Consider the following 72,089-nt stretch of genomic DNA (forward strand, 5'->3'; position numbering starts at 1 on the left):
ATAGCTTCTGCCATCAGAGAAGACTGACTAATGCTAAGTTCTCTCAGTTCCCAGTAGAAAAATTCCAGGAAAGGGCCCTGATAGCACTGTCTTGGATCAGATGCCTGCCTCCAGACTGATTAGCTGTCTGCCTTGACTGTCTGCCTTGCCAGACTGGCCAGCATGGCCAGATCACATAAGAACATCAAAGTTGCCACCACAGTTACATGAATTCGAGTGGGAGGTAGGAACGGAGGAGTCTCTGTACCGTGGGGTGATGTAATCACCCTGCAAGGAGGGACGCCATTAGAGATATCCCTTAGGAAACACACTTACTGTGTCTCTGTATTATTTTGCTAAGGCTGCCATAACAAAAGTGCTGTGGACTGGGTAGCTTAAACAAGAGAATTATTATTATTATTATTATTATTATTTCCTCACGGTTCTGGGGGTCAGAAGTCTAACATCAAAGTGCCGGCAAGGTTTGTTTCTTCAGAGGCCTCTCTCCTTGGCTACTTCTTGTCTTCACATGTTTTTCCCTCTGAGCCTATGTATGTCTTAATCTCCTCTTTGTATGACACCAGTTATACTGAATTAGTGTGTTAGTCACTCAGTCGTGTCAGACTCTTTGCATTGTATCCCCATGGACTGTAGCCCTCCAGGCTCCTCTGTTCATGGAATTTTCCAGTCAAAAATCTCTTCTCCAGGGGATCTTCCCAACCCAGGGATCGAACCTGGGTCTCCTGTATTGCAGGCGGGTTCTTTACTGTTTGAGCCACCAGGGAAGCCCAAGGGCACACCCTAATGATCTCATTTTAGTTACTTTTTAAAAGACCCTATCTCCAAATACAGTCACATTTTGAGACACTTGGACATTAGGACTTCAACATATAAATTTGAGGATCATACAGCTCAACCCACAATAGTCTCTAATAAGAATATTTTTGAGGATACTCATTACATAGTGTTTTCTTTCTGACCTGGGTATCAGGAAGAGTTATGCAGTTTATTTTCAGATATTGCCACTATGGTTTACCGAATGGTCATGTTTTCTCTTTATTCATGGCTTTTCTGAGGCTTGTTGACTGATAAGTGACCCATTTGGAGGATTTCATGGTGTCAATTTCTGTTTATTTCTACTTTCCAGCTATGCTTTCTGTTCTGTTCTGTTTCCTTTTCTCTTTATCATCTATTTATAATTCATGTTATCTTTTTATATGATATAAATCTCTGTATACTCTGAATGTATCCATAATGGTATTCCATATGCTTGATAGATAAATAAATAAGCTCTTACATCATCAACTATATTTATATAAGTAGAACATCATCAAGGAAACACAGAGGAAGTGTATATGCTAATAATAAATGTCCTTTGTGATAAATCATCTCAAATTCTCAAAATTCTTTTTGGAAAGAAGCAGAGCCTATAAAAGAATACATAAATTGGATAAAAACAAGATGTGTCACAAACTTTTTTTTTTTAATCCAACAGTAACTAGGCAAATCAATGCTTAAATTAGCACAAAGTGGTGAAAATAAGCCTTCCTAAATTGATTTTTCTATATATTTGCCTGGAGGCAGACACAGAGTAGGAGGAATTAGGTTGTTGCCAGACCTAAAGCACTTTTCTGAGCTCCATCAACTTCTATTAATGGGCAGTGACGCCATTCTGGCCCTGAGCCAGCCTCCCAAAGCACTTAGATTTGTTCAACAGGCTGGCTGGAGGCAGGCATTGATTGCATCAGAAACGTGGCACCATACACACACCACTGATTCAGGCCAAACACCTCCAAAGAGAACTGACTTCCTGTGACGCCAGCAGAGAACAAATGGCCATTGCCCAGGTGGCTTTGCAGCAAGGAGGGGCGAACAGCCAGAGGCCCCTCCCCAGGTCTCCACAGGGCCTCTGAGTCACAGCCGTGAACAGCCGACATAGACATTGACCCAAACAGCCTGGGTGACTTTAGTTGCATTTTATGTAGTTAATGTGTGAAACAATGTGAATGTGTTAGCTGCTCAGTCGTGTATGACTCTTTGCGACCCCATGTAGCCCACCAGGCTCCCCTGTCATGTCCTTTCTCCAGGCAAGGATATTGGAGAAGGTAGTCATGCCCTCCTCCAGGGGATCTTCCTGACCCAGGGATCAAACCTGGGCCTCCCTCATTGCAAACAGATTCTTTACCATCTGAGCCACTAGGGAAGCCTTTAGTTAATGTGGTGAACTCACAAATGTATTTTTAAAGGTACATTGCTTCTTCCTGAATTCCCTGCTTCCCCATCGTCCTAGACTCTGTTCAGTGGTTTGTCCCAGCATTAATTCCATCGTGGCCTGTGCCTAAAGTGCTCCTAGGGTAGCGAAGGTCCCAGTGCTTCTAAGCCACCACGGTCCTGCATGCTACACATCCATATCCCATTAGGGTGTGAGAGAGGGAGAGAGGAAGGAGAAAGAGATGGAATAAATGCTTGATGTGCAGCGGGCTTCTTAGACCTGAAAAACTTACACATAGTCAATGAAATGGAGAGTCAAAGTCCTAAGTCCTCAAAGATTTTCAAATGCAGAGTGAAATGTATCTCTGAAAGGCTCAGGGAACAGAGAGAGGATGTTAGGGAGAAACAGAGGAAATCTGAATAAAGTATGAACTCTATAGTTAGTAATGCATCAATGCTAGTTTGTTAATTATCGCAAATATAACTTACTAGTGTAAACTTTTAATAATAGGGGAAATTGGTTATTAAAGAAATTGAATTCTTTGGATTTAAAACTTCCAAAATAAAAGGCTCATGTAAAAATATATTTTAGAAATATAATATATGTAATATTTTATATGCTACAAATGTATTATATTTATATCTACAATAGATTTGCTTCAAAATAGTCTATAATCTAGGGATGGGGGGATATTGACAGGGGTATAGAGGAAACAAGACTGGCTATAGGGACTTCCTTGATGGTCCAGTGGTTACGAATCTGTACTCCCAATGTAGGTGGCATGGGTTTTATCCCTGGTTGGGAACTAAGATCCCACATGCTACATGATGTGGCAAAAAAAAAAAAAAAGATTGGCTATAACTTAATAATTGTTGAAATTGGGTGATGGATAAATGGATGGGTATATTATATTAATATTATCCTTTCTATTTTCACATATGTTTAAAACCCTCCATAATAATAAGATCAAAAATATACACCCTCATTAAATTGAGAACTTAGAAGAAGAAATATAAGGTATATGAACTTTAGTCCTGACCTCTTTTTTAAGTCCACAAGTGTATGCATAACTTGCAGCTGAAGAGTAGCATATTTTATTACTGCTAAAGAGTACGGGGTTCCTATTTTGTAGGGCAAGTCAATGGTATTGATTTGTGTCAAATCATGTGCTTCAGAGACTTCCCTTCCAGGGGGATGCATTATGTTAAGCTGACCCACCATCCCACCATCCCCTATGAGCAATGGCAGACACTGCCTTCTCCAGACTGGTCAGAGCCAATGGAGCCATAGTTTTGGAAGGATATTTTTCTCCATGTGATGACAGAGTAGGCAGCTCAAGTTCTGAGTCTGATCTGGGTAAAAGTTCCTTAGTTATCTGTGACATGAAGTAGGAACTGATAAGTTCCTCTGCACTTTGCCTGCCACACCTCTACTGGTGCCAAAGCAGTACCATAAATAGGTGGTAGCCATTAGTAAGACAGTGCCCTGAATCCTTCCTTTGAGGGTACTGGTTAAGCCCCATCTCCTGCTCCTGCATCCCTCTTAAGTGAAAAGTACTAGCGGCTATCCAGGATCTCAAACAAGACGCCTGGGAGCCATTCATCCTTGACACCAGGATCTCCTTAATCTTCTAGAATCCAACCAGTTCCCAAGTTCTGAAGATTCCACCACCTTCTCTTCCCTCAAATCTATGCTCACCTCTCCATCCGTGCTGCCTGTTGGAAGTTCAGACTCAGTCTTGATCTCCTGAACTATTTCACGGTCTCCTACCCCATCTTCTATCCTTGCAACCTATTTTGAAGCTGCCATGAGGATGAGTACCATGACCATCTCACTCATTTTCTCGGAACCCCCTTAGTGGTGCCCCACCACCTTCAAGATAAAGATCTTGCCTCTTAGTTTGGAACACAAAATGGATTACAACTAGGCCTCTGCCTATCTCTGCTTCCTTTTATGCCCCATTCCTCCAAGTTCAACTGCTTGTAGTTCTCAGACTGTGCCAAGTGGTGCCACATCTCTTTGTGGCACAGATATAACTGTGCCATATCGCTTCAGCTTTGCTCCATGGTCATGCCTGTTTATACTTGTCCTCTCAGTAGAACCTCCATATCTTTCAAGACTGAGTTTAAGCACCACCCCTAAAGAAAATTATCCTGATCAGGACCTGTCGTGGGGGCGAGTGTAGGGTAAACCCAGCCTACACTCCACTCGCCAAATTCCATGTTCTGGGGTAGGAAATACGTGATCCCAGAGGATGAGGCTCTAATTTACAAAAAGGTGTTGTATGTGCTGACTGCAACCCTCCTGCACAAGTGGAACCAACTATTCTGTCTTTCGCATTCCCCCAATACTCCCTATATACCAGTCAACACTCACTGAACTTGTAGTTTAGTGGAGAGAGGTAAGACAGAGGTTTACCTTAGCCTACCTAGGGCAATGCCATCTCATTTCTGACTGGTAACTGCTGTACATAGCCGAGATCCTGGCACATAATAAACAATCATTGAGTAAATGATACTATAAATAATGCACTAACTCAGAGAACTATATTGTTGTATATATTATGAGCATATTTGTTTAAGGCACAGTTTGCAAACAAGTAATGTGATAGCACATCAGAATTTTACATCTGATGAAGTGTGACCTGGTTCAGTGAGCCATGTTGGTGAATATCCAGCTCATGACTAATGATCTCAAGACCATCGTTAGCGGCATCCTCAGGAAGAGGCAGAGGCCACTGCTTGGAACCACCAGTCCCCAGCTCCCTTGCAGAAAGGCCAGTGCAGCCGGGAGGGCTCATAACAGGAGGCCTGTTGAAAACAAGCTGTGGTTTCACTCTATGTTTGGATTTCTGTACAGGGAAGGGCACTTCCTCTTGCGTTTGATAGAGCCAAATAACACATTCTGGGTGGAGAGGACTGTGGTTGTAAACCTCCTGTTGGACATAGGAAAAGGTAGCGGCATCCTCGAACTGGCTGAATACATAGCTTGGAACAAGAACTTGGGTGGCAGGCAACCAAGGAGTGCAGATGGCTTTTGCTGCATCATTTTCTGCTGGGATTGCAATATGAGGGAGGCTTTGTTGATTTGTGTATAGTCTGTTATGCTTGGCAATACCCTCTAGTTAGCACTGGTTGAATACTTGCTGGCTTGTGAATTCTTCGGGATAGAGGAGAATATAAAAATATCCCAAGGTTCTCCTTGTCTTCCCCTTGTTGCAGTTAACCTAGGGCAATGGGAAACAGAGAGCTGTGAACGCAGGCACTGTCTAGAGAAGTAGACAGACCACGAGTATGAGGGAAGCTGAATCTTTGTCTGTTTCACTTCCATGATGGTATTTACCACCAAGGCTATTTTTGTCTATTTTAAGGAAGAAGAAAATCAGATCCTAGAAAAAAAGTCCTATTTTGAAAAGTGTTTCAAAAAAGCAGCAGGAAAAAAGAAAACTATTAAAGCCATATCTCTTGGAGAGAGAAATAAAAATTTGGATTTTGTTGGAAACAGTATTCCCTCACCCAGTACTGTCAAATCCATAAAAATTGGAAGGGAAAAAAGTTTTTCTCAGTTTTTGCAAGCATAGGGCATTTATTCTCCATCTCATTTCTTAATCTGGCACTTTCTTTCTTCAAGTACCAAATCCAGTAAATGTTCTTTAAATGGAAAGAAAAAGAAAAGCATTAATGAATGCCAGAAAACAGTTTCCCAACTAGCCAGCCAAACCACAAATATCCAAAAATGTGATTTCATTTTGAATAATATAATGAAGAATATAAAAAAGAAATATAAAGCGAAGGGGGAAAATATATTCTAAACATCTAAAGGATTTCTAACTTCAGATTGTGCAGGAAAAACACATGAAGAGAAATAGCTAATCAATGATCGACAAAATTGAGATGATTACAGCAGTCAATGAATGCTAAACCCTCATAAGGGCTTAATCTGTCACCTACTCTGAGTTTCTAGAATTACATTCACATTCAGTGTCTGCATTTTCCTCAACTGTGAATGGAACCAAGGATGACAAGGAACCAACTGAGAAACTAAAGGTGGCATAATGTGAAGACATTAGTGTTAAAATCTGTGTTTTCTAAGCATCATTTCTTCCTCCAGGGAGGTGGAAAGGCTACTGGTTATTGTTGTTAAGTTGCTCTGTCGTGTCCAGCCCTTTGCGACCCCGTGGACTGTAGCCCACCAGGCTCTTCTATCCATGGGATTCTCCAGGCAAGAATACCAGAGTGGATTGCCATTTCCTTCTCCAGGGGATCTTCCTGATCCAGGGATCAAACCTGCATCTCCTGCATTGGCAGGCGGATTCTTTACCACTGAGCCACCTGGGCAGCCCAAGGAGGCTGGTATAGGCTGACTTAAGTACACAAAGGATGGCCTCTACAGCCCTGAAACTGGGAACAGAAGCAAGATGATTCATAATGACTTTGGTAATTTCTCTAACCTGCTCCAGAGCCCAGGAAGGAAGGCTTAGACTCCTCATTTGTTTTCCCCAAACACCTGGGCACATCTCTCTTGTTGCCTCTAAACAGTTATTGTATTACAATGCCTTCCATATCTCCCTTGTTAGATTATGAACTTGAGAGCTAGAGTATCTTTATATCTCTGATGCCAAGTACAGTAGCTGGAACATAAGTTAATTTACACAATAGCTTCCTTTCTTTGAACTCAGGCCCCTTTAGTTCTGTCCTATGATTATATAATTATGTTTTAGTACTGGCACATAGGATGCATTATTTTTATATTTCATAACCAGAGAAACTGAGGTATGTACACCAACTACATCTAGATTGGTGTTTCTCCGACTTCAGTGTGCATGCAAAGCATCTGAGCCTCTTGTTAAATGTAGGTTCTGATTGAGCTGGACTAGGGAGGGGCCACGGAGAAAGCAATGGCATTCCACTCCAGTACTCTTGCCTGGAAAATCCCATGGATGGAGGAGCCTGGTGGGCTGTAGTCCATGGGGTCGCTAAGAGTCGGACACAACTGAGCGACTTCACTTTCACTGTTCACTTTCATGCACTGGAGAAGGGAATGGCAACCCACTCCAGTGTTCTTGCCTAGAGAATCCCAGGGACGGGGAAGCCTGGTGGACTGCCGTCTATGGGGTCGCACAGAGTCGGACACGACTGAAGCGACTTGGCAGCAGCAGCAGCAGGGAGGGGCCTGAGATCCTGACTTTCTAGCAAGTTCTCAGGTGATGCCAATGCTCTTGGTCCACAAGATTGAGCCACGTGGAATTTACATTCTCTCCTGAAGTCCAGAAATGAGAGGCTGAGGGTGCTTTGGAAGTTCTGCTATGTTATCAGGGGCCCACGTTTCTTCCATCTGCTTTATTACCCTAGGTGTGCTTTTACAATTGATGCTTTCAAGTGGTGCTGGAGAAGACTCTTGAGAGTCCTTTGCACAGCAAGGAGATCAAACCAGTTAACCCTAAAGGAAATCAACCCTGAATATTCACCGGAAGGATTGATGCTGAAGCTGAAGCTCCAATACTTTGGCCACCTGATGCAAAGAACTGACTCATTGGAAAAGATCCTGATGCTGGGAAAGACGGAGAACCGAAGGTGAAGGGGCACCAGAGGATGAGATAGATAACATCACTGACTCAATGGACATGAATTTGAGCAAACTCTGGGAGAAAATGGATGACAGAGGATCCTGGCGTGCTGCAGTCCATGGGGTAGCAAAGAGTCAGACATAACTTAGCAACTAAACAACAAGATGCCTTACAACCTCATGGTCTCCTCTTGTCTCAGGATGGCAGCTGCCACTCTGGCTATCATGTTAGAAGAGAAGAGGAAGAACCAAGAACCAAAAGGTGTATGGCTGGGTCAGTCCTTATATTAGAGTTTTTAGAAAGAGCCCCAATCAATAACCTTCACTGTTTAGGAAAAACTCACTTCTCCCTTGTGTTTCCCTTTCACTTTTACATTACTACCACACTCATAACACTTCTGATACAAGACATGTGAGGTTTTTTCCTCCCACATCAAGCAATTCTGTGCCACCAGCTGGGTGTCCTACAATTTAACTTGGTTTTGACACTATCTACCTGGAGATAGGGGCTTCCCAGGTGTCATTAGTTATAAAGAACCTGCCTGCCAATACAGGAGATGCAAGAAATGCAGGTTTGACCCCTGGGTTGGGAAGATCCCCTGGAGAAGGAAACAGCAACCCACTCCAGTATTCTTGCCTGGGAAATCCCATGGACAAGAGGAGCCGAGCGGACTACAGTCCATAGGATCGCACAGAGTCGGACACAACTGAAGCAACTTAGCATGCACCTGGAGAAAGCATCAAATTTTAGAAGGTAAGGGCTTGGCCCCACAAGACTGCTCATCTGCCCGATTCCTACACTTCAGATCCCAGTCCTAAGTCCAGGTTTTCACCTGTGCTTCTGACTAACTGGTTATAAATTGGAGGTTCCCATGCCCCCTTCCTCAGGTTCAGTTAATTTTCTAGAATGGCTCACATGATTCAGGAAACCAATTTACTTACTAGATTATGAGTTTATTACAAAGGATCGTACTCAGAAACAGCCAGATGGAAGACGTACGTAGGACAAGATGTGGGGAAAGGGTCTTGGAATTGCTGTGCCCTCTTGAAACTGACCCAGGTTGGATTTATGTTGGTCTTTGAACAGGAAGGAAGCGGGCAGGGCACAGCCTTTAAAAGAATGACATAACCACGCACGCGTGCATGTTCAGCTGCTTCAGTTGTGTCCAACTGTTTGTGTCCTTGTGGACTATATCCCGCCTTGCTCCTCTGTCCACAAGATTCTCTGGGCAAGAATACTAGAGTGGATGGCCATGCCCTCCCTCAGGGGACCTTCCTGACCCAGGGATTGACTCTGTGTTTCCTGTGTCTCCTGCATTGCTGGCAGATTCTTTACCTCCGAGCCACTGGGTAGCCATGTGTGTGTGTGTTAGTCGCTCAGTCGTGTCCAACTCTTTGTGACCCCATGGACTGTAGCCCGCCAGGCTTCTTTGTCCATGGGATTTTCCAGGCAAAAATACTGGAGTGGGTTGCCATTTCCTTCTCCACTGGGTAGCCATCAGTTCAGTTAAGTCGCTCAGTTGTGTCTGACTCTTTGCGACCCCATGAATCGCAGCACGCCAGGCCTCCCTGTCCATCACCAACTTCCAGAGTTTACTCAAATTCTTGCCCATCGGGTCAGTGATGCCATCCAGCCATCTCATCTTCTGTCATCCCCTTCTCCTCCTGCCCCCAATCCCTTCCAGCATCAAGGTCTTTTCCAATGAGTCAACTCTTTGTATGAGGTGGCCAAAGCTTCATTATTTAGGCTAAAGTTTCAGCTTTAGCATCAGTCCTTCCAATGAACACCCAGGACTTATCTCCTTTAGGATGGACTGGTTGGACCTCCTTGCAGTCCAAGGGACTCTCAAGAGTCTTTGAGCATGACCAAAACTGGTTAGAACCAACTAGGTCCAAGATGGTGAAAGACTTGATTTCTAGTGGACCTTGAGCCTCATACACTCATTGTAATACATTAGCATAAGTTAAGTGACACATCCATCAACACCATGATAGTTCTGAGGCTGACCATCAAAGATCAAAAAGTGAGAGGTGGTCCAATTCCTGGAAATCTCCACCCCTTCGCCAAAATAGTTGGAATAATCCTCCTGATCATTAGTCTGTGAAATTTTGTTGTTGTTCAGTCACTCAGACTCTTTGCGACCCCATGGACTGCAGCATGCCAGGCTTCCCTATGAAATTACCCAGCCCATAAAAACTAACCATGCCTTATTTCTAGGCCTTTCACTTTCTGAGCTGGTCTACACTCTATGGAGTGTGTTTCTCTCTAAATAAATCCACTTCTTACCTACCACTTTGTCTCTCACTGAATTCTCTGTGAGATGAGATATCAAGAACCTAAGCTTCATTAAGTCCTAAGACCAAGTGTATGTCCTCAGTGAAAAGGCCATGGATTTGGGCTTCCCTGGTGGTCTAGTGATTAAGAATCTGCCTTGCAATGCAGGAGACATGGGTTCAATCCCTGATCCAGGAAGATCCCACATGCCACGAGGCAAATAACCCTGTGCACCACAACTACAGAGCCTATGTTCCACAACTACTGAGCTCATGTGCTCATGGTCTGCAACAAGAGAAGCCACTGCAGTGAGAAGCCCACGCACTGCAACTAGAGAGTAGCTCTCACTCTCTACAATTAGAAAGTAGCCCCCACTCTCTGCAACTAGAGAAGCCCATGTGCAGCAACCAAGACCCAACACAGCAAAAAAAAAAAACAAAACAAACCATGGGTTCAAGTCCTAATCTGAGTTGCATGGTTTCACTCTGATTTTACCACTTAACGTGCTCACTGCACCAATAGATTTCCAAACTCCTACCTTGTGAGTTGTTGTGGAAGCTTCATTATTTAGGTATGATTGATTAAATAATTGGTTATCTGTGATGGATTCAATGGCCCAGCCTTTCTCCCCTCCCCTGAGTACAGGGTGGGACTGAAAGTTCCAACCCTCTAATCACAGAGTTGGTTCTCCTGCAACCACTTAGGTATGGTCCAAAAGTCACCTCGTTAGAATAAACTCAGGTGTCATTGAAGGGAGTTTCTTCTGAATATCAAGACACCTTTATCGCTCTTATCATGTAGGAAATTTCAGGGGTTTTAGGAATTCTGTGCCAGAAATAGTGATGAAAAGTGAAGTAAAAATGAAAGTGAAGTCGCTCAGTCGTGTCCGACTCTTTGCGACCCCATGGACTGTAGGCCACCAGGCTCCTCTGTCCACGGGATTTCCCAGGCAAGAACCAAACATATTAACATATTTCTTTATATAAATCACAGTATCATATTCACCTACATCTCACTGGCCAAAATGGCATAGTTACCTGTGTATCACAGTATCATATTCACCTCAAAATGGCATAGTTACCTGTGTAAAGGAAGGATTGAAAATGTGGTTTTTCAGCTGGGTGCACTGCTGATAACATTCAGCTGAGATTCTGTTAGTAAGGAAGAAGGGGGAAGGGAGGCCAGGCAAACAAGTAACAGCCTCCGCATCCTGAGTGTGTACTCAGTTGAACCCAACTCTGTGACCTCATGGACTGTAACAGCCTCTTCTATGAATCAAATGAGAATATTATGGATCCTCAAGACTCTGATGCTGGGAGGGATTGGGGGCAGGAGGAGAAGGGGACGACAGAGGATGAGATGGCTGGATGGCATCACTGACTCGATGGACGTGAGTCTCAGTGAACTCCGGGAGTTGGTGATGGACAGGGAGGCCTGGCGTGCTACGATTCATGGGGTCGCAAAGAGTCAGACACGACTGAGCGACTGATCTGATCTGATCTGTTAGTCATCCATGGATTTAATCTCTGGACTTGTGGACTAAAAAGTTGCACAACATGAGAGTTTGCGAGTTAAGTTGTATTGGGGGCAAAATGAGGACTGCAGCCCAGGAGAGAGCACGTCATATATCTCTGAGAGACTGCTCCAAAGAGGTAGTGGGGGAAGGTGAATATATAAGATTTTGGTGAAAGGGGAGTTCAATGCAATCAAGTACTTACTTTACAAAAGGTTTTCTGCTAGTCACACGGAGAAGGCAATGGCACCCCACTCCAGTACTCTTGCCTGGAAAATCCCATTGACAGAGGAGCCTGGTGGGCTGCAGTCCATGGAGTCGCTAAGAGTCAGACACGATTGAGCGACTTCCCTTTCACTTTTCACTTTCATGCATTGGAGAAGGAAATGGCAACCCACTCCAGTGTTCCTGCCTGGAGAATCCCAGGGACGGGGAAGCCTGGTGGGCTGCCGTTTATAGGGTTGCACAGAGTCGGACACGACTGAAGCAACTTAGCAGCAGCAGCAGGCACAAGGAGCTGATGTCACCATGAAGGCATTTAGTGTTTTTCTAGATATGAAGAGATGCAAGGACTGGGATCATGAAATCAGTTCCTGAAAATGTCTATCTAAAGACTTGTTCCACCAGTTTCCCTGGAGCACAGAGTGCCTCACTCTCCACCCTGAATTCCCCTCAGGGGACGTTGAAGGTCGGCAGCTGCAGCAGCACGGGGCTCAATCTCCAAAGAGGCAGATGGCAAGTGCCCTTGTTGTTGTTCAATCACTGATAAGTGCCAATTTGTAGTTGACAGCTGGACCCCATTCCTAAAGAGATCATACCGTTACCCTGTTCAGGTACAGATAAAAAGTCAGTTATCTTTGTGGCAAGTTCTGCCTTGGATATTCCCTGACTTCCCTTCTTGACAGAAGCCATCATCACACTAGGCTCTGAAACTTGAAGAAAGTTGGGGGAAATCAACTCTTCATACTTTTGCTGCTTCATCTTTGGAATAACATTAATATTAAATACTTTGTGTGGTTTGGGCTTTTTTTACACAAGTTCTCAGATGCCAGGGAAGCACTGTGACATCAGTTGAGCAGCTGGCTCACATATACTGGCAGGCCCTCCAGCTATTTGTCCCTGAGGTTATGGCTTATAAATCAGGGAGTAAATTCAAAGGGGATGTGCTGCTTTCCAAGCTTAGTGCCAATTCAGTTTATTCCTTGAGTAGAGTGGAGTCACCCAAGGAGAAGAAATGCCAGACCATTGATTTTTGCCTGAGCAATCACATTCTTTTCCTGGCCCTTTGCCCAGGACTTCCAGGGAGAAGGCAGAGGCCAAGAAGCAATGTATATTCTTGAAAGGGAGGCCTCTTGAGTGAGTAAAATGATGGCACCTGTCGGTGGCTCAAGACAATAATAGAGGACCCGGGTGGGGACGGTGCTCTCTGAGATGCATGTCCTGTGTCCTTAATTATGATGGGGAAAACCAGAAAGAGAAAGGCTGTCTTTTGTTTTCCTTCCCTTCTCCTCCTATCTCAAGGAGTTTACTCCTCCAAAATTTCACTCTTAGGATAGTGAATAGCTGTAGCGTGTTCATCTATTACTACTAGTATTAGAAAGGGAAAGTGAAGTCGCTCAGTCGTGTCCGACTCTTTGCTACCCCATGAACAGTAGCCTACAACAGGCTCCTCCATCCATGGGATTTTCTAGGCAAGAGTACTGGAGCGGGTTGCCATTTCTTTCTCCAGGGAATCTTCCTGGGATCGAACCCAGGTCTCCTGCATTGTAGGCAGACGCTTTACCATCTGAGCCACCAGAGACTACTAGTATTGCTAAGACTTAATTCCTTAAAAATAATTTATGTAAACTAACCAAAATTAGCTGTAATTTGTAAATGTAATATGATCTATCTATATCCGCTCCACCATAGATTTGGAGGGGATGGGAGAGGGGACGAGGGTAGTCCACTGTGAAATGAAACTGTCCCCTGCCATATTGATATACAAGAAATGTCACAGCCATCGTTGATTTCTGGCCTCCAAATGTGAATGAGGGCTCCCAAAACAGATACCGCCACCCCCACAGCGATTGCTGAGGAGCTGGGGGAATGCAAGTTAGGGTTAGAATAGCAAACAGGAGTCCAAAATGGCCGTGGCTAAAAGACAAGGAAGAGAAAAGCCTGCAAAAATAGAACAAAGGAGGACCGGAGTGAGGACCTCAGGTAGAACGAACGGCACTCCTGGCTAGCCCAATTTACTTAGGGCAGGCCCAGGGGAGGAAAAAGCATATAAAAAGAGGAACCAAAGGGCTCTCTCTCTCTCCCTCCCTCCCGCTCTCTCTCCCATGCACTGGCACGCTCCCCCACTCTCTTCTCCCTGCATCTTTAGGTCGGCATGCCCTCACACCTCAAGGATGGATTTTCCTGCTATTTTCTAAATAAAATAGAGCTGTGACACGAAGCTGTAACACTGATCTGTCTAAGCGCTGTAACACGTCTGTTTGAGACCTGAGAGCCATAACGTAGTCTGTCCAAGACTCGAGAGCTGGGATGCACTGAGGGCTTTAATGTCCGTCACTCCAAATCTTTGTTGTGACGAGACAGAACTGAGGAGAATACACTCGCCTGACGCAAGAATCAGCCATCTGCCATGTCTACCACCCTTAAAGTGAACGAGGAAACAGGACTTGGCCCCATATACCTGAGGTACATATGAAAGGAATAAACTCAGTGAGCCCAGAGGCTTGCAACTTCCCATACACTGAAATTCCTTAACTTAATATCTGATTTTTCTTACCTCACTATAATCTTTGATGTTCAGACTGCCTGTTCCCTTCGTTGCAAACTGATATATATATATATATATATATATATGGCCTGATTCACCCTTTTACCTCCTTTTAGCCATTTTCCCAGAGCTACTGAAATGCTGTCTCCTGGGTTCTGAGTCCTAAACATTCCCACCAAATAAAATAACTCTCTACTTTAAGGTTGTGACTATATATTTTAGTCAACACCATGGATCTATATACATGTCAAGCATTATTACAAATCAAATGTTTTTCATATATACTACTCTTTTTCAAGCGCTATTGGTGTAGTCTTAATTATTAAGTGCAAATTTATTTTTAACTGTGATTTAATTTTTAATTGAGAAAATATGGCAAAAAGCAATCACTGGATATTAAAAATACAACAACCATTATGTGACAATGTGCAAAACTTTGAATATTAAGCAGACATATTTATACTTGGACACTGAGACCCTCTATTCCATACTATCAGGGAATGAACATTTCTATTGAGTTTTGGGATTTTTTGGGTTTTTTTGTATTGAGTTCGATCTAGAAGTTGGTCTTTGTGTCCTGTTTATGTCAAAGAATGTGGAATAGATGGGTAAATGTATCTACAGCTAAGAAAAAAAAATGTTTAAAGTTTGGAAAGTCAAAGAAGTTGATACCTGATTCCTTTTGGCCCATGGGCCTGAATTTCACAAAGGCTTTTGCAGAGTAGCATGCTTCATACTTTCATAAACTAGTTATTGAGTGTGTACCATTTACAAGGTGTTGTTCTAGGTGCCTAGAATACAACAGCAAATAAAAGAGACAAAAATGCCTACATTCCTGGAGCATAAAATCCTTTATATGATTTGGTGGGTGAAGAAAAAATGCCAACCAAACACTCCTCATATGAGGTTACCCAGCTAAATCACCACTCTAGCTTTGGCAGTAAGACCAAGAAAATACTTACACATAACTGAAGGATTCTGCAAGCCCACTGATAAATCTTACCATGCTGTAAACTGGTTTCATCTTATTCATTTATTTCTCAGAAACTAGTAAACTAACTCTGAACACCTAGAATCAATGCAAATCTCATCACACCCCTTCAGAATGCTACTGCTGCTGCTGCTGCTGTCACTTCAGTCGTGTCCGACTCTGTGCGACCCCATAGATGGAAGCCCACCAGGCTCCCCTGTCCCTGGGATTCTCCAGGCAAGAACACTGGAGTGGGTTGCCATTTCCTTCTCCAATGCATGAAAGTGAAAAGTGAAAAGGAAGTCGCTCAGCTAGATACCATCAAATGAAATATTCGTTTCTGAAGACAATAATTTTTAAAAGTTCACCTTTATTTCTCAGAAACTTGCTACAGACAGTTTACTTTAAAAATACCTCATGATGAACAGCGAATAAATGTTCCTCCCCAGAGGGGACCCAGACCAGTCCGTGAGGCTGGTGAGCAAGGTGATATGGAACCCCAAAGAATTGTGAGACACCCTGACAGTCACCAGCTCTCCATTGGCAACCTGCCTCATGAGGTGGATAAATCAGAGCTTAAAGACTTTTTTCAAAATTATGGGAATGTGGTAGAACTGCGCATTAACAGTGGTGGGAAATTATCCAATTTTGGGTTTGTTGTGTTTGATGATTCTGAGCCTGTTCAGAAGGTGCTTAGCAACAGGCCCATCATGTTCAGAGGAGAGGTCCATCTGAATGTGGAAGAAAAGAAGACTCGAGCTGCCCGTGAAGGGGACCGCCGGGATAACCGCCTGCGGGGGCCTGGAGGCCCTCGAGGTGGGCTGGGTGGTGGCATGAGAGGCCCACCTTGTGGAGGCATGGTGCAGAAACCAGGATTTGGAGTGGGCAGGAGCATTGCTCCAAGGCAGTGAATTGCTCTTCACCAGTCTTCAGGCAGCAGTACAAACTAGCTCCCACAGAATGATGAATTTCTTCAGCCAACCTTGGTATCTTGGAATATGATCCTAGTCTATCATAAACTGCTTAAGTTTGTACAGTTTTACTTTTTGTGTTAATGGTGTGTGCTCCTTCTCTCCCCTGCCCCCCACATTTTAGTCCTTCACTTCCAATTTTGTGGAATATTTTAGGAAAAATGGATCTTTAAAGAAGAAAAATAAGACTGAATTTCTTTGCTTTATTTGCATATACAGACTGGATTTTTTTTTTTTTTTTAACAGTTTCCCCAAAGGAATGTGTCTTGCTTCTTACTGACATTTGGTATGTTTCATTCATTGGACTATTTCTTACTTACTTTCTATGTATTTCAAAAGCCTGTGAGAACTACAGGATTTGATAAACATTTTGAAGACCGGAGAAACCCAAATTGTTTTCCTCTTTGAGAGTCATGACTATCTTCTGGTGTGGAGAAATTGCCATTGGAAAAATTGACAATTTTGATTCTCGTTGATGTGGTTAAAAACTGAATAAAAGGTGTTCGAGTTTTCTTTTAAAACATGATCACAAAACAGTTCTAAAATCTACTGTTTTTGACATTGGAATTTAAGTTGTGAGATAGGTTTAAATGTCTAGAATGCAACTGATAAGCTTTTCTTGAACTGTTTTTTCTTTTTTGAAGTAGAGTTTTTTTCATGTTTAATTTGTATTTGTAAAAAAAGAAAAAAGAACAAAAAAAATTTCCAAATCTAAGTAACGCAAAACCAGAGCAAAACTGTTGTGCCTTCTATTTATCTTTGATTCCAGTCTTGGCAATTGTTTAATGAAAAAAAAAAAAAAAAAGACCCCTAGATTTGTTCCATCGGGTTCAGAGAATGTTGGGAATTATGACCCCATTTTTTACTCTGTATGTCTTGTGTTCATTTGTTATGCCTTATTCTGAAATTGAGTTTCAAACTGGAATGCCTTTGAGTACAGATGCTTCTGTAGAGTCCTTTGACCTGAATAGTTCAGCATTTGTATTATTTCAGTGTCTATTCAGAATCCTAATCATAGCCCGTAAGAAAGAATGTGACATTAATGTTGGACTTTGATGGTGTGCTTGAGTGAGTGCTAGGTTTTTTTTTTTTTTTTCTTTTAATCATAGCCATATGGTAAATTTTCTGTTTTGTTATGGTTCCCTTTCCCTGGTGGGCATGCAGTGGGTATTTCTTGGAAATGGCCAATTTTTATTAAAACGTTTCTGGAAGATCTGGCAAAAAAAAAAAAAAATACCTCATGAGGGGGTGGGGAATGCCTCATAGGGTCTTGTGAGGATTTCATCAGAGCATTTCAAAGGGTGCGGTGACTTGGAACAACTACCCTGCATTCTTCTCATGGGACTCCTGGCAGGAATTCCAAGAGGCATTTTGGGATGGTGAAGGATCCAGAGAGCTGGTTCTCAAAAGAAAGAAGAAAGGGAGGAGAGAAGGAAGGAGGCGGGAGAGAGAGGAAAGAAAGAGAAAGGTCAGAGAAGAAAAGAAAAAGGAAAGAAGAAAAGAAAAACTTGAGGCTCAGGGACAAATACTTGCACAGATGACCAGTTGATGAACATCAGTACAGTTATCAGCAACAGAAGGAAGAATAACAAACAGTGGATAGAAAATGGGTTTTGTTGCCTGCCCACTGGCTTCTCCCATTCTTTAACTCATTCTTCATGCCCACCCTGAAGCCCCTGCCCTATTGCCAGTGAACAGTGTGGCTGCCCCTGTTTCTTCCTTCTTCCCCACTTCATTCAACAAGTACTGAACAAGCCAGGTCTTGGGCTAGGCCTGAGGATACAGGGCGGGAGTCCAAAACAAAGGATGAGACTTCCCTCAGAGAATTTTCATTCTCCGTTGTCATTTCAGGGGTGCCCCTCCTGGGATGTCACCAGTTCCAGCCCTGCCTATTACTCCCTTCTCCCCACCTCACCTGACCCCTGACCTGTGCTTCAAGAGAACTCCCTTTTACTTTCTGTGTTGAGGTCCCAGACATGATTTCATTCAGGAAAAAAAGTTCTGCTTTTTAAAAAATAGTACTGAAAGCCTCTGGTCTCTTTTATGCCCACTGGATTTGAGGGATATATACATATATAATGCTGCTGCTGCTGCTGCTAAGTCGCTTCAGTCGTGTCCGACTCTGTGCGACCCCATAGACGGCAGCCCACCAGGCTCCCCTGTCCCTGGGATTCTCCAGGCAAGAACACTGGAGTGGGTTGCCATTTCCTTCTCCAATGCATGAAAGTGAAAAGTGAAAGTGAAGTCACTCAGTCGTGTCTGACTCCTAGCGACCCCATGGACTGCAGCCTACCAGGCTCCTCCGTCCATGGGATTTTCCAGGCAAGAGTACTGGAGTGGGGTACCATTGCCTTCTCCGATATACATATATAATATTATATATAATATTTTATACTTTGTAAATTTAATAAAATTATATATATATATATATATATTATTTCATAGATAACATATTATAATATATAATGTTGTTTAGTGGCTCAGTTGTGTCTGACTCTTTTGCACCCCATGGACTATAGTCCACCAGCTCCTCTGTCCATGGAATTCTCCAGGCAAGAATACTGGAATAGATAGCTATTTCCTTCTCTAGGGAATCTTCCCAACCCAGGGATTGAACCTATGTCTCCTGTATTGCAGGCGGATTCTTTACCATGGAGCCACAGGGGACATCCCAGTATATAATAATAATATTATTTATAATTATATATCAGGACATAACAGTAATTCTGAGCCAAAGGGGACTCTGTGCAGGCCATACCTGTGGCAGGGCTCACCGGCGCTGCCCTGCTCTGACATTGATGAGGAGAAAGGTGGTGTTGAACTCCTGGATAAAGTCTCACGACAAAAAGCAGAGTGGTGGATACACATTGGACTCTGGAACTCTTTTTATTTTTGCCTGATTTTTAAAAAAATAAACCTGATTCTGATGGACCGATTTCTATGTTTTAATTACACGTCCCCATCCCACACCATCCCAGAGGGCTTGGGGAGCACCCTCGCTTGGGTTGTCAACACTAGTTCCTTTCTGCCATTATGACAGTCAAGGAGAAACTAGGAGACTTTATGAATCTTTTTAAAAGTTCATCCAGACAGTTCCCTGCTGGCAGGTACCTTGTCAGGATTGTTATGGGCAATCCAGGACCTCCCAGAGGGCCAGGACCTAAGAGAAGAGACCTTACTTCTACTGACATTAGTGACCCTCTTCTCCCAAGGCTGGGCCTTATAATTCAAGGAGATGCTTGAGGTTGGGCTTCTTTTACCTCTGCTCATTCTACCAGGGTACATGTTGGACCTCGTATTGAATTTAGATTCTGAAAACTGAGACCTATCATCACCATATTCCCAATTTCATTCACTATTAAAGGCTTATTTCCAATCGGACTCCCTAGGAGCTCTGCCAAAGGAGCACCACCTCCTTCAGCCGCAGGAAATGACAACTCCCTTAGTCCTCAGCCTGGCCCCCAGCCCATTCTCACTCATTGCTCAGCGTCATCTTGCCCTTACATAACCTCATTGGTCAGCCTCATCATTAACCTCTGAGAGGCCCCTCAAAAAATCCTGCTGACTACTTCTCCTCTGGGAGTGACTAAGCAAAACTAAATAAGGCCCAGATTAACTTTGTTTCTTGGGAGGTGGGGGTGGGGGGCAGTCTTGGTGGATCTCAGGATAGGCCCCAGGCCATTGGGCCCAAGTTTAAATCTTGGGTGTATAATTTACTTTGTGTGAGTTGTGAAATATCTCCGGTTCCTGTATTCTCATCTGCAAAATTGAAATAAAAGTAACCCTTATTTCCAAGGGTTGCTTGAAAGTTTGAATGAATGAGGTGTGCTATATATTTAAGCTACTTGCTACATAGTAAGTCATCAGTAAATATTAGAAATTACTATTTTGGCCAATGCTGGTATTGACATCGGCTTTGCCAAATTCATTCATCCATCTGCTCATTTAAAGTGTATTTACTGAGCACCTATGATACATCAGCAATAAGTCACAAATTAAGGGCAGATATTTTACATAAAATATAAATATATATATATAGATTCTAATGTGTTAGTTTTTCTGAATGTTTGTTTGGGGGGTTTTTTGTTTCATTTTTTTTTTTTTTTAAGATGATAAGGCCTGCAAAAAAAAACTGGAGTTTTAAAATGTTCACCTACCACTTTCCTGGTTTTAAAGTTTTATTTCCCCCCTTAAGAAAGCTTCTGGTGGCCAACCCATCATGACTCCTGGGAGCAAATTTTCACTGTCACCCTCAAGAGGTCCAAGTTAGGAAACTCATGTCAGGACTTTAAAATTTTCACTTTCCAGTTAGATTTTCCAAGATGTAAACATGATTTTTCTCCACATTATATTCCCCTCTATTGAGATACTGTTTAAAATGAGTCTTACAAAAATAAATAAAAGGCAAAAAGATATTTGAAGAACAGACCTTATGTCTGGGCAGATTTCCTGCTCTGATAGCTGACCCCGGGTAGGGAGGGGAGGCCACACTTCAGACGCTCAAGAGATGAGTGATGTGAAGCAACAATTACTCAGTCACGTCCAACTCTTTGCAATCCATGGACAGTAGCCCTCCAGACTCCTCTGTCTATGTAGTTCTCCAGGCAAGAATAATGGAGTGAGTTGCCATTTCCTTCCCCAGGGGATCTTCCCAAGCCAGGGGTAGAACCCGGGTCTCCTGCACTGTAGGCAGACTCCTTACCGTCTGAGCCACCAGGGTAGGTATTATGCTAAGTGAAATAAGTCAGACAGAGAAAGGTAAATATTGTATGATGTCACTTATCATGTGAAATCTTAAAAATGCAAAAACTAGTGATTATAACAGAAAAAAGAAACAGACTCACAGATATAAAGAATATATAAGTTAGTGGTTACCAGTGGGGAGGGGACAATAAAGGGGTAGGGGATTAAGAGGCACAAACTATTATGTGTAAAATAAACTACAAGGATATATTGTACAACACAAAGAATAAAGCCAGTACTCTACGTAAGATTTTTTAAAGCATGAGCAATTAAATATTCAAAATGTAAAAAAAAAAAAAGAAAAGAGGATTGTCAAGAGCTGAGGCCAGGGTTCAAATCCCAGCTCCTATCATTCTTTCTGGGTGACTTTAGGCAAGTTGCTGACTCTATCTACATTTCTATTTTTCTGATCTATAATGGTGGGCAATAAAAATACCTATTCTGCAACACTTATTCATTTAGATAAATGACATGATTCATCTAGAACATCAGTAAGTACATATAAATTTTAGCTGTCAGTGCCAGTCATCGATCAATAATTTTTACCCCAAGAGTCAGTCTTACAGATACAGCTTTCCTCCTAAAAGGAAAATTCTTCACCACACTTTAAAGATGTGATATACTACTATTGAACTGACCTATGTGTCATTAAATATGAGGAGTAAAATCATATCCATCTTTAGACATGAAAACTGAGGCTTCAAGAGTGGTTCTGTAAGTTTATAAAACTTATTGGTATGTCAGAAAAATAACACCACACAAACTCAGATTGTCTGACCCCAATGCCAAGGCTTTTTATTTTAAACCTTCCTATACCATGGGCCAGGTGGGTGGGGGGAATGACAGTTTTTGCAAAATCCATAAGCCTTTCAGAAGGCATCACTGACTTTATCTGAAAATACACCCTGGCAGGGATATATTTAGGTCATTAAAGTCAACATATTATCTATCCAGCAGCCATTCTTCAAAAAAGCTTCATGTAGAGTTAGAATATCAATAGGTACTGAATGTCAAAAATTGTAAAGAGAGCCTGTCTTGCTGATGAATGGACAATCACATCAAGTGTAAGAATCATAAAGCCAGTTTTGTCAGACTTTGTGAAATAGGGAACTACATCAGTTTGTCTCTCCAATCCAGCAGTTTGAAAACTGGAATAAGTCTTGCAGAAACTGGAGAGCAGTCCAGGATTTCCTGCTGGATAAGGTAAAGCAGCAGACCAATCAGAACAAGCCTCTCACCTCTGAGTTGGGTTGGCTCTGCAGATAGCTGTAGAATAGAAGATGTTAAAAAAGTTATGTAGGTGTGGAGAAAAGGGAACCCTCTTACACTGTTGGTGGGAATGCTAACTAGTATAGCCACTATGGAGAATAGTATGGAGAGTCCTTAAAAAACTGGAAATTGAACTGCCATATGACCCAGCAATTCCACTTGTGGGCATACAACACCGAGGAAACCAGAATTGAAAGAGACACATGTACCCCAATGTTCATTGCAGTACTGTTTATAATAGCCAGGACATGGAAGCAACCTAGATGTCCATCAGCAGATGAATGGATAAGAAAGCTGTGGTACATATACACAATGGAGTATTACTCAGCCATTAAAAAGAATACATTTGAATCAGTTCTAATGAGGTGGATGAAACTGGAGCCTATTATACAGAGTGAAGTAAGCCAGAAAGAAAAACACCAATACAGTATACTAATGCATATATATGGAATTTAGAAAGATGGTAATGATAACCCTGTATGCGAGACAGCAAAAGAGACACAGATGTATAGAACAGTCTTTTGGACTCTGTGGGAGAGGGCGAGGGTGGGATGATTTGGGAGAATGGCATTGAAACATGTATATTATCATATGCGAAATGAATCACCAGTCCAGGTTTGATGCATGATACAGGATGCTTGGGGCTGATGCACTGGGATGACCCAGAGGGATGGGATGGGGAGGGAGGTGGGAGTGGGGTTCAGGAGGGGGAACACATGTACACCCGTGGCGGATTCATGTTGATGTATGGCAAAACCAATACAATATTGTAATTAGCCACCAATTAAAATAAATAAATTTATATTTAAAAAAAAAAGTTATGTAGGGACTTTGCTGGTAGTCCAGTGGTTAAGAATCTGCCTTCCAATGCCTCAAGCCAATGTGTGTTCTTTCCCTGGTAGGGGAACTAAGATCCCACATGCCGCAGGGCAACTAAGCCCGAGTGACAAAGCAGAAGACCCAGTGCAGCCAAAAAACTAAAAAGGTTTATGTAGAATGTGGAGACCCTCCAGAGGGCCAGGGACCATGCTAGGCACTTTACACAATAACCGCACATAATTCTGTAATTAGAGGGACCAGAGCCAAAGAACAGTGTTTCCACAAGGCTGTTTTGACACAGATTTACTTTTTTAAAAAGATGACTCAGTTCAGTTCAGTCGCTCAGTCGTGTCCGACTCTTTGCAACCCCATGAACCGCAGCACACCAGGCCTCCCTGTCCATCACCAACTCCAGGAGTTTACTCAAACTCTTGAGCATTGAATCGGTGATGCCACCCAACCATCTCATCCTCTGTCATCCCCTTCTCCTCCTGCCCTCAATCTTTCCCAGCATCAGGGTCTTTTCAAATGAGTCAGCTCTTCGCATCAGGTGGCCAAAGTATTGGAGTTTCAGCTTCAACATCAGTCCTTCCAGTGAACACCCAGGACTGATCTCCTTTAGGATGGACTGGTTGGATCTCCTTGAGGTCCAAGGGACTCTCAGGAGTCTTCTCCAACACCACAGTTCAAAAGCATCAATTCTTCGGTGCTCAGCTTTCTTTATAGTCCAAATCTCACATCCATACATGACCACTGGAAAAACCATAGCCTTGACTAGATGGACTTCTGTTGATAAAGTAATGTCTCTGCTTTTTAATGTGCTGTCTAGGTTGGTCATAACTTTCCTTCCAAGGAGTAAGCGTCTTTTAATTTTGTGGCTGCAATCACCATCTGCAGTGATTTTGGAGCCCAGAAAAATAAAGTCAGCCACTGTTTCCACTGTTTCCCCATCTATTTGCCATGAAGTGATGGGACCAGATGCCATGATCTTTGTTTTCTGAATGTTGAGCTTTAAGCCAACGTTTTCACTCTCCACTTTCACTTTCATCAAGAGGCTCTGTAGTTCTTCACTTTCTGCCATAAGGGTGGTGTCATCTGTATATCTGAGGTTATTGATATTTCTCCCGGATGTCAACTATCCTGACCCTTATTCTACCCCTGCATATCTCTTCATTTACCATTTTCATTGAAACCTGTTGTCTGTTATGCACTGTTTGTACTAAAGCTTTTATCTACCCTTATTCCTGAACCTAGCCCATCTCACCCCACCCCACTCCATTCCTCATTGCTGGTATCAACCAGCAAAATCTAAATTTATAAGCAAACTTCTTTCAATTAGGAATCTGAATCCACTCTTCGGGACCCGAGCAACATTTGATTAAAGGGTTCTGGTATCAACACTTTATTCAAGGATTTCCCTGGTGGTCCAGTGGTTAAGACTCCATGCTCTCAATGCAGGGGGCATGGGTTCAATCACTGGTCAGGGAATTAAGATCCCACTTGCCACATGGTGCGGCCAAAAAGAAAGCTTTATTTATGATCAACTCATAAGAAAATTATTGTGAAAAGATTCCTCTCTGATAGTTGTGACTTTGTATTTCATTTCCGGGCTCAAAAGTCTCAAAATTCTTCTCTCAGTCCTCGAACATGTAGGTATATTGCTATGGTGTTTCTTCTTCACAGATGTTTTGCTCATTTCTTAGTCTTTTCCAGATTGGACAAAGTGAATTTATTAATTGCCACATGTCAGCTGCTCCACAATGAATTCTATTTACATCTGTCAATTAGTAGGTTTAATCAAGTGCATTATTTATTTATTTATTTAATTTTGGCTGTTCTGGGTCTTCACTGCTGCTCAGGCTGTTGTCTAATAGCAGAGTAGGGGCTACTCTCCAGCTGCAGCACGTGAGTTTCTCATTGTGGTGCCTTCTCGTTGTGGATCTGGGGCTCCAGAGCACAGGCTCAGTAGTTGTGGTGCTCAGGCTTAGTTGTTCCAAGGGATGTGGGACCTCCCAGGATCAGGGATCAAACCTGTGTCTCCTGCATTGGCAGACAGATTTGTTACCACTGAGTCATCAAGGAAGTGCCTGTGTAACCTCTTTGTACCAATTTATTGATACCAATATGTTGTGAGGGTTAACTGAGTAATTATATGTAAATATATTACATATCATTTATAATGCATACAAATATGTTATACATGCTTATTACACATGTCAGGTATTCTTTCAAGTGATTATATAATTTTAATTATATAATTATGATTTAATTTCTAAATTAATTAATTTATTTTTGATTGCTCTGGATCTTTGTTGCTGCCTGTGGGCTTTCTCTAGTTGTGATAAGCCAGGGCTACTCTTCGTTGCAGTGCATAGGCTTCTCATGTTGGTGGCTTCTCTCGTTGCGGAGCACAGGCTCTAGGTACGTGAACTTTAGTAGCTGCAGCAACTGGGCTCAGAAGCAGCACAGGGGCTCATTTGTTGCAGCTTGTGGGCTCTAGAGCACAGGCTCAGTAGTCATGGTTCACAGGCTTACTTGCTCATGGCATGTGGAATCTTCCTGGACCAGGGATCAAACCCAGGTCCCTGGATTGGCAGGCAGATTCTTATCTGCTGTGCCACCAGGGATGTCCTAGGCTTTAAATTATATAATTATATATAATTTAAAATTATATATATATAATATATTTATATATTTAATAAATATATAATTATATATTTATATATATTTTGCCAGTTTAAAATTAGATGTGTTGTCTGTTTAGATGGACACTTCACTCAGTAGTAATAAGCTGTTGTTCTAATTTTTGTGTCTTTATTTTTGATGCAACTCCAAGAGTAAGGATTGTGGTTGGGAAGGGAGGCAGGTTTGGGATGAGAACCAAAGTAGAGATGGGGAAAGGTAGGGCCTTGAGATATGAACAAGGGACATATTTATTTAGTCATTTTGTCAAATTGCTACTAGAAAAGAAAACGAGAGATGACTTGATGCTTCTGTCTCGCACATTACTCAGGGCTTTTTTCACTGAATGTTTAATTACTGAAATTAATTTCAGTTCCCCAAGCTGAAAAGTCCCAGAGTCAAAATGGCTGCACTAAGACGATCTCATCAGAATGTCATGTGTCCAGTTCTTCAACAGGTGAGGCATGATTCTGTTGTGAAAGTGTAATGTTGAAATGGGTAGACTTAGAAACACACATCCTAGTGCAGGCCTGTGTGTGAGTGTGCCTGCTGGCAAAAAAGGCTGGGGAGAAGAGCATAGCCCCAGACTGAGCTGTGATCAAAAGCTAGAAGACCTAGAAAGCCTAAAACCAGGCTTCCCTTGGACCAGAGAAGAGAAATAAGTGAGCGGTCAGAGAGGACTGAAACGCTCAGCTAAGTCCCTCGCTTGGCTAGGATTTGCTCAGTAAATCAGGGGCAGAAAGCAGTTAGTGCCAACACAGCTCCTTCCTCTCCTGAGACCCACGGTGACACAGCCCATCCATCATAGAGTTCACTCCCACGGAGCCCAGGAACACTGCAGATTCCCTCTCAACATAACTGCTCCAGGTAGATTTTCCCTTGAACACTGTCACTGGGACAGGTTACATAATTTGCAGGGCCCAGTGCATGAAAATGTAGGGGCCAATATTCAAAAATTGCTGAGTTTCAAGATGACTGGAGGAGAGTATTAAGCCAGTGTGAGGCCCTTCTGAGCATGGGGCTGTGATCTTAAACCCACAAAGTCAGCCTTGTCTGCCACAGGTCAGATGGTCTGCATGCAGGCAGCTTACTGTGGAGAACTACTGGAAACCCATCTGTAAGGGATGAGGCAGCAGGACAGGGCAAGGGGAGAAGTAGCAGGCTTTTCACATCAGGTGGCCAAAGTATTGGAGCTTCAGCTTCAGCATCAGTCCTTTCAATGAAAATTCAGGGTTTATTTTCTTTGGGATTGACTGGTTTGAGCTCCTTGCTGTCCAAGGGACTCTCAAGAATCTTCTCCAACACCACAGTTCAAAAGCATCAATTCTCGGCGCCCAGCCTTCTTTATGGCTCAGCTCTTACATCCTTACATGACTACTGGAAAAACCATAGCTTTGACAATTTGGACTTTTGTTGGAAAAGTAATCTTTCTGCTTTTTAATACGCCGTCTAGGTTTGTCATAACTTTTCTTCCAAGGAGCAAGCAACATTGCAGTCGCCATCTGCAGTGATTTTGGAGCCTAAGAAAACAAAGTCTTTCACTGTTTCCACTGTTTCCTCATCTGTTTGCCATGAAGTGGTGGGACCAGATACCATGATCTTAGTTTTCTGAATGTTGAGTTTTAAGCCAGCTTTTCCACTCTCCTCTTTCACCTTCATCAAGAGGCTCTTTAGTTCCTTTTCACTTTCTGCCATAAGGGTAGTGGCATCTGCATATCTGAAGTTATTGGTATTTCTCCCAGCAATCTTGATTCCAGCTTGTGCTTCACCCAGCCTGGCATTTCACACGATATACTCTGTGTATAAGTTAAATAAGCAGGGTGACAACACACAGCCTTGACATACTCCTTTTCCAATTTTGAACCAGTCTGTTGTTCCATGCCCAGTTCTCACTGTTGCTTCTTGGTCTGCATAAAGGCTTCTTGGGAAGCAGGTAAGGTGGTCTGGTATTACCATCTCTTTGAGAATTTTCCACGGTTTGTTGTGATCCACACAGTCAAAGGTTTTAGAGTAGTCAGTGAAGGAGACATAGATGTTTTTCTGGAATACTTTGCTTTTGCTGTGATCCAGCAGATGTTGGCAATTTGATTTCTGGTTTTTGGCCTTTTCTAAATCCAGCTTGTACATCTGGGAGTTCCTGGTTCATGTACTGTTGAAGCCTAGCTTGGGGAATCTTGAGCATTACTTTGCTAGCATGTGAAATGAAAGCAATTGTGTGGTAGTTTGAACATTTTTTGGCATTGCCCCTTTCTGGGATTGGAATGAAACCGACCTTTTCCAGTCCTGTGGCCACTGCTGAGTTTTCCAAATTTCTGGCATATTGAGTGCAGCACTTTCACAGCATCATCTTTCAGGATTTATAACAGTTCAGCTGGAATTCCTTCACCTCCACTAGCTTTGTTCATAGTGATGCTTCCTAAGGCCCACTTGACTTCACATTCCAGGATGTCTGGCTCTAGGTGAGTGATCACACCATCATGGTTATCTGGGTCATGAACATCTTTTTTGTATAGTTCTTCTGTGTATTCTTGCCACCTCTTAATATCTTCTGCTTCTGTTAGGTCCATACCATTTCTGTCCTTTATTGAGCCCATCTTTGCATGCAATGTTCCCTTGGTATCTCTAATTTTCTTGAAGAGATCTCTAGTCTTTCCTATTTTATTGTTTTCCTCTGTTTCTTTGCATTGCTCACTTTGGAAGGCTTTCTTATGTCTCCTTGCTATTCTTTGGAACTCTGCATTCAAATGGATATATCTTTCCTTTTCTCCTTTGCCTTTCACTTCTCTTCTTTTCTCAGCTATTTGTAAGACCTCCTCAGACAACCATTTTGCCTTTTTGCATTTCTTTTTCTTGGGGAAGGTTTTGATCACTGCCTCCTGTACAATGTTACAAACCTCTGTCCATAGTTCTTTAGATACTCTGCCTAGCATATCTAATCCCTTGAATCTATTTGTCACTTCCACTGTATAATCAAGGGATTTGATTTCGGTCATATCTGAATGGTTTAGTGCTTTTCCCTACTTTCTTCAATTTAAGTCTGACTTTTGCAATAAGGAGTTCATGATCTGAGCCACAGTCAGCTCCTGGTCTTGTTTTTGTGGCTCTCATTGGTAGAGAGTAATTCCCATAAGGACTCACTCGCCCAGTGCTTCAGCATCTAACCGCCCCAGTAGCGCCTCTTCCTGAAGGGAGATCCAGGCTGAGCACACAGCAGCCATTGCATATGCCACCCTCATCAATCAGTGGCGGGTATTTTCCATTCCTGAAATCGATGTTGCAGTTGATGACCTTCTGAGCCCAGTGTGATGAGGTCATTTCAGTAACACAAAACAAGGCAACCACAAGAAAAGAGAATACCAGGAAAAGGGCTGGGAATGTGGTGCCACTCCTCCCCGTCGGGGGCAGAAGACCAGAGCACTGATTTTACCGGGAGACTTGGGAACCGAAGCAGGTGCTTTAGAGACTGTGTGGCTTTTGTGTTGTTTTGTCATCTGTATTTATGTTCTGAAATTTTCCCTTTTCACATTGAACAGATGCCAGTATTTTCAAAATGAAGTCTATTAAAAACAAGAGGGAAAACAAAGGCTGGGTTTTGCTGGGCTGGCTGGATGGGGGACAGCATGTCTTCCAGGCCCACAGGGAAGTGACAGATAGACTGGAAATGTTAGAATCTCTCAGGACATTCAGAAAGGAGCAGGGACCCCTGTGCCTGTGCCTGGAGATCTCATCTACTCATACCACGAAGGCTTCTGTGTCTTGTTTAAATTAAGGAGCCTCTGCAGGGCTACACTGTCGATTTTAGATTCTAGTGCCAAGACTTCTGAGATGATGGACGTAAAAGTCTTATCCATTATTATGCTAATGATAATAATTAAGCTTTCTGATTATGATAAGCCCTACTTCCCACTTGGAGAATACTCTCCACCAAATGGCCCAAATCAACCCACATGTTTTCTGAGACTCTCAAAAACACTATGACTATCAATAAGGAAGAAAATGATAATCTGGACACAAAAATTCAGAAATTCATCACTATGAAATTATTTTCTGGCTGCTCTAAAACTGCAAAATTTAAAGTGGAATAGCTTGTGATGCTATTTGTAGCAAATTTCTAAACTAAATGTAATTAGTAAATTGCCAGTGTGCTGAAATGAATACACTGATAAGCAATAATTATTCTAAAAATGCTTATTTTATGAATCAGGTCAATAATTTATTTTTTCACCAACTCAGTGGACATGGGTTTGGGTGGACTCCAGGAGTTGGTGATGGAAGCCTGGCGTGCTGCAGTTCATGGGATTGCAAAGAGTTGGACACAACTGAGCGACTGAACTGAACTGAACTGAAACAAAGTGTATTTGTAAAACGGGTTAAAATATATTATCTGTCTTTCAGAATTGCAGTGCATTTTATTCCAGTCTGGAGTTGGATTCCCGATTCTCACCCCAGTGTTAAAAGGGTTTTACATGTGTAATTCTGAGTGGAGTTTCTGAGTGAAGTAGGTGCTCAGAAATGGCTTTATCCTCTGGAACTGTGAACTAAATTGTTTACAGGCTTAAATCTTAAAAAAAAAAAAAAAGTAAATAAAACCCAAAGGGAAGCAAATACCTTCATGAGAAAGAGGCCCGAGGCTCTGCCTCCCCTTCCTGAGTCCCAGTTCTATGCCAAGGCCATCCTCAGAAGTCCTAATTTGCAGAAAGGAGACAGATCCTGGATTTCTTCCTCCATTGCTGTTGCTGTGCTCAGTCATGTCAAACTCTTTGCGGCTCCATGGACTATAGCCCACCAGGTTCCTCTGTCCATGGAATTTTCCAGGCAAAAATACAAGAGTGGGTTGCCATTTCCTACCCCAAGGGATTTTCCCAACCCAGGGACCAAACCTGTATCTCTTGTGTCTGCTGCATTGGCAGGCAGATTCTTTACCACTGTGCCACTTGAGAATACCACCCTCTATACCCAGAAGAACTCTGATTTAATGACAACCTCCTGAGGAAGTTCAAATAGTTAGAATAGACATATACTGATTGGAAGAAGTGTGTACATGTGTACTTGGAGGAAGGGCGGGGAGACCCTTACTTTCATTTCACCTCCCTTGGCTTCTTACATTACATTACATTAAGTCGCTCAGTTGTGTCCGACTCTTTGCAACCCCGTGTACTGCAGCCCACCAGGCTCCTCTGTCCATGGGATTCTCCAAGCAAGAATACTGGAGTGGGTTGCCATTGCCTCAAGCCACTGAGTATTGAAAAGCACTCTCCTAAACATTGCCTGCTTTGCACAGTATTGCTGTCAGGATCAAAATGAGATTCTGCCATGAAAGCAAAGTGAAAAGGATTCCAAAGACTAACAACTTCCTTTGTTCATAGTAGTTTGTACGATTACTGACAAGTAAACCAATGATAAAATGCCTGTCTCCCATTAATGGCTGCATGAAGGCAAAGTATTTACCTTTTCTCTGCACTTTTGTACCAAGTGAAGACTTGGTAAATATTTTTTTACTCTAAAAGAAGGTAGTTTACTATCCCAAGACATGTAGAAAATTTATGTTCAAGCCCCAGGGAAGCTGTCAGCTATTAAGCTGGCAGGTCTTCCAAAGGATCACTTTTAAAATGTAAAATGCATACTATGCCAACATTTGTTGAATCTTTCTACCATGCAGGTGAGATTCTAAGTGCTTAATGTGATTATAACACCTGTGAGGAATATCTTATTATTATATTCCTTTTTAGATGGGAAAATTGAGGCATAAAGATATGAAGTAACTTGCCAAATCATACAGCAAATGAGTGTCAGAGTTTGGTTTCAAACAGGAAGGTCTTGCATCAGAGCCTAGGTTCTCAACCACTAAGCCTCAGTAGAATAAAAGCAGATGCTGTCACTTGTTCCTGAAGCTCTCGTGGGGGTCTTGTGTTCAACCCAGACAAAACCGGATGAACTCTCAGTTCCAACTGCATTCAATCAGTCCATTTTACCCTTTAGAAAATGCAGAAACGGAAGCTCAGAGATATAAAGGGTCTTGCAACAATTTATCACGCAACTAGCTGAGGTAGGCGTTCAGTGACCACTGAAGTCACTGAACTATTTAGTATCTGAAGTATCACAGGGCCTCAGCTTCAGGATCTAAATATGTTTGGGGAAGTGAGTGAATGTCTTGAATTTCATTTACGTCTTCTGAAAGCCACCACCCCTGCTTGGTATACAAAATGCAAGCTTCCCAGTCCTTCGGTTTGCAACTAGAGGCAGGATTTTACTTATCTAGGGCAAAGGACACACATGGGGCATGCATTAAACTTTGCAAACTTCCAAAATTTCCTCAGCTTCAAGTTCACCAGGTCTGAAGTTTATAGCTTCTTTAGCTAGGAAACCAAGCGATTCCTCAGTCAGAAAGACACTGCCCTGAATTTGGAAGGGATTTTTCTTATCTGCCTGAGGCTTGGCTAAATAGAAAGAACTTGTGTATTTTCTTTTTAAAGAAACCAGGACAAATCTCCTTATCCCTCCTTAGCCTGAAGCAGCCCCTCTGGTGGTCAGAGCACACAGCTCAGCTTCCTGTGTGACTCAGCCCCCTTCTCTGTGGTTTGGCTGGACTCCTGGGAAAGGCCACACCACCGAAAGGGAACGCCCATGGCACCCTGTACCCAGCTCTTGTTCACCCTCCACAGGGGCCAGGTTTGACTGCCTCCAGGCCACCAAGATACACAGACAAGCTGGGATTCAGTTTGCAAGACCCAGTTTCCATCCCCCACTGGTGCCAACAGCTTGCTGTATTCATAACCCTCTGGATTCCTTCAGAGGAAGCCAGTTATCTGCTAGACTTCCTTTGCTCTTCAAGACTCTATCTTGGCATCTCTGCCAAGGACATGTTTTGGCTGGATCCACTCCTCTGGCCTCTGCACATCTCTGGAAAGCTGAGCTACAAGAAACATAGCCCAGGAAGTAGAAAGAGAAAGGAGGTGGTTGTCTGTTTAAACACAGGATCCTACAAGAGGAATGTGCTCCAGGGACCAGGTGCCCATTGGACCAGTGACCAGCATCTTCCCAAGACTGTTCTGTTGCTGCTGCTGCTGCTAAATTGCTTCAGTCGTGTCCAACCCTGTGCGACCCCATAGATGGCACCCCACAAGGCTCTTCTGTCCCTGGGATTCTCCAGGCAAGAATACTGGAGTGGGTTGCCATTTCCTTCTCCAACGCTTTAATGCATGCTAAGTTGCTTCAGTCGTGTCTGACTCTATACAACCCCATGGACAGCAGCCCACCAGGCTCCTCTGTCCATGGGATTCTCTAGGCAAGAATACTGGAGTGGGTTGCCATTTCCTTCTCCACTCTGAGCTGCACTCAGCCTTTGTAGAGACTAGAGTAAGAACATGTGAGCCTTCTTGGGATCTCTGGTTAACTCCACTCTGTGCAATAGGAGAGCTGGTAGAGGTGAGAAGTTTTCTGGTCTCTGTTAATATGTTCAGTGTATCTGCGCTGGCCCTGTTCAGTGGCAGCTAAAACTTAGAGGCCACAACATTCATTGACAATGAATAGCTACGGTGAATGTGGCTGTTTCCCCAAGTGTTATACAGTGTAATCAATCATGTACAACTCTGCTGAAGCTACTCAGGAAGGTCCTGCACATTTAAAAAAACTTTTTTTAATTGAAGTATAATTGCTTTACAATGTTGTGTTAGTTTCTGCTATGGGACAACGTGAATCAGCTATTGTTGTTGTTGCTTAATTGCTAAATCAAGTCCAATTCTTTTGCAGCCCCATGGACTGTAGCCCACCAATCTCCTCTGTCCATGGGATTTCCCAGGCAAGAATACTGGAGTGAGTTCCCATGTCCTTCTCCAGGGCATCTTCCCATGGATGATAGAACTCACGTCTCCTACATGGCAGGCAGATGCTTTTACCACTGAGCCGCCAGGAAACCTGGATCAGCAGTAAGTATACATATATCCTATCCCTCTTAAGTCCTATACATTTTTAAGTCCAGTTCAAATCTCTTCTCTCAGATTGTTTCTCTGACTCCTAGAGGTTTCTTCAACTAGTGATGATTATCACAAGGTTTGTTCAGATATTTTATATGTGGTGATATCTTCCCAATATCTTCTAGAGAGGAGAAAGATTGTCTTTCTCATCTTTCCATTTAGCATGACATCCAAAATTGAGCCTTAAATACAGTAGGGGCTCAATAAAAGTTACATTAATAATAGTCTTGTATAGAAGAGAATAGATTCAAGCTTGTGGATTATAATATTTAGCTTTTATTTTTTTGCAGAGAGAGAAGTGAAAGAGGAATTGGTCACGATGCTTTATCTGGAGTCCTTTTAAGCACACACTAAGTGAAATATCCACAGAAACAATAACTTGATTTAATGATATGAACTTTGACTCTGTGATAACTGATCACCCTTAACGCCATCCTGGACTTGTTTCCCTAGAGAAGAAGAGGACACTGAGCACTGTTCTGTGAAACATTCCTTAGAGAGATTTCTCAGCACTAAATAAAAGCGTGGCTTCTCAATGCTACAAAAGACGCCCAGCTGTTAGTTTTGGCCAGGGCCACGCACTGAGCTGGCTCCAGTCAGAGATGGTAGGAAAAGATAAACATGGCTGTATGATGTCACTGAAATGGCCTTATTTTCATCACAAGCTAAATTCAAATACCCTCAGGGAGATGGGTTGTTTTGTTTTGCTTTGAATTACTAGTTTTCTAAATTTCATTTTTGCCTCCGTAGGTGGTGGAATTTTCCAGTGGATTCCAAGTCCCATGAAGAGAGGCTTGGGAACCTGTACTCTTCTGGGTGCCTGGAAAAAGTGCTCACCAGTGACTATGAAGCAATAGATTTGCAGTCTGAGCCCTGCTTCCTTCACCAGGTCTTGATTGGTATGTCTTTCTAAAGGCCATGAGGTTCTGCTTTCAAGGATGGTCAGTCAGAGGTGGCACTTTGCTTCCAGCAGAGTCCATGGATCCTCAGAGAACTGTTTTTTACTGACTAAAGAAATGGTAGGATTCCTTGGTGGCTCAGACAGTAAAGAATCTGCCTGCAATGCAGAAGACATGGGAGACTTAGGGTCGATCCCTAGGTTGGGAAGATCCCCTAGAGAAGGGAATGGTAACCCATTCCAGCATTCTTGCCTGGAGAACCCCACGCACAAAGGAGCCTGTGGGTCTACAGTCCATGAGGTCGCAAAGAGTCGGACAAGACTGACTAAGGACACAAAGAAATGGGAAGTCAGCTTTCAAAATGAGAAGAAACTCTAAGAAGAACAGTGAGGATGCAAGGTTTCCCAAACTGTCTCCCTTCCCACCCGCTACCCGCCTCCTCCCCAACCCAAACACATACTGCACCTTTCTCCAAAACTCAAATCCATCTTGTGTAAGCAGACTGGGAATGTCTAACTTCAGAGGGAGAGCTAATCCAGACTATGGCATCAATTCTCCCAGCCATGTTCATAGAACAGGGATTAGGGGTCTTAAAGCACAGCAGAACTGGAGCAGATTTGGCAAATCATTCATCTGTCCAGGTAAGACCTGATAATGCTATCATCAGACACTGCCTAATTTACAGAGTGGGTTGACTGAATGGAATCAGAAATCAGTTCTCTGAATTAAATTTTTTTTGCTGCCACTCCTTTGACTCTGCTTTGTGTGTGTGTGTGCTTAAGTTTCTTCCTTTATAAAATATGATTATAAATGCTAACCTCATGGGGCTTTCTAAAGGATCAAATGAAGTGTTTTAAGGTGTTTAACAAGGAAAGTTGACTGGTGTTATTTATTACTCGGTCTTAAAGGAAAGTCTACTTTTCCTCCATACAAGGATGGATTGATCTCGCAACTGAGAGTGATCTTGCCTTTCTATCCTCCTGGTTCCTAGTCTTATCTTTCAGTAATTTGGACTAGTATTTTAGTCCTAATATATTACAAGGGTTAGATATTCACAAACTCTCTCAGAGAGAATCAAACCTTATATAATTTGGATAACACAAATCACTATAGTTGCTGTGGAAAACACACAATAAGCATTTTATCAATGTTCTTTTTGTTTGTTTGTTTGTTTGATCAATGTTCTAATCAAATTATCTCCTGGCTTCAGCAAGAAGGAGACTCACTAAAGATAAATGCAGCACCGTGGGGACAGTGGTTATAATAATCACATTATAGATGGCTTTATCTGTGTGAAAGACTAATACAGTGACAAAAAATTCATTGGTCCTTTGGCTTTATTAGACTGTATAATTTAGTACACAAATTCATTCAAAAAAATACAATGATAGATATTCTACACAGACAACACCTGAATCTGAGTGACTGGAAAAGTGGAAACTGAAATTTGAATTTGGTTAGTGCAAGGAGATCCAGCCAGTCCATTCTGAAGGAGATCAGCCCTGGGATTTCTTTGGAAGGAATGATGCTAAAGCTGAAACTCCAGTACTTTGGCCACCTCATGTGAAGAGTTGACTCATTGGAAAAGACCCTGATGCTGGGAGGGATTGGGGGCAGGAGGAGAAGAGGATGACAGAGGATGAGATGGCTGGATGGCATCACTGACTCAATGGACGTGAGTTTGAGTGAACTCCGGGAGATGGTGATGGACAGGGAGGCCTGGCGTGCTGCAGTTCATGGGGTCTCAAAGAGTTGGACATGACTGAGTGACTGAACTGAACTGAACTAAATGGTGATATAAAGTTTTCAGTTTTGTCACAAGCACTTGCACTTGTAATTGTGCAGTTACCCACAACACAATGTAAAGGGTCATTTTTCTCTCACTTTTTTAGAGACAGCTTCAAGACAGGAAGTAGAACATGGACTTTAATTAACAAGTAAGTATGACTATATCCTGATACATAAGGGCATTAGGTTCAAAGATATTGAGGGACTTTCTCAAAAGACAGGATGCAAGTCTCAGGAAAAAAAAAAAAGTGTTTTAGGTGAGGCAATATTTTCAAAGTGCTTTGGGAACAGCAAAGTACAAAACAGCATTCTTGTAACCCACAGGCATTTAATAAGCAACTGCTGTGCCCAGTGGCCATTAAGACACCATGGGCTGAAGGCATCCTGGCCTTGAAAAAGTTTCCAGTGTGGAGGACACAGGTGGGCTGAAGAAGTGTATTCAGGATACAGCATGGGGCAAAGGTAAGAGTAGCCAGTCCTAGAAAAGTGAGAGCAGAAGATGTTAGCAAGAAAAACCCTCACATGAGATGATTCATAAAGCTGAAGAGCTAGATGTTCATCAGAAGCACAAGTGTGAAGAAAAGAACATCAGAGGAAAGGAACAGCACGGGCTGGGGAACAGCATGATCAGATTTACAGTTTCACAGTCTTTGGGGCAGCTGCCCCGAGAAGGGATTGGAAGCAGGGCTACACTTCACTGTAAAAGACCAGCCAGCAGATGGTGACCACTAGACTAAGGCAGTGAGGTCTTGAGGTGAAAAGGCAAGGTTGGTAAGAGTTGTTAAAGAGGTGACAGAATTTGGTCACTCTTCAAGTCTGCAGGGGAGAGAGAAATGAGGGGCAAGGATGACATCCAGGTTTCCAGCTTGAGGACTGGGGTGGTTGGTGGTATCATTCACTAAGAAGGAAAACCCTTCTTAGTTTTCCTAAGGAGTCAAATATAATAAATAGTTGGCTTAATAATGTCCTCAAGTGCCTTTCTTAGATCTGAGTCAATACGGATGGCATCACTTTTTTTTTTTTTAAGCTGCTCAGCCTGGCATATGGGGTCTTAGTTCCCCTGACAAGGGATCGAACCTGCACCCCTTTGTGATGGAAGCACAGAGTCTTAACCACTGGACCACCAGGGAATTCCCAGACCTCACCTTTTGATTCAGGGTGGTTTCTTCTCACTCACCTTCTTGGGATCTTAGGTAGCAATTAACTGCAGGAGGGGAATCACAATGTGTCAATTCTATTTTCCAAATGATTAACCTGCAATAAAACCAAAGGCAACATGGGCTTCAAGTCAAAAATACAGGTGCATGCTCTTAGCAAAGTGTCCATGTAATTTGTATTTCAGTATATGTCAGGGCCTAATAAGCACCTGCTATATTTTTATGGTCAGGTAGTAGGATTTAATAAGACCCTGCTGAGTTGAAAATTACACTGCCTGTGAATCCAGACTGTAGGTGTAGATAATGGAAACCTGCAATAAGGCTCAAGCTCAAGGGGCTCATGGACATCTGCATGCAGGTGGAAAAGTCTCTGTCAGACATCCTGAGGGCAACGTAGGTAGGAGTCCTCATGATGGCCACTCAATTCTGTTGAAGTCAAGGGCATTCCTCTTGGAGGAATGTAGCTCCATGGAGAACATGGCTTGGCTAATGGGCAGTGTCTTTAGTGAACACAGCTCTGGGTCAAGCACACAGTTTGGGGAGGAGGGCTTTAGCTGGATTCTAGACCCATTGGTTCACTCATGTGCACTCTGATGCTTGATACAACTAGCCACCACTGCACAAGGAAGCCCTGGGACCTTGGAAACCAGCTGTTAACTCTCCAGCCTGCAAGAGGGAGCAAAAGAACATGTTATTAGCAATTGAAGAATCCCTTATCACAAAGCACAATGTAAAGGGTATTGAATACTCACTGCGTGCTAGGCACTGTGGGAAACAGGCAAACATTTATTGAATCAGTGAGTAAGCAAATAAAAAAGCATGTCTCTATTCATGGCCATCCTACATGGGGCTTAAAACACATCCCTGGGAAAGGAAGGAAGCAGAGAACCTAACCATCATCTGATCATACAAAAGCTAAATATTTTACTAGTACAAAGAATAGGATTATGTTTTTAGTCCTGGTTTTTCCATTCAAATCCTAGCGTCATAGATTAAAATACTAATTGCCCCATATTCCAGCTAGGGGAAAAGGCCTTTAGTCTTTAAAATCAGGATCTTGGTATCGATTTGAATCTGTAAGCAGGATGCGGCACCAGATCCCATCAGCGATCAAAAGTAATTTTCTTTCCTTATTCAGCATTTCAGATCACCCTGGAATGGAAATCTTTCTATTAGGAAAGAACAGAGGATGTAAATACATGCCTACGTTGACTCATTGGAAAAGACTCTGATGCTGGGAGGGATTGGGGCGGGAGGAGAAGGGGACAACAGAGGATGAGATGGCTGGATGGCATCAGACTCGATGGACGTGAATCTGAGTGAACTCCGGGAGTTGGTGATGGACAGGGAGGCCTGGCGTGCTGTGATTCATGGAGTCGCAAAGAGTCTGACGTGACTGAGCAACTGAACTGAACTGAAGGAATCCTTTTAAACAGTTTTAAAAGAAACATTAAGAACACACTCTCTGCTGCATTACTTTTCAAGCTTTAGGGTCCACCATGGGAGGCAGGACAAAGACAGACTCTCTTCCGAGTGAGCACGTTTTGACATCTTCAAGCCTGAACCTTCTTGTAGTATTATTTAACCAGGAACGAGCTAATGCAGTCTTTCAGTGTGATTTGCTAGGTTACCCAGAGGTGGTTTAGAGAAGGATTTCTCAACCTCAGCACCACAGAGATTTTAGGTAAGATATTTCTTTGTTGGGGTTGTTGGGAGGTGGCAGTCCTGCACATTGTAAAAAGCTTAGCAGCATTCCTGACCCCTCCCCTTTAGATGACAGTAGCAATCTGCCGCTTCAGTTGTGACAACCAAAAATGTCTCCAGCCTTGTTAAATCACCCTGGTTGAGAAAAATTGACTTGGAGTAGTGCTATCTCTCAAACCCAAGTTCAATCAGACACAAGGAGCCAACTGAGCATCTGAAGGGCAACAGGGAACTACTCAATCTGCTGTTGTGCTGACAAGGACTTAGGGCAAATGAGTTAAAATTTTCTCATTGGTCGAGGCCCAATAAATTTAAGGTACTGAGCAAATAATTTACTACAAATACAAAAAGTGACTTGGTCTGTCATCCCTGCCCAGCTCTAAGATCTTGCTGATTCTTTTGTACCAGACAGAGAATTTTAAAAACAATTAGAGTATCTTTTCGTACTGTATGGAGCAAGTGACAGAAACTCAGTTCAAAGTGGCTTAAGCAAAAAGAGAAGATTTTCGGGACTTCCCTAGTGGTCCAGCAGATAAGATTCTGCATTCCCAATGCAGGGGGTCCAGTTTCCATCCCTGGTCAGGGAACTACTTCCCACATGCCATGCTGCACCTAAAAGATTCCCCCTACCACCTGACCCCCGTGCTTCGATTAATAGATCCTGCTTGCTGCAACTAAGATCCTGCCCAAACAAATAAATAAAAGAAGGTTTTTATTGGGTCATATAATAGAAAATCTTGGGATAAAATTGTCTTTAAATGCATCTAGATCAAGGTATTCAAACAATGACACCAAGAATATCTCACTTTTGTCTTCTGGTTTTTTTTTTCCTCTGTTTTGGCTTCATTTTCAAGATACTTTCCCAAGATGGTGACAGAGATAGCCATTGAAGGTCCAGGCTGATTTCTTAGAAACAACACCAGTGGAGAGAGAAGGTCTCTTTCCCAAAAGTTCTGGCCAGAATTCCAGGGTTAGTCTCATTGGCCTGACTTGGATCAAGTATCCATTGATGAACCAATCATTGCAGCCAGAGAAACAGAACATGTCACATGATTTCCCAGAATTGTCAGCACAGCCCTGTGGTACAGAGCCGCTAGGGTGGCCTCCTCTGGTTCCTATCTCCTAGTTTTCCTGAATTCATGTATTCTCTCCTTCTTAAGCATACACTGGACTCACTTTTTAAAAAAAATATTTATTTATTTATTTAACTGCATAACGTCTTGGGGCATGTGGGACCTTTCAGTGACAATCAGGCTCAGTAGTCGGGCCCCCATGCTTAGCTGCCCTGCCACTTGTGGGATCTTAGTTCCCCAATCAGGAACTGAACCTGTGTCCCTACATTGCAAGGTGGATTCTTACCCTCTGGACCACAGGGGAAGTCCTTGGACTCACTTCTAATGGATAGAATTAAGTAAAAGTAATAGGATGTCACCTACGAGATTATGTTACTTCCATCTCACTTGCCCTGCCATATTGTAAACTGCCCTATGAAGAGAACTACTTGGCAAGAAACTGATGGCTCTGTCAAGAGCAGCAAGGACTCAACCCCTGCCAACCACCTTGTGGGTGAGTTTAGAAGCAGATCTCCCCTTAATTGAGCCTTAGGATGATTTTAACAATGACTAACAAATTATCCCGGTCTTGTGAGAGATCTTGAGGCAAAGATAGGCTACGTTCAAATTCTTGATACTTAGAAGCTATGAGATACTGTTTATTCTTTTAATTTATTGAGTTATTTGTTATACAGCAATAGATAATTAATACACACATACATACCCCTAGGAATACAGGATGGGGAACTTTTCAACAAATATCATGGCCTCAGACTGAATGAGACATAGCTCCAAAGGAAGTCAGGTGCTCAAAAATACATATTCATTATAACATCCAATTTGGGCTGTTTTAATTGAACATATAAGCTTCTGGCACCCTAGCCTCAGAGGGAAAACTGATAGGCTTTCTCATGACTATCAGGAATCAATCTGTACTGACTTGGCTCACAAGAGACTTTGAAAAGCCACATGTCCTGGGGGTGGTGAGGGAGCTCAATGTTGACAGCTATTTTTTCCTCCATTCATCCTGGAGATGGAAACTGCTGGAGATCAAGTTTAAGTGGAATTTTTCTATTGCTTTAGATCTGTCTGCTCTGGATTTTTAGTTTCCATTATTACATAAGCCTTAAAGTCTCCTTGTTGACAAAGACAGTTTTTGTTCCCATTAAACAGGAAATTGAAAAACAGCCTAAGAAGCTGACATTTCGATGAATCTTTTGCCACACTATCATAAATTTATGGTTCGATTTTGAAATAGTGGCACTGAGGTCTTGGAAATTTTCTTCCGAAATACCCTGCATGCTTGTGCTCAGTTGCTCAGTTGTGTCTGACTCTTTGCGACCCCATGGACAATAGCCCACCAGACTCCTCTATCCATGGGATTTCCCAGGCAAAAATACTGGAGTGGGTTGCCATTTTCTTCTCCAGGAGATCTTCCTGACCCAGGGATCCAATCGGCATCTTTGCCTCCTGCATTGGTAGATAGATTCTTTTATCACTGAGCCACCTGAGAAGCCCCCAAAATGTCCTGGAAGCTCTAAAATAAAGTACTTGTAAGCCTCTGGATTGCTTCAGGAGCTCCAGAACACATGATATGCAGGGTGGAATTCTTGTCTTCTCACTTCTGTATCCTAGCAGAAAATAAACCCCCTGTCTGGCATTTGATGACAGTAAGAGTGAAACTTGAGTAAAGTACTCAGGAGACGATGCCTTGCTAATGATGATCCACTGGAGCCCAAGTCTCTCTAAATCGCCCATGATGAAAAGTCACACAGTGGAGAGAATCTAGGAGATCACTTGAATACTGGGAGAACTCAACATCAAGTACCGTTAGGACCATTCAAAGTATATTATTTTACGTAGCTTCTGCAGAGTGTGGTATTTAATTGATGCTATGTAGCATGATTAATTTATTTTTAGATAGTTTGATCTAGTAAAAAGACGAGCATGACATTGATGGATGTAGTCAATGTGTTTTCAGATTAAAAGCTGCTCAATGGTCTACTAGATGGCTGTAATCCTTCCACTAACACTGAGATCTTTACTAACCATATTTCTTTATAACGAACTTTTAAAGATCTGCTTATTCATGGCTGAGGTTTAAAAACATGTCTGTATGACCTAATTTTAGTCCAAGTTCCAGATGTTAAAATCGTGGAGAAGAATAGTGTATCAGATGAGATCTTTGAAGAGCCAAGGTTTCCCTCTGAGGCCCAGGTAAGAGTGATATTTGTCTTTCTTTGCATATTTTGCAACAACAATAACAAAAAGCTCAAAAACATTTTAAAGTTTATTTTATTAATTTGCATTGATCTACATTTCCTAAGACCAACAGAATCTCATTAATGTCAATAGGACAGTATTTCTCTAGCTCTAAACCATTCACACATGTTTGGGGAGTCTAGTTGCCTCAATTCTCCCAAGTAGCTGAGGAAATTCCTAGGTACATGAAGTGAGTGTAGGTATGGACATGATTGGATTATGAATAGAACGCACCATCCTTCCTGCAAGTTCTTTTTAAAAAATTCATTAATTTTATTGAAGTGTGTGTGGGGTTGGGGGAGGGTTGGCGTGGGTGGGTGGGAGATCAGTTGTGTACAACTCTTTTTCGACCCCATGAACTGTAGCCCGCCAGCCTCCTCTGTCCCATGGGAATCTCCAGGCAAGAATACTGGAATGGGTTGCCATTTCCTCCTCCAGAGCATCTTCCTGACCCAGGGATTGAATCCGAGTCTCCTGCACTGGCAGGCAGAGTTTTTACCACTGCACCATCAGAGAAGCCCTTATTGAAGTACAGTTGATTCAAAATAAGTTAGTTTTGGGTGGACAGCACAGTGATTCAGACAGGTAGATAAAGAGAGATTCCTTTCCAGATTCTTTTCCCTTATAAGTTACTACAAAATGTTAAGTATAGTTCCCTGTGCTCTACAGTAGGGTCCTTGTTGGTTAATCCTGCAAGTTTTTGTAGCTGCAGTGTGTAACCTGCTGATTCCTTCTCTACTAGGGAGACTGCTCCCTCAGTGTCAGCTCTAGAACAGATCCCACCTGCCCCATTCCAGAGACATGCCAGCCTCTGTGTCATAGGCCCCAACAGTCCCGTCACTGAAGTACAGCACTGCCTTTTGCTTTCAAGCTCCTACAGAGATGAGTAAAAAGGCCCCTGGTTCTTTACACTTTATTACTTCATCTCCCAAGGACTCTGGCACATATTCTGGGGGATCTGGAAAATGAGCAGGTCTCAAAACTTGTAATTGAGCTTTCTCCTGATGTTGGTTTCTCATCCTTGAGCCAAGTTTGTGCAGAGAACTCTCTCTGCCCTAAAGGATGAGTCTTGCCACCCCACTGACCATCTAGACTTATCTGCAAACCTGTGATACACAGTTGAGACCCTCAAGTTTAGATATCTCAAGTTCTCACAACAGGAGGTGAGCACTGCAGATATGAATTAAGTAATACTGAGTCCACGTGTGAAATATAACACAATGTGTTTGGGATGATCCAAAATCTTTTTTTTTTTTTTTGTATCTCTTGTATTGATCTTGATGAAAGAAAAGTCAAGGAACAATTACTATTGACTATGGCGAATTACTATTGACTATAATAATGCAGGAGAGGTAAGAGACACAGGTTCGATCCCCGGGTTGGGAAGATCCTCTGGAGGAGAGCATGGCAACATACTCCGGTATTCTTGCTTGGAGATTCCCATGAACAGAGAAGCCTGGCAGTCTACAGTCCATGGGGTTGCAAAGAGTCAGACATGACTAAAGGGGCTTACACACACACACACAAAGTGAAAAAGCAAATCAATTATAGAATTTAATACTTATTTTTGTCTGCTACAAACATGGCCTAACTGTAAAGTATTTCAGCTTATTATGAAGAACCAGGCTTTGAAATCAAACCACCACTTAGAAGCTATTAATATGTAAATTCACCTCATCACATAATCTCCTAGAGGCTCAGTTTTCTAAATTGCAAAATGGGGATAACACAGCCATTATCTCATGGTATTATTGTCAGGATTAAAAGAGCTGCTGAACTTAAACAGAGCACAGTATATGACACAGAATAAGCACCAGCCAAGCTTTCAACCATTATGTATATGGCTCGTGTATGGACATCAAACTTTCTTTATATTATAATACAGATGTTCAAGAGCAGTTTCATAGTCCCACTAGACAATGGTGAAGCATTTATGAAAAGGCTTACTGCTAGTTTAGAAAACTGACCTCCAATCTTGATGAAGGGTGACCCTTCTAATTTTTCCTATTACTATATAAATAGCACAAGATTCTCACCAATAAATATCCTCATTTTGTATAAACAGATTCCTAGCTTTCTCAGTAGTGGAGGGCCGATCTTCATAAATTCTTTTGAGAATGCTCTGGCTTGTCCCCAAATCAATCCATGCTGAGTTTACTATTCAGATCAGATTATTACCAGGCAGTTGGAGTGGTCAAATTCCCACAACCAATTTTCTATTAAAAATCCCAAGTAATTGAAATGGGAGGAAGGTATCCAGTAAAAGTCAGTGTGAATAATTTAGCAGAGTAGCTCTCTGCAGCCTCCAAGGCAACAAATTCAAGGCATTTTATTAGAGGACTGACAAAGCCAGTTTTCTCCAGAGCCTCTGGCTGCAACCCACCCATCTCATCAAGAACAAGGAGAGTGGGGAAACAAGCCAGCCTGGGGGATCGAGGATTAATCCTTGCCTGATACCTAAGTGATCCTGTGAATGCCAAATGTGAACAGTGATGCTGTACTTGATATTTTTGTAAAGGTCCATGTTGAGATACATCATGACTGACTGCAGAGATCACTAAACAGGGGCCCTGTGTTCCTCCCTGGCTCTATCAGTCTCTTCAAGGGGTAGACCCATCTGCTAGTGATAGAGATAGGCTGATTGCTGTTTTATTAAACTCACCTCAAATCTCAATTGAGTGACATTTCTAATTTTTTTTTTCCTGCTTCTAGTTAACTAGAACAAAATTCTCACAAATAAATGCCCTCTATCCCTAGTCAGGACTAGTCAGAAGTTGGGGACACAAATGACAGAAACTCAACTCAAATTAAATCCAGTAAAAACAGAACTTGTTTACGCATGCTGCTGTTTAAGAATTGAAAACTATAAGGCTGAATGAGGCTGCAGATTAGATTGAAGTTCACTGGATAAGATATCTGGAAGTCAACAACCCAGGTCAGAATCTCCATGACTCAAGGGCCCTGTTGTCAGAGGGGTAGAGATGGACATCCAATACCAGAAAAAGATGTCTGGAAGAATAATGTGACGCGTAATAAAATCAAAATGAGAGGTTCTGGATGTTCAGTGAGCTATTCCAATTACCTATATGTTCATAGAAGTCATTTAAAGTTGCTGTAAACACTATGGCCAACTGTTATGGATTGAATTATGCCCCCCAACCCACCACAAAGTTCATGTATCAAAGTTTTACCTTCTTCTATCCTTCTAAGTTCTTGGCTGAGACGCTTGTTCAGTTCAGTTCAGTCGCTCAGTTGTGTTCCACTCTTTGCAACCCCATGGACCGCATGCAGCACACCAGGCCTCCCTGTCCATCACCAACTCCTGGAGTTTACTCAAACTCATGCCCATTGAGTTGGTGACGCCATCCAGCCATCTCATCCTCTGTCATCCCCTTCTCTGCCTGCCTTGTAATAAAAGACAGATTAACAAATAAGAGAAGAAACAAATAGAAGTTTAATAACTTGTATACATCATGTTGGAGAAGGCAATGGCACCCCACTCTTTTGGGAGTACCCAGTGAAAGAGGAATAACTCTCCAAAGTGGCTTAGAACTCCAGCTTAAATTGCATCTTCAGTTAAAGACAAAAGAAAGAAAGATGTGGGAGGAGGCCAGTCCTGGGAGGTTACCTAGAAAAATAAGGTCAGCAGAGTATAGTTTGTTATACAGAATTAAGCAGGTACTTTCTCCATTATGATTCAGAATCATCCATCTCTTCCTATTTCAGAGAGACAGGGAGATACCCTTACAATGGAGAGTTCCTTCATAAATGCAAATATTCCTTACAAAAGGATAACTCCTACTTCTGTGTCTGCTGTTTCTCAAGACAATCAGCTCAAAATAAACCTTATGACAAAGAGGCATATTCTGCTCCCCTTCAGTATTTGTTCCCCTGGCTCTTCTCCTGCAAGGTCACCTCTGGCAGACTGTCCCTTAACTAAGATTACATCTTCTCTCAAGGCAGTTCACTACTCCCACGACTCTCTTCCTCCCCCAGAGTCACAGGCCTAGAGATGGAAAGAGAGCTGCTGGTGGCCACCCTGGGCCACTGTACTATCTCTTCTGCTTCTTTATGACCACACTTCTGCAAATAAGCCCTTTCCAAATCATCCTAATTTGGGTGTGACATCTGCTTCTCAGACTGATAGAGCTCTCTATAAAACAGTGATGGAAAAACTGAAAGACTAAACCTTCTTTTCTCCTCCACCTGGAAAAAGAGTCATATATAGTGTCCATAGTACACTGGACCCTAACATGAAAAGCCCATGTCAGATGATAGAGTCTTTCAAATGTGCCATTTGTCCTTAGAAATCACTCACTTAAATAATAATGTAGGCATTGCTATTGCTTTGGGGGGGTCTTTTTCATCTTTGCTTCCTAATTAAATCTTAGAATCTGCAGCCATAGAATAGAAGTCAGCTTATTAATTGAAACCTGTCTTTGTCTGTAATTTTGACTGCTCTGTATTTCCACCTGTGCCATGGTGAGCAATGTGTCATGCTTTTGTTTTTATTTTTTCAGAGTTTAATATCTGAAAAGTAAAAAAAGGCTACAGTGGTATGGATTTAATCCCCTGGGAAAACACTACAATGTTTAAACATTTGGGGTTCATGGGGTTCCCTTTACTTTTTCCAGTGACCTCAGCTCCTTCTCTCATTTCACCAGTTCCACATTTAATCATTTGCTACTTCAAAGGCTAATTGCCTATTTATTTAATGTCTATTAGCTACTTGGCATAGCATGTTATTTTCCTTCTCAAGGCCACTGACCCTATGAGGCAGATCTAGTCATCCCATTTTTAGAACCAAGGAGACAAGCTCAGGAAGGTCATCCCTTCAATGTGACCCAGCTGGTGAGTGGCAAAGGATGGGAAGGCACCAGGTCAAGGTGCCCCCCAGAGCATAATCCACGCCACCGCTGCCTGCTGCCCTTTGACCTGCTCACTCTTCCCACCTTGTCAGTGCAGTTCAGACCTTCACCTGAACCTGTAATGCTCCACCTGGAATGTGTTCCCACCGTGATCCTTCTCTCTGCCTGATATAGACCTCATCTCGAGCATTTCCTCCATGGCTGACTTTACCTAGCTGTGCATGCTCAGTCACTCAGTCATGTCCCACTCTTTGTGACCCCCCAATGGCCTGTAGCGCACCAGGCTCCTCTGTCCATGGGATTTTCCAGGCAAGATTACTCCAGTGAGTTGCCATTTCCTATCCAACTGTGTGGCAGAGTTATTAGCAGATTAATACACAGCTGCTGCTGCTGCTAAGTCACTTCAGTCGTGTCCGACTCTGTGTGACCCCAGAGATGGCAGCCCACCAGGCTCCCCCGCCCCTGGGATTCTCCAGGCAAGAACACTGGAGTGGGTTGCCGTTTCCTTCTCCAATGCATGAAAGTGTAAAGTGAAAGTGAAGTCACTCAGTCGTGTCCGACTTTTAGCGACCGAATGGACTGCAGCCTACCAGGCTCATCCGTCCATGGGATTTTCCAGGCAAGAGTACTGGAGTGGGGTGCCATTGCCTTCTCTGAAGTTAACACACAGAAATAAGAACAAATGTTTTCCAGAATTTCACTCAGAGATATAATCATCTTGCTTGTGGGATGTTTTTGTCTCCTAAGCTAGAACTTCTGTTTCTTAAGCTTGAGGCAATATTATCTATATATTTCTTTAGCACCCCCATCCCATCCACCCTCCCCACAGTCTATTTTGGTCTTTTGCACATAGGACATCCTCAACACATGCTACTGACTGACTGGAAGAGTTAAAACACTGGAAATTTAGAAAAGTTTTGCTTGTGAAGGGGAAGTACACCATTCCTCCCGTCCATTTTTTTTTATTTAGTTTTTTTATTGAAGAATAATTGCTTTACAGAATTTTGTTGTCTTCTGTCACACCTCAACATGAATCAGTCATAGGTATACATATACCCCCTCCCTTTTGAACCTCCCTCCCATCTCCCTCCCCATCCCACCCCTCTAGGTTGATACAGAGCCCCTGTTTGAGTTCCCTGAACCATACAGCAAATTCCCATTGGCTATCTATTTTACACATGGCCTCCCGGCCTTTTTAAAGAAATATTTTCTAAAGAATACTATATTTTCCCTTGTGATATTTTCCTGTGTGATTTCCCTGAGGCACTAAACAGGAGATGTCAGAATGACAGGTGGATAGATTCATCTGCACTCCATGCTCTGCTCTGTTTTGTCTGTCACGCCTTTATGAATTTTAAAGGAAAGGAAAGGGAATCTTTAGGTCAGGTACTCATCTGTTGAAAGGCTCTGTAGGACAGCCTACAGGAAAGAGAGGCCTTGCGGTTTCATCAAGAGTCGGAACACTGCTTATATGTTTTGCCTGACCACTGACTTTCTTAGAAGGGGGCTTTGGTTGTTACTCACATTCTATGCCTCAATATTAAATCTCAAAATGAAGGAAACTCCTTCTTGTCTAAGGACATGGGGTGCAGGGTAAAGGGACACTGCAATTCAAAGATACAACTAGCTCAATGTGATGTGAAGGACCCTGGAGAGACTCCTCACCCCTCAAATATCTCCTGTTGGTCTGCTCGAGGACAGAAAAAGAAGACTCATCTTCGTTAAGGCGGCAAGGGCCCGGTTAAAATACAAATGTATTATCTAGGAAGACATGATACTACTTTGCTTTTATTCCGAGATCACATTTCACCCACATTTTAATGTTTCTGAACCAAGCAAAATGCGTTTTTATAATCAATGTGACTCATCAATGTAGTAGTGCTTATTTCTCATGAACAGCTAAGTTCATTATTATTAAATAGATAAGAATCTCTGTAAAATTTGCTAAAACTTGAGACACCTGGACCCCATAGGAACAGGTGCCTATTCAAGAGGCCTGGAAAGTGACGAGGAATTTGCATTTGCAACAAGGACCCCAGGAGATTCTGAGCTGGAAGCCCTGCTTCAAGAATCTCCCAGTCATTTTTTGGGTTCAGGGAATATGATCTTTATAGATCTTAATAGTCAGTTTGTAAGTTGTGTCCTATGGAAGCTGCTTGGGTCCTCAGTCACTGGGTGTGCAATTCATAACCAGGCACTGGGAAGAGAGTTGCCCTTTAAGTATGGCAATCATGGGTCCTGTGTTTTCTCAGTTCAACTGTGCTCTGCCATTTTTCCCTGCTGCTGCTAAGTCGCTTCAGTCATGTCTGACTCTGTGCGACCCCATAGAAGGCAGCCCACCAGGCTCCCCCGTCCCTGGGATTCTCCAGGCAAGAATACAGGAGTGGGTTGCCATTTCCTTCTCCAATGCATGAAAGTGAAAAGTGAAGTCGCTCAGTCATGTCTACTCCTAGAGACCCCATGGACTGCAGCCTACCAGGCTCCTCCATCCATGGGATCTTCCAGGCAAGAGTACTGGAGTGGGTTGCCATTGCCTTCTCCGATTTTCCCCTGAAATGCTCTTATTTTGGCATCTAAACTCCATCTCCCAGATGCCTTTCATTTTCAAACATTTCAGATACTTAAGTAAATTAGGTGAGTTTCTGTCCTTGAGAAACTTACTCTAGTGAGTAGGTCTTGCAAACTGACCTGAGCAGGATTACTGGTATTAAAATGTGAGCCACCTAGGAATTGTTAAACCAAGAATGTCAGCTACTCTCCTCTACAACTTTGTTACCTGGTTATGATCAAAGCAAGCCACCGGCAAAATTCTGCTGCTCTTATAGACACTTATTAATAAGAAGTTTCTATAACCTTGTGTGCAAGATTCTCTCAAAACAATTGCCAGTATTTGAGGCAGAAATCTATCACCAGTATAGCCATCATGGGGCAACCAGAATCCTCCAAAATTCATGACAGGACCCAAGACAAAGTAAAGGCTTTCCTGAGGATCATTCTAAGGGTGCAGATTGTAATTTTAGCTGAATATGTATGTCCTACTCAGGCAAGAGTGGAAGGTTTCTAAACTATTTGAACTTATGGGCTTATCTTGAATATCTTTTTATTTTCAAGGAGATTCCATTTCTAACTTTCATCATGTTAATCAAATGCCACCAATTTCACCAAAAAAAAAAAAAATTCTGACATGAACTATGCTAATTGGCAAAGTACCCATATTGATGGAGATGTGAATAACAGAAGCTCTTTGCCTTTGGATTTTGCATTCTTGATTAAAGTCCAGAAATATTTGGTTAGAGCCTAAACTAGGTAGCACCGGTACAAGACAGCACTGTATATTCAGAAGAATTTAGTAACAACAGATCCCTTAGGACTAGTGGCTCTGGCAGAAGCATGCAACCAGGCTCTGAGGACACAGACAAGGGAGGGACTAATTCTGTCTAGCAGATGGGAAGTGACGGGGTAAGGACAGAATATCTTCATAGAAAAGATGGCCCAAGCTGTCTGTGTTTAAATGGGTAGAAATGTATCAATCAGGCAGATCCAGGGTATCATAGCTTTGACTAGGTCCATCTAGTCAAAGCTATGGTTTTTCCAGTAGTCATGTATGGATGTGAGAGTTGGACTATAAAGAAAGCTGAGCACCAAAGAATTGATGGTTTTGAACTGTGGAGTTGGAGAAGACTTGAGAGTCCCTTGGACTGCAAGGAGATCCAATTAGTCAATCCTAAAGAAAATCAGTCCTGAATATTCATTGGAAAGACTGATGCTGAAGATGAAACTCCAGAACTCTGGCCACCTGATGCAAAGAACTGACTCCTTGGAAAAGACTGTGATGCTGGGAAAGATTAAAGGCAGGAGGAGAAGGGGACGACAGAAGATGAGATGGTTGGATGGCATCATCTACTTGATGGACATGAGTTGAGCAAGCTCCAGGAATTGGTGATGGACAGGGAAGCCTGGTGGGCTGCAGTCCGTGGGGTCACAAAGAGTCGGAAACAACTGAGCGACTGAACTAAACCAAACTGAGCAAAGGGAAACAACGTCAGCCTAACACAAAGTCTTGAGAAACTTCATACCTCACTAGGGGTGGGTAAACATGATGGGGAAGATGGGTTAGAACCATAACCAAGAACTAGACAACAAAGAACCATCTAGACTCTGCTCTAGGGTTTGTTCTTTATCTGGTGGGCATCCAGATGTGGGACAACAATCTCTTACCTAGTTCAACTTTGGTTCAGAACATAGGTCATCAAACTGTGAGACCAACATAGATCTAGACTAGGTCAGCCTTCTTCCCAAGCCTTTCTAACTGAAGTGCCCAGAGCCCTGAATATCCACTCCATCCATATTGTTTCTTTCCATAAAAAATCCAAGTAGTAAGACCAGGGTTCATAGAGCCATTTACTGGTTGGTTGAAAGGGTGATTTGGACAAGTTTCTTTATCTCTCTGACCCTCAGTGTCCTCAATCTGTAAAATAGAGACAATTATATCTTATTCTAAGGATTGTTATGAAGATCAACACTGTGCTTGGTACAGGGGAAATGGTCAGTTAATTTTATTTTTAGTGTCTATGTCTTTTAAACCTGTATCATTATTTTTCCTTATTTATGAATTCTTAGAATGAATGAGATCTATGTTATACAAGTGGTAACTTATCTCACTATAACTAGAGATTACCATTCATTGACCACATGCCAAAACTCTTACTCTAAACCCTTTATCTAAAAGTTAAGTCCCTGAGGCTCCCCAACCCTACTAAATTCCACAAATCTCTCTTATCTGTCTATTGGTCTCATCAGTGTGAGGCTCTCTTGTCTCCAGAGAAAACTGCAAGAAATATTTTCTATTTCTAGTCCCAGAAGCAGCAAGAAAATCACAGATAACAGCTCAAAAGCTCTTTTTCCTTCCTGTTTTTTTTTTTTTTTTTTTAATTTTCATATTAATATATATAACAGTTCTAAGCTTTGAAAATCATGATGGCCAGTGGGCTGGCAGGGCTGCCTTCCACTATCTTAGTCAGAACAAATCTAACGTTAGTGCTCTTGGCAACTGTTTCCTGCAGGAGAAACATCTCTTTTTCTAAGGAAACTACATTAACCCTAGCAGGATTTTCAAAGGAAGGCCAGAAATTTCCCCCACCCAATAACTTCAGATATGCAGATGACACCACCCTTTTGGCAGAAAGCAAAGAGGAACTAAAGAGCCTCTTGATGAATGTGAAACAGGAGAGTGAAAAAGTTGGCTTAAAACTCAACATTCAAGAAACGAAGATCATGGCATCTGGTCCCATCACTTCATGGCCAATAGATGGGGAAACAATGGAAACAGTGACAGACTTTATTTTCTTGGGCTCCAACATCACTGCAGATGGTGACTGCAGCCATGAAATTAAAAGATGCTTGCTCCTTGGAAGAAAAGCTCTGACAAACCTAGAACAGTATATTAAAACGCAGAGACATTACTTTACCGACAAAGCTCCATAGTGTCAAACCTATGGTTTTTCCAGTAGTCATGTATCAGTATGAGAGTTGGACTATAAAGAAGACTGAGCACTGAAGAATTGATACTTTTGAACTGTGGTGTTGAAGAAGACTCTTGAGAGTCACTTGGACTGCAAGGAGATCAAACCAGTCGATCCTAAAGGAAATCAATCCTTAGTATTCATTGGAAGGACTGATGCTGAAGCTGAAGCTCCAATATTCTGGCTACCTGAAGCAAAGACCTGACTCATTAGAAAAAACGCTGATGCTGGGAAAGATTGAAGACAGGAGGAGACGGGGACAACAGAGAGCGAGATGGTTGGACGGCATCACCAACTCAATGGACTTGAGTCTGAACAAGCTCCAGGAGATGGTGAAGGAAAGGGAAGCCTGGCATGCTGCAGTCCATGGGGTTGCAAAGAGTCTGACACCACTGAGTGCCTGAACAACAACTCCCAAGCCTTCCCAATTCTGTACAGCCCCTGCATGACACACTGTAGCCCATCTGCCCTTGAAGGCATCTGGGTAACCCCCATCAAAAGCTCCAGTCATTGTAACAATTTCCACATTACCCCCAATAACTAGTTGGCAAGGCCAGGAATGTTGAATCTGAAACCGGGAGGGGCCCTGTGTGGTTCCCAGGTGGAAGACTTTCTGTCCCCTGTTCCTTGTGGACAGGACTCCAGCCTCCATGACCTTCCCTGAGGTCCACAGTTACTAATCAAGGGAGGAGCAGCCGAGAAACCACCTGAGGCAAGATTAAAGGACCCAGGGAAGCTCATAAAGATTTGGAGACTTACCACCTGAGGGGAATGCAAACATCTTATCAGAGACCCCATCTTTGAATCACTGTTGTTAAACGCCACCAAATTCTCCCTAGGAAGACACATAGTTTTCAAGGCAGAAGCCCTCTGTGTCTCCCTTTGCCTGGCAAAGCAATAAAGCTATCCTTTCTACTTGACCTAAAACTCTGAGATTTAATTTGGCATCAGCGTCAGAGAGGCCAGGCTTTCGGTAACAAATCCATAAGGGAAGATTTGCAGTGGGGTGAGATGACCAAAGGAAGAGCAAAGTTCTCTGACCATATGCTGAGACCAGGAGTCCTCAGGTTTGGAAAACCAGTGGCTGGGGCCAGTGTGTGGAATGTCACTGACCGAGCAAAATGTTGTCAGACTGCTCCCATCACTTTCCCCAGAGTCAGTGTCTGCCCTGGTGAAAACTGTAACAAAGACAGCCTTTGTCACAGCCAGTGCCATGGGAAAGAAGGAAGAGGGCCCATGGCACACGTCTCTGGGAAAACAGAAATAGGCTTCACCATTTCTTGCACCCTTGAAATTAAGTGGATGTTGCGTTCCCATATTTATGACAAACATAAAGCCCAGTGCATTTGCTAATAAACCCAAGTTTAAAATCTCAGCTTGCAAGAGGAAAAATTAGAAAAAAAATCCTCTCTTCAATTGCTCTTCCACCAAGACGATAACCTGAATGGTCCTTATTAGAAATATCTCACTACAGGCAATAATAACAATAATCACAATGTTAAGTAACGACTAAATAATAAGTATAAGCAGACTTCTTGTTCATAGTGGCTCCTGGTGGTAAATGTGTCTGATAAAGCTTAGAATCCATATTTCATGGTGGGATGCTCCAGAGACTCGGCCTTATACCTGGCATTGTAACAACCCATAGTCAAGCCTCTTGAGTTTGATACTTGTGTAGATTGGGGCAGACAGAGGGAATGTGATGCTCTTTCAGTCTTTTATGGAAATTAATATCATCACAGAGGTTGTGAGACATATCATCACACACCAATCAGAATGGGTAAAATGAAAAACAGTGACACCCTCAAATGCTGGTGAGGATGCAGACATTTGTATAGTGCTGGTGCGAATGTAAAATGGCAACAATCACTTTGGAAAATAGTTGGGCAATTTCTTAAAAAAACAAAATAAACATGTAAATATCATATGAAACATCAATTGTATTCCTGGGCATTTATTCTAGAGGAATAAAATTTATGTTCACACAGAAACACACACTTGAAGTTTAAAGCAACTTTATAATAGCTAAGAACTATAAAAACCAATATAGGTTTGGCCACCTAATGCGAAGAGACTACTCAATGGAAAAGACGCTGTTGCTGGGAAAGATTGAAGGCAAAAGCAGGAGAAGGAGGTAGCAGAGGATGAGATGGTTGGCTGGCATCACCAACTCAATGGACATGAATCTGAACAAACTCCAGGAGATAGTGGAAGACAGAGGAGCCTGGTGTGCTGCAGTCCTTGGGGTCACAAAGAGTTGGACACGACTTAGCAACTGAACAACAACATACAACCAAACAATGTCCTTCAACACATTGAGGTACATCCAGACTGTGGAATAACTACTCAGCTATAAAAAGGGACGAACTATTGATACATGCAACCACTTGGATGAATGTCCAGGAAATTATGCTGCGGTAGCCATCCTGCAGAAACAAGATGGACTCCCATACAAAATGCAGTTCAAACGTTGATACTGATGACTCTAAACACACATCAAGGGGGTATGAAAGATTTATGACTCACATATTATGGTTATCAAGAGTCAGCTAGATGGGCTTACCAAGCAGCCCAAAAATGACTTGAGAAGGCAGGGAAAGAAGATTGGCTTGGGGTTTTTTATTGTGGTTATTATTTATAAGGGTAGAGCTGGGGTGAGGGATCCCCCACACAGTAGGGGTCACATGGTTGGAATCTCCCATCAGCACCAAAGGAAAGAATTTGGGCTTTCTAATCAGCTTGCCCAGTTTCAGGATGTAAGGGGCAGAGAGAAGGGTGAGGCAGGAAATGTCAGCAAACATCCAAAAATGGAGTTCGGTTCAGTCGCTCAGTCGTGTCCGACTCTTTGTGACCCCATGGACTGCAGCACGTCAGGCCTCCCTGTCCATCACCAACTCCTGGAGCTTGCTCAGACTCATGTCCATAGCGTTGGTGATGCCATCCAACCATCTCATCCTCTGTCATCCCCCTCTTCTCCTTCCTTCAATCTTTCCCAGCATCAGGGTCTTTTCCAATGAGTCAGTTCTTTGCATCAGGTGCCAAAGCATTGGAGTTTCAGCTTCAGCATCAGTTCTTCCAATGAATATTCAGAACTGATTTCATTTAGGATTGATGGGTTGGATCTCCTTGCAGTCCAAGGGACTCTCAAGAGTTTTCTCCAACACCACAGTTCAAAAGCATCAATTCTTCTGCGCTCAGCTTTCTTTACAGTCCAACTCTCATATCTATACATGACTACTGGAAAAACCATAGCCATGACTAGATGGACCTTTGTCAGCAAAGTAATGTCTCTGCTTTTTAATATGCTGTCTAGATTTGTCATAGCTTTTCTTCCAAGGAGCAAGTGTCTTTTAATTTCATGGCTGGAGTCACCATCGGCAATGACTTTGGAGCACCCCCCAACCCCCGCCAAAAAAAAATGGAATTAAGACTGTTTACTATGTGTGGTTACCAGGTAACTCAGTGGTAAAGAATCTGCCTGCCAACTCAGGAGATGAAGGAGAGGCAGATTTGATCCCTGGGTCGGGAAGATCCCGTGGAGGAGGAGATGGTGACCTAGTCTAGTATTCTTGCCTGGGAAATCCCATAGACAGAGGAGCCTGGCGGGCTACAGTCCATGGGGTTGCAAGGAGTTGAACACAACTTAGAGACTGAGAACACGGCATTCAAAGAAAAAAAGCCAGTCTCAGAAGATTACTCACGGTCTCCTTTTATTTAGATAACATTTTTGAAATGACGCAGTTTCAGAAATGGAAGAGATTTGTTAGTGGTTGCCAGGACAGATGGGTGGAGGTAGGGGTGAGGGAGGTGGCATGGTGGTTGCACATGGCAACATGAGGGATCCTTGTGGTGTTGGAGCTGTCAGTATCCCCACTGTGATGGTGAATACACAAACCAGCATGGGTGAAAAAATTGCATAGAACAAATGAAAGCATGGAAATGTGAAAAGTATGGATGGCTTGCATCAATGTCAGCACTCTGGTTGTGATGTCATACAATAGCTTTGCAAAATGTTACCATTAGGAGAAAGTGACTCGATGGACTTGAGTTTGAGTGAACTCCGGGAGTTGGTGATGGACAGGGAGGCCTGGCGTGCTGCGATTCATGGGGTCGCAAAGAGTCGGACATGACTGAGTGACTGAACTGACTGAACTGACTGAGGAGTGGGTACATAGGAGCTCTCTGTGTTGAGTCTTAAAACTGCATGTGAATACACAATTATCTCAAAACAGTATTTCAATTTTAGAAATGCTTAAATTGCAAATTCCCTGGCAGTCCAGCAGTTAAGACTCTGCACTTCCACTGCTGTGGGCCTGGGTTCAATCCCTGGTGGAGAAACTAAGATCCCACAAACCACATGGCACAGCCAAAATAAGGAAAGCTTGTGTGACGGATGGGGAGTCTATGTGGATTATAGGACTCTCCTGGTTGGGAGAAAGAGCACGACTGAGTGAATGTCTCTGAACTGAGCCAACACACCCACTGCCACTATCGGGTCCTTATAAAGTTATCTTCAACAATGCAAAGGCTAGCCATGGGTCAGACTCCATGATTATCATTGGAACCAAATACTGGATAAACTTTTAGAGGAACTGACTTGGAGGTACAGAGAAAGAAAAACAAGACAAAATTGAGAGGGGGACCTTTTAGCAATCATATTTACAATACGTGAATTAATAACAGAAAAACGTTCATGAAGAAATAATTAACTGATAACTATCTATGTAAGGGTATCACCTACAATTCAGTCATTCTCTAACTTTTTCAATGAAATATTCCATAAAAATAGAGGAAAGTAGATATTTACATACACATGGATAAAAGTCCTGTGTGCAGCCAGACAGCCATCTCAAACCTGAAATACCTATAAAATTTATGTAAATATCCCATTACATTCCATAACACATCTATGCTTACTGTGACATAACAGTAGCTTTTCAATTAAAAATTTTCAAATTTTAAAATTGTTAGGGGAAGCACACTGACTGAAACTGCCCACCCTGGCCAAGTACCATAGTTACCATTTGCATGAGTTGTTTTACGACAGGAGGTGCTGGTAAGGAACACAGAACCAGCAAGCTACCACCAACTAAAGATTTTGGGAAAGGTTGAAACGTGACACCATGTGCCCAACCACCTCCCAGAATCCTCGCTGACATCCATCTTGGCTAAGCAATGCATGTGCCACCAGGAAGGACTCTGAATCAGAATGACTGGCCAAAAAGAACCTGAAAACTAATCCCATCACCATAAAACCCGAGACTGTGAGCCACGTGGCAGAGCAGTTCTGGTTTCCCTTACTCTACTGCTCTCTGTCTGGGCACCCCGTCCCAATAAAATCTCTTGCTTTGTCAGCACATGTGTCTCCTCAGACAATTCATTTCCAAGTGTTAGACAAGAGCCCACTTTCGGGCCCCCCTTTCTGCAACAAAACTGTATGAAAAATTAAGTAGTTTGAGCAATATTGGCCTCTAGGAGTATGACTGCTGCATGGCTCATACATGCTTGCATTTCAGGTACACAGCCTCTGTTGCAAAAAAGCACAGCTCTACATTTTTCTGAAGGCTTTAAATGAAATTTTTCTTTAAAAAAAAAAGAGTCTAGGCTGCACTCGCCCTCTGCAATGGCCCACACTCTGTCTGTAGGGCGTGTTTCTCTCTCTATCTGAATAAATCCACTTCTTACCTAAAAAAAAGTCTAAACTTCAACTTTGCGTCTTTGCCCATACTCCTCCTTCCATCTAGAACACTTTCCTCAGCCTTTCTCCCCATGAATCTCTGTCTATGACTTAAGTCCCAAGTAAAACGCTGTGTCCATGAATCCACCTCAAACTTTCTGAGGCAGAATGCATTTCCTCCTTCTCTGTACAGTATTCTTTTTTTCTTTGTACAGTATTCCTAAACCCACTTCTATTTTAGTCATTGTCCTCCCCCTTCAGTTCAGTTGCTCAGTCGTGTCTGACTCTTTGCGACCCCATGGACTGCAGCACGCCAGGCTTCCCCGTCCATCACCAGTCCCACAGCTTGCTCAAACTCACGTCCATTAAGGAGGTGATGCCATCCAACCATCTCATCCTCTGTCGTCCCCTTCTCCTCCTGCCTTCAATCTTTCCCAGCATCAGGGTCTTTTCCAAGGAGTCAGTTCTTCGCATCAGGTGGCCAAAGTATTGGAGCCTCAGCATCAGTCCTTCCAATGAATATTCAGGACTGATTTCTTCCCTCTTAGGTACAGAAATTACTCTCAGAAGGGGCGTGTGTACATGTCTAATAGGTTGTTTCTATCTTCTAGGTATGCTATTCCTTCTGATTGACCATTGCTTTCTTTCTATTCTTGATGTTCAAATCTTAGCTCAGATGGCACCTCCTTGGATCGGGTGGTACTGGTGGATTGGTACCTCCAGGTTGGGTGGCCACCCAACCTGAAGTCAATATCTAGTCACCTTCATGCCCTCCTTAATTTATCAACATGGCATTTTTTTGTTTCTCTGTTAGTTTACATACTGTAAAATATACATAATATATAATTTACCATTTCAACTATTTTTAACTATACAATTCAGTGGCATTAGGCACATTCATAGTGTTGCGAAAGGATCAACACTATCCATTGCCAAGACTTTATTCATCTTCCCAAACAGAACCTCTGTACTAATTAAACAGTAACTCCCCATAACCCCTCTCCTCCCACCCCTGGCAATCCCTATTACACACTCTGTCTCTACTAATTTACCTAATCTACGTTATCTCATATAAAGTGGAATCATTATACAACATTTACTCTTTTGTGTCTGGGTTATTTTCAATTAGCATAATGTTTTTCAAGTTTTTCCATGTTGTAGCATGTGTCAGAACTTCATTCCTTTTAAAGATTGAATAATATTCTATTGTATATATATATTATACCACATTCATGCATTCATGCAGCAAAAGGCACTGTTGTTTCCACCATTTGACTATTGTGAATAATGTTGCTATGAAGATAGCCGCATAAATATCTGTTTAAATCTCTGCTTTTAATACTTTGGGGCATATACCCAGAAGTGAAATTGCTGGACCATATGGTACTTTTTGACAGACGACTCATTGGAAAAGTCCCTGATGCTGGGAAAGATTGAGGACAGAAGGAGAAGAGGGCATCAGAAGATGAGATGGCTGGACAGCATCACAGATGCAATGAATATGAACTTGGGCAAACTCTGGGAGATGGTGAGGGACAGGGAAGTCTGGCATGCTGCAGTCCATAGGGTCACAAAGAGTCGGAAATGACTGAGCAACTGAACAACAATGACAACATGGTAATTCTATGTTTAACTTTTTGAAAAACTGTCATACTGTCAGCATTCAGTTCAGTTCAGTTCAGTCGCTCAGTCGTGTCTAACTCTGTGACACTGTGAACTGCAGCATGCCAGGCCTCCCTGTGCATTACCAACTACCAGAGCTTACTCAGACTCACGTCCATCAAGTCAGTGATGCCATCCAACCATCTCATCCTCTGTCGTCCCCTTTTCTTCCTGCCTTCAATCTTTCCCAGCATCAGGGTCTTTTCCAGTGAGTCAGTTCTTCGCATTAAGTGGCCAAAGTATTGGAGTTTCAGCTTCAGCATCAGTCCTTCCAATGAATATTCAAGACTGATTTCCTTTAGGATTGACTGGTTGGATCTCTTTACAGTCCAAGGAACTCTCAAGTGTCCTCAACACCACAGTTCAAAAGCATCAATTATTAGGCGCTCAGCTTTCTTTGTAGTCCAACTCTCACATCCATACATGACCACTGGAAAAACCAGAGCTTTGACTAGATGGACCTTTGTTGGGAAAGTAATGTCTCTGCTTTATAATATGCTATCTAGCTTGGTCATAGCTTTTCTTCCAAGGAGCAAGCATCTTTTAATTTCAAGGCTGCAGTCACCATCTGCAATGATTTTGGAACCCAAAAAAATAACATCTCTCACTGTTTCCGCATCTATTTGCCATGAAGTGATGGGACCAGATCTTTGTTTTCTGAATATTAAGTTTTAAGCCAACTTTTTCACTCTCCTGTTTCACTTTCATCAAGAGGCTCTGTAGTTCTTCTTTGCTTTCTGCCATAAGGGTGATGTCATCTGCATAGGTTATTGACATTTCTCCTGGCAACCTGATTCCAGCTTGTGCTTCTTCCAGCCCAGCATTTCTCGTGATGTACTCTGCACGTAAGTTAAATAAGCAGAGTGACAATACACAGCCTTGATGTACTCCTTTCCTGATTTGGATCCAGTCTGTTATTCCATGTCCAGTTCTAACTGTTGCTTCTTGACCTGCATTCAGATTTCTCAGGAGGCAGGTCAGCTGGTCTGGTATTCCCGTCTCTTTCAGAATTTTCCACAGTTTGTTGGATCCACACAGTCAAAGGCTGTGATCAGTGTGTGATCAGTGTGTTCAGTGAGCCAACAGATGTTGGCAATTTGATCTCTGGTTTCTCTACCTTTTCTAAAACCAGGTTGAACATCTAAAAGTTCATGGTTCACATACTGTTGAAGCCTGGCTTGGAGAATTTTGAGCATTAATTTACTAGGGTGTGAAATGAGTGCAATTGTGCGGTAGTTTGGGCATTCTTTGGCATTGCCTTTCTTTGGGATTGGAATGAAAACTAACCTTTTCCAGTCCTGTGGTTACTGCTGAGTTTTCCATATTTGCTGGCATATTGAGTGCAGCACTTTCACTCAGGACTAAGGCGCCTCTCCCACCACCTCTAGAACACTCCCAGTCAACTAGAGGATCTTTCTGGGGAATGCAAACCTAAAAAGGAAGATGCCTACAAATGCTGTAACTTGAGGGTTGATAACAAAAAGGTCAGCTCAGTTGGAACTCCGTCACCTCCACTAGCTTTGTTCATAGTGATGCTTCCTAAGGCCCATTTGACTTCACATTCCAGGATGTCTGGCTCTGGGTGAGTGATCACACCATCATGGTTATCTGGGTCGTGATGATCTTTTTTGTATAGTTCTTCTGTGTATTCTTGCCACCTCTTCATAATATCTTCTGCTTCAGTTAGGTCCATACCATTTCTGTCCTTTATTGTGCCTATCTTTGCATGAAATGTTCCCTTGGTAGCTCTAATTTTCTTGAAGAGATCTCTATAAGCATGGCATTTTGAAAATGCATTTGTTTGTCTGCTCCACTGGAATAAAACCTTCAGGAGAGGAAGGACCTGTCAATGCACAACGTGAGAGTCGCAAGTTAACCTCAGATAGCTCTGAGAGACTGCTCCAAACAGGCAGTGGAGGAAGATCAATACATAAGATTTTGATGAAGGGGGGAGTTCAATGCAATCAAGTACTCATTTTACAAAAGGTTTTCTGCTAGTCACTGATGTCACCCTGAAGGGATTTAGTGCTTTTCTAGATATGAAGAGATGCGAGGACTGGGATCATGAAATCAGTTCCTGAAAATTTCTATCTGAAGACTTGTTCCACCAGTTTCCCTGGAGTACAGAGTGCCTCACTCTCCACCCTGAATTCCCCTCAGGGGATGTTGAAGGTCGGCAGCTGCAGCAGCACGGGGCTCAATCTCCAAAGAGGCAGATGGCAAGTGCCCTTGTTCTTGCTGTTGTTCAGTCCCTGGCCAAGTGCTCTTGGCAAGTGCCAATATGTAGTTGATAGACCACATCTATCTTTTCTTTCCCTGTGTCTCTAGTGCCTAGGACAAGCACACGGTGGACACTCAGAAGTTTTTGTTAAATAAATGAATGAAGTAGGTCCTCAGCAACTGTTCTCTCTGCTTTACTCTCTACTCCTCTTAAATCAAGGAGCCTCCCTGGTGGCTCAGTTAGTAAAGAATCTGCCTGCAATGCAGGAGACCCAGGTTCGATCCCTGGGTTGGGAAGATCACCTGGAGAAGGAAATGGCACCTACTGCAATATTCTTGCCTGGGAAATCCTATGGGAGAAGAGCCTGGTGGGCTACAGTGCATGGCATCATAAGAGTCAGATGGGACTTAGTTTCTAAACCACCACCATATCCCTTAAATCAATGACAAATTACCTGAGGGCAGGGCTAGGTCTCATCATGTAACCTTAGCACTTAGCACATGGAAGACACCCAATAAATACTTACAGACTTAAATCCCCAAGATTTGCTTACAGCTTGATTTTCTCAGTTGCATTCTCTAGATTCAGCCTGATGATTATGGATTAGTAAGAAAGGAAGACTTTTCTCTGGCTTTTTAGGGAGCAAAAGAAAAGGCCCACTGAGGCCAGTTGCCCCCTAGGCATCTCTGCCTTGCTTCTTCTCTCATCCTTTTCCCTTTGATTTCTGGACCGAAGCACTTGCCAGAGCTAGAACTAAAGGCAGCAGAACAGCTGAAACTCTGTTAAATTACATCATCTGCCTCTGAGAATTGAGGCCTGCTGGCGGAGTCTTTGGTTCAGATAAAATACAAGTTCTGATATCCCAAGACTTCTCAAAATTTCAAACAACAGTCTTTGGAATAAAAAATTTAATGACTTTTAAGTAGTTCTCAGCCTGGTAATTCTGATCACACGTGCCACATGCAGGTAAATAATGTATTTTACTACTCCATACTGTATATAATAAATTACACATGCACACTACATATTGTACTTTATGTATAATAATGGGTTACTAAGTGAGAATGGCACCAGGAACCATTTCCATGGATTTTCTCTCCAAATCCTGCCAGCTCCCTTTACTATTAGAACACTTTTTATTTCAGCCAGCAGAATTTGAGACAAAAGAGGATAAGAAAAACCTCCTGGAATCTCAATATCAGCAGGCTCCAGAAGCCTGCCAGATCACAACCACTTCCGCAGGGGCCCCACCACCTTCCCTGCTCCTCCCACCCTCTGTATTGGAGCCACTGGCCTTCACCTGGGCCCAGCCTCCACAGTCTACTGCCTATATGATTCCCAGACAGGTAGCCTCAAGTCAACCTTTGTCTTTAGATTGACCTATAGGTTGATGCCTCAATCGCCTCTCCAATTCTGCATCTCCCTGTATTAAAAGATCTCCTAAGGCTTTATCACTGCCAGGGCTCTGCCTCAGGTGATGGCCATTCTAGTGGGGCGAGCTTTGCTCACTCAGGGAGCACTGAGTCTTGGGTGTGAGAAGAGTAAGATTACTGTCTATCAAATGGAAATGCTAGTTTCAGAAACTTGGCTAACAAACAAAGAATAGGGAGTTTTATAAAACTCCAATTATGCCTTACAGCCACACCCAAAATCTGTCTCCAAATTCCTAGTTCCTAATATGTTTTTGTTTTTTCCTAAAAAAAAAAAAAGTAATTTGCAGAGAATTCCCTGACAGTCCAGTGGTTAGGGCTTAGGGCTTTCACTACTGGGGCCCAGGTTTGATCCTTGGTTGGGAGACTAAGATCTCACAAGCCAGCAATGTGGCAAAAAAAAATTTGCAATTTTTTCCCAATCGTGTGTCATTCTTATTATCTCATGTTGGAGCAGGCAGAAGAGGGAATAGGGAAGTGGACCACATCTCAGCTGACAGATCAGTGAGAAGGAAATAAGCAGACTGAGGAGATCAAGGTCAAGAGGGACAGAAGGCAGAGGTGGAAACCAGGTGGCAGGATGGCCCCAGGTGAAATTCATCTGCCGGCTCCCCTCCCCTGCCAGTCCTGAGTACTCCTCCCCTTTCTGGTGCTGCTGCCAGTTACTAGTCACTAACGGTCCTGGTGGAGAAGGCGATGGCACCCCACTCCAGTACTCATCCTGGAAAATCCATGGACCGAGGAGCCTGGTGGGCTGCAGTGCATGGGGTCGTGAAGAGTTGGACACAACTGAGCGACTTCACTTTCACTTTTCACTTTCATGCATCGGAGAAGGAAATGGCAACCCACTCCAGTGCTCTTGCCTGGAGAATCCCAGGGACGGGGGAGCCTGGTGGGCTGCTGTCTCTGGGGTCGCACAGAGTCGCACACGACTGAAGCGACTTAGCAGCAGCAGCAATGGTCCTGGAGCAAGGCTACCTCATAGGAGCAGGACAGGAGGGTGGTCAAAACTCTCCTGCCCGGCCAGGCTTCTTCCTGTCCCCAGGCCACATGTAGTGTCTGGTCTAATTATAAGGACAGAAAAGTCTGCCAGAATGTCCTGAAGGAAAAGGTAAAACAAAGACTGTCCTCATACTCTTAGCACTGCTACAGTGTAGCAAACAGGCCCAGAGCAGAGATACAAAGGGACTCAGGGTACCTGGGGTGTCCTGGGTATGTGCTTCATATGTGTCAAATGAATGCATTGATACATACATTGACAGATACAGCAATGATGAATGGATAATGGGATGTTTCCATTGTTGTTGTTCAGTCACTCAGTTGTGCCCAATTCTTTGGGACTCCATGGACTGCAGCATGCCAGGCTTTCCTCTCCTTTGCCATCTCCCAGAGTTTGCTGAAACTCATGTCCATTGAGTTGGTGATGTCATCCAACCATCTCATCCTTAGTTACCCTCTTTTCCTACAGCCCTCAATCTTTTCCAGCATCAGGGTCTTTTCCAAGGAGTCAGCTCTTCGCATCAGGTGGCTAAAGTATTGGAGCTTTAGCTTCAGTATCAGTCCTTCCAATGAATATTCAGAGTTGATTTCCTTTAGGGTTGACTGGTTTGATCTCCTTGCAGTCCAAGAGACTTTCAAGAGTCTTCTCCAACACCTCAGTTCAAAAGTGTCAATGCTTTGGCAATTAGCCTTCCTTATGGTCCAACTCTCAACTCTCACATCTGTACATGACTACTGGAAAAACCATAGCTTTGACTATACAGATGTTTCCATGGTTCACCCCTTTGCAATCTACTCATCTGGGTCTGATCTGTGGCTGTTTCTAGTCACCAGTTCCTACGATTCACTCATACTACTGAGTAGTACACACTACTCAGGACACACTGCAGAAACAGGAGGGGAAGGAGCACAGATGTCCCTATTACACTTCCTCACTATGATGGTTGCAGTCCCATAAAAATCTGTACAGAGGATAGAGTAGATGCTATCTGTTCCAATTACAGATAAAACAGATGTACAAAGTAGATTGTGACTTGCTAAGACCATAAAACAGGCAGGTAGTTGCTGTGAAAGGTCTGAGGACCCAGGACATCTGGTCCCTAAGTTGGAGCACTCTCCCACAGCTGGCTTACACTGCCATGGGACAGAGCAAGCAGAAAATGTGACCTTGACTTCTTCACTTCTTAATCAACCAGACTCCATCATCTCTCACTGTTGAAGGAAGAGCTCTTTCCTACTTGTTGTCCTGAGGAGGGCAAACAACAACCAAATTAGCCAAACAGGCCAGTCCTGAACAAAGTTCCAAAGGAAAGGCCTTTTGTTTGTTTGTTTTCTTGCTGGCTTTGAACCTCTCCCAGGACCTTTTAAGTCCACCAGAAATGCTTTCTTAATTCCTGAAAGGTCTTTTTGGTAGAGATAGTGGAGGAAAGAAAGAGCACTGGCCCTCAGGCAGACGTGCCTCTAATGACATCATTCATCTTGCTACAGTTTTTTTTTTTTTAAATAGGATTATATCCTAAAAAATATATATGTTGAAGAAGACTCTTGAGAGTCTCTTGGACTGCAAGGAGATCAAATCAGTCAATTCTAAAGGAAATCAACACTGAATACTCATTGGAAGGAATAATGCTAAAGCTGAAACTCCCAATACTTTGGCCACCTGATGCGAAGAACTGACTCATTGGAAAAGACCCTGATGCTGGGAAAGATTGAAGGTAGGAGAAGGGGATGACAGAGGATGAGATGGTTGGATGGCATCACTGACTTAATGGACATGAGTTTCAGCAAACTCTGGGAGATGGTGAAGGAGAGGGAAGCCTGGCGGGCTGCAGTCCACGGAGTCACAAAGAGTCGGACAGGACTGAGTGAATAACAACAATATCCTAAGAGAAGTATTAAAATGGGTAAATGATTTTATCCTCTTTTTCACAGGCATTTGCATTTTAAAAGAGGAAGACCAAGATTCTGGAATTGGCTTTGCCAATTGCAGTACTATTTGCATTACCCAAGAAAGAGAAGGGACTGTAGAGGTCAGAGACCTTCCCAGCTAATGGTCACCCCCTATTTTGACCACAGGCCAGTCCAGCAGCCAAGAAGAGCTTTGGGAAGCAGGAAGGGAAGACAGACCCCACTGTAGAAACACCACATTGGGGAATGCCACCCTCTTGGTTTAATCTCTCTGACAAGCATACTGGTGGGGGTGGGAGGTAGGTTAAGAGGAGCAAAAACACTTTAAGAGAAGTCTGAGGATCTATCTTGCTTTTTGAAATCAAAACCAAAGTTGACATCCTACTGTATAGCACATGGAACTTTGCTCAATGTTATGTGGCAGCCTGGATGGGAGGGAAGTTTGGAGGAGAATGAATTCTTGTATGGCTGAATCCCTTCGCTGTTCACCTGAAACTATCACAACATTGTTAATCAGCTATATTGGAATATAAAATAAAAAGTTCAAAATAAAGTTAACATTCAAAAGGAAAAACAAAAAACGGAACATGGCGGTGACTCACTGATTTTTTCTGAACATTGATGAATGACAGTTTCCCTCTCACTCCTCCTCACCTTCAGTTTTCTGGAGATTGTTTGTTTGTCTTAACTCTTCTCGCTGCATGCAGAGACAGCAGTTGCTTTGCACAATTCTTGACTCTTGAACAAAGCTGAAGACATGGTGGACTGAGGATGAGGCCTTGCACCGGGACATGGGCTCCCCTCCCCTACTACCCTCCACCCAAGCCTGAGACAACAGGGCAGCTGCTCAGGAGGTGAGGTCAGCCTGACTGTCCCTTGTTGCCTTCTCTTTGCTCTTTCTTCCAACTGCCTCAAGAGATTTCTTGTTAAACTATCCCTGATTTTAGTACCACCTGCTGCCAATAAACATGAGACAGGAATAAAGTTGACCAACAGTTCAGTCTTTGTCAGTGAATCTCAACCAGGAGTCGGTCTCAAGCCTAGTCACAGGTGTCCTTATAAAAGACATGCAGAGGAAAGAAAGAGAGGAGGAGGAAATGTGACCACAGGCAGAGATCAGGGTGATACAACTTCCAGCTCAGGAAAGCACCAGATGCTGTCAGAGACAAGGAGCAGAATTCCCCCAGAGCCTCTGCAGGGAACATCACCCTGCTTCTTCCATATTTCCAACTTCTGGCTTCAGGACTATAAGAGAATAAATCTCTGTTGTTTGAAGCCACCTGAATGGTGGTAATTTGTTGAGCTGATAAATACAAGTAAAAGACGGTACCGGTGCCCAAACTGAATTCAAGGTTTGAGAAGTCGTGTGGTGCCCCACAGGGGCACACATCTCACTAGTAAGTGATGGTGGTTATTTAAGAACCAAATAACATGGGTTTTTTTTGTTTGTTTGGGCTTCCCCAGTGGCTCAGATGGTAAAGAATGGCCCTGCAATGCAGGAGACCCCTGTTCAATTCCTGGGTGAGAAAGAACCCCTGGAGAAGGGAATGGCTACCCACTCCGGTATTCTTGCCTGGAGAATCCGATGGACAGGGGAGCCTGGCGGGCTACAGTCCATAGCGTCACAAAGAGTCGGACATGACTGAGCGACTAACACTTACTTTGTTTGTTTTTGCTTTGGCCACACTGCATGTGGCTTGTGGGATCTTAGTTCCCCTACCACAGGGATGGAACCCTGGCCCACAGCAGCGAAAGTGCTGAGTCTTAACCACTGGACTGCCAGGGAATTCCCAAGAACATTTTTTTTCGTTGAATTTATTTGTATTGGTTTTTCAAATGGTGTACATGTTGCTAGAACCTAAGTACACACTAAACTGTTTGCATATCATTACTTAATAAATAGAATTTTTATTTTTAGGCCTTTCTTTTTGGCCTAGGGACGCTGTGAAGGAATTCCTGAGACAGTGTGCTGTGAAACAAGGAAGTGCGGGAAATTCTGACACTGGATGCTGGTGTCAGAAGCCCAGGTTCCCTGGCTTTTGCTGCATTTCATCCCTAACAGACTGCCTTCTTACACGTGGTCCAAGGGGGCCCACTACCATGAAAGGAGAAGAGGAAAAGGGAGGCATACTCCTTCCCTTAGGGTACATCCTGGTAGATGGACTCATCACATTTGTTCCCAATCCACTGGCCAGAAGGAAGTCGTGTGGCCATGCCTAACTGGAAGGGAGGCAGGGACACGCAAACTGTCCCTTAGGTGGCTGTGTGCCAGATAACAGCGGGGGTTATCAGTGTGCACAAGAACTAGAGGATGGTTATAAGGGATGAGCTTGCTGTCTCTGGCTATGAGATGAATGGAAAGCACGGAGCTGTATTCCTTCTTTCTTGATAAGTGGTGATGTTACCCACAGTAATATTCATCACTAAACGGACTGAAAGAGAATACAATAAAATCGGTTGGAATACTGATGAAACCAACACAAAAGGCCCACAGAGTCCAGTGTTTATAGTAGCACCTCACAGAGACAGCACAATAAGAGTTTTATTGTTTTAGTTTTGTTTGTGATTTTTTTGTCTTTTAGAATTTGCTGGGAAAGATTGAAGGCAGGAGAAGGGAACGACAGAGGATGAGATGATTGGATGGCAGCACCAACTCAATGGACACGAGTTTCAGCAAACTCTGGGAGATGGTGAAGGACAGGGAAGCCTGGCATGCTGCAGTCCATGGAGTCACAATGAGTCAGACATGACTGAGTGACTGAACAACAAAGAAGTTATCGACAGTCTTCTGTCTACAGAGATGAAAATATTTTGGAGAATAGACTTTTGTTCTGATAAGAGCTACCCTCTTTTTTAAAGGCCAGACAGGTTTTATCTTTGATTTGACAAGGCTTGTTATTACCTATTAGTTGCTTCCCTAACCACTTGTTTATATGCTAATTTTAACATAAGTGTTAGTCGCTCAGTTGTGTCGGACTCTTTGTGACCCCATGGACTGCAGCCCACCAGACTCCTCTGTCCATGAAATTTTCCAGGCAAGGATACTGGAGTGGGTTGCCATTTCCTTCTCCAGGAGATCTTCCCAACCCAGGGATCAAGCAACTGAGCTACAAGGGAAGCCCCTTATTCTTATTTTAACATAAGAATCAACAATTACCTTTTGTTTTTTTGAGACTAAAAATTATTAAAAATATTGCATGAATGACAATGATCTAGACCAAAAGTTGATGACAGGGTAGGGCAGTGGGTTCTCAGATTTTAGAATTACTATTTCTTTTCTTTTTATTTCTTTAATTTTGGCTGCACTGGGTCTTTGTTGCTGCATGCAGGCTTTCTCTAGTTTTGGTGCACAGGCTTCTCATTGCAATGGCTTCTCTTGTTGCAGAGCATGGGCGCCAGGCACGCATGGGCTCAGTAGTGGTGGTGCATGGGCCTAACTGCCCCAGGGCACGTGAGATCTTCCTGGACCAGGGATGGACCCCATGACCCCTGCATTAGCAGGCAGATTCTTAACCACTGGTCCACCAGGGGAGACCCAGTTCTCAGGTTTTAAAAATTCACTATGAGAGTAGAGGTTGACTGGCTCTTCTGCCAACATTTAGATATTCAAGGGGAACATTTGCCTGAATGGGTGAGGCTTCAACCCTACCACCTGGAGTTGGGCAAATGGGCTTCCTCCCTAGAAGAGGCCCTGTGCAGAGAGAGTCAGATTAGCTCGCCATTAACCTTACAGTGTACCCTCCTTTTTCCCCAGCAAGGGGCCCTTCCTCTGCTCTACTTGTGCCACGTACAGATATGTCAGTTCACATACCCACCACTGCTCTTCTCCATCATAAGCTCCTTCCCACCTTAGCTTTCCTGGATTTGCTGCTGCCCTCACTGAGGGGTGATGTGGATGAACTTTTGACCTGCTATGTTCCTTATTTCCTTACAGCCAGACTGTAGATGTAGAAAGCTTGCTGCTGCTGCTGCTGTTGCTGCTGCTAAGTCACTTCAGTCATGTCCGACTCTGTGCGACCCCATAGACGGCAGCCCACCAGGCTCCCCCGTCCCTGGGATTCTCCAGGCAAGAACACTGGAGTGGGTTGCCATTTCCTTCTTCAATGCATGAAAGTGAAAAGTGAAAGTGAAGTCGCTCAGTCATGTCCGACTCTTTGCGACCCCCATGGACTGCAGCCCACCAGGCTCCTCCATCCATGGGATTTTCCAGGCAAGAGTCCTGGAGTGGGGTGCCATTGCCTTCTCCAGTAGAAAGCTTAGGAGTGGCTAAAGCACATTGCAGTGTAAAAGAACTTATAACCTGACACTAAACTTGGCCATTTCCAGAGTCCTAGGTCATGAGACCTTTGTTTATGCTCCTGCTACAGTCACATCCTTAACATATAACATATCCCTCACTCTAGGAATGCTCTCCTATCAATCCTTCACAAGCCAGGCCCCATAAATTGTGCACAGTGGTCATCTATTTCAGGGCAAATCCCATGTCCCTTTATTCAAGATCACAGAAGCTAGTGTGACAGAAGACCAAGGGGATGGGACCAGGCCTCAGTGGCTCCCAACCCACCCCACCTCACCCTCTCAGCACAAAAAGATACACAACCTTTGAGCCTTTCTTCTGCCTGACCCTGTGTGGCCAATTCCCCACTCAGTTCTCCTGAGCAGAAACCAGTAAGTTTGTCAGAACGTGTTCAGTTTGTTCAGTTCAGTTCAGTCAGGCAGTCGTGTCCGACTCCTTGCAACCCCATGAATCACAGCACGCCAGGCCTCCCTGTCCATCACCAACTCCCGGAGTTCACTCAGACTCACATCCATCGAGTCAGTGATGCCATCCAGCCATCTCATCCTCTGTTGTCCCCTTCTCCTCCTGCCCCCAATCCCTCCCAGCATCAGAGTCTTTTCCAATGAGTCAACTCTTCACATGAGGTGGCCAAAGTACTGGAGTTTCAGCTTTAGCATCATTCCTTCCAAAGAAATCCCAGGGCTGATCTCCTTCAGAATGGACTGGTTGGATCTCCTTGCAGTCCAAGGGACTCTCAAGAGTCTTCTCCAACACCACAGTTCAAAAGCATCAATTCTTCAGCCCTCAGCTTTCTTCACAGTCCAACTCTCATATCCATACATGACCACTGGAAAAACCATAGCCTTGACTAGACAGACCTTTGTTGGCAAAGTAATGTCTCTGCTTTTGAATATGCTATCTAG

At 43.1% G+C, this 72,089-nt stretch overlaps 1 long non-coding RNA gene across 4 annotated transcripts; it reads right to left on the bottom strand.

Moving 5' to 3' along the window:
* Window positions 1–17,332: 17,332 nt before the first annotated feature.
* LOC112443000 (uncharacterized) lies at window positions 17,333–59,682 on the bottom strand. 4 transcript variants are annotated; one of them, XR_009491941.1, is made up of 5 exons: window positions 45,792–59,682; window positions 37,603–37,679; window positions 22,234–22,261; window positions 20,682–20,982; window positions 17,333–19,148 (listed from the first exon to the last, which is right to left on the bottom strand). It is a non-coding gene; the product is annotated as an uncharacterized lncRNA (long non-coding RNA). The 4 variants fall into 4 exon arrangements; XR_009491942.1 differs by having other exon boundaries at window positions 37,571–37,679; XR_003031253.2 differs by having other exon boundaries at window positions 20,682–22,261.
* Between the last annotated feature and the right edge of the window lie 12,407 nt (window positions 59,683–72,089).

Source organism: Bos taurus, chromosome 20 (genome assembly GCF_002263795.3).
Source record: "Bos taurus isolate L1 Dominette 01449 registration number 42190680 breed Hereford chromosome 20, ARS-UCD2.0, whole genome shotgun sequence".
Lineage (NCBI taxonomy): Eukaryota > Metazoa > Chordata > Mammalia > Artiodactyla > Bovidae > Bos > Bos taurus.